The sequence below is a fragment of the Castanea sativa genome, chromosome 1 (genome assembly GCF_040712315.1).
Source record: "Castanea sativa cultivar Marrone di Chiusa Pesio chromosome 1, ASM4071231v1".
In the NCBI taxonomy this organism is placed as follows: Eukaryota; Viridiplantae; Streptophyta; class Magnoliopsida; order Fagales; family Fagaceae; genus Castanea; species Castanea sativa.
The window spans coordinates 26,716,033-26,788,121 of NC_134013.1; the positions used below are offsets into that span (position 1 = coordinate 26,716,033).

At 34.7% G+C, this 72,089-nt stretch overlaps 1 protein-coding gene and 4 pseudogenes across 2 annotated transcripts; 3 read left to right on the top strand and 2 right to left on the bottom strand.

Moving 5' to 3' along the window:
• Nucleotides 1-10,861: 10,861 nt before the first annotated feature.
• Nucleotides 10,862-15,032, top strand: LOC142644393 (protein DMR6-LIKE OXYGENASE 2-like). 2 transcript variants are annotated; one of them, XM_075819022.1, is made up of 4 exons: nt 10,862-11,153; nt 11,241-11,488; nt 13,692-14,013; nt 14,264-15,032. In XM_075819022.1, the coding sequence occupies exons 1-4, from the start codon at nt 10,908-10,910 to the stop codon at nt 14,504-14,506; spliced, it is 1,059 nt and encodes a 352-aa protein (XP_075675137.1). In that variant the 5' UTR covers nt 10,862-10,907; the 3' UTR covers nt 14,507-15,032. The 2 variants fall into 2 exon arrangements, with proteins under 2 accessions (XP_075675137.1, XP_075675141.1); XM_075819026.1 differs by having other exon boundaries at nt 13,692-14,009; nt 14,264-14,451.
• Nucleotides 15,033-15,659: 627 nt separating this feature from the next.
• On the top strand, nt 15,660-23,809 carry LOC142644404 (caffeic acid 3-O-methyltransferase 1-like; annotated as a pseudogene).
• Nucleotides 23,810-26,391: 2,582 nt separating this feature from the next.
• LOC142622745 (caffeic acid 3-O-methyltransferase-like) lies at nt 26,392-29,206 on the top strand (annotated as a pseudogene).
• Nucleotides 29,207-29,783: 577 nt separating this feature from the next.
• On the bottom strand, nt 29,784-33,380 carry LOC142613192 (metal tolerance protein A2-like; annotated as a pseudogene).
• LOC142613199 (small ribosomal subunit protein eS19z-like) lies at nt 32,203-35,416 on the bottom strand (annotated as a pseudogene).
• Nucleotides 35,417-72,089: the final 36,673 nt, after the last annotated feature.

The following is a 72,089-nucleotide window of genomic DNA, read 5'->3' on the forward strand; positions in this document are numbered from 1 at the left end:
TAGAGATCAATTTTGCATTTTACCCACTTTTATACTAATTTCTTTTTCTACATTATGCTAATCAACTTTGAATATATCATGTAACATAAACCCAAAAAGTTTTTGACTCATGCGATTCCTTTTTCTTTCTCTCTCTTTTAATTGAAATGCGATTCCTTTTTTTTCTAGAAACATCAATTATACTCTAAAATTAGTATATGGTACAATTAACCCTAAACGTGAAGCGTGTTGTGTAGTGAAGTTCTTATCGTTTGTTCTTGGTTGAAAGAATTTATCCTATAAAAGTAGGTGCTCTCTTTTTATATATTAAAAAAAAATTGAAAGCTTAAAATGTACTCAAAAAAAAAAAAAACAGATAAATTATAGGACAAAGTTTAGCTACAAACTCACTCAATATCTTTTTATTGAGGGTGAATTTTGACAAATCAACCATTGGATTACATATTCTTCTTATATCCTCTATGTTTGTAAAATTTTAAGAAAATTAAAAATCAATAGCTATATCATCAATAAATTTTTAATTTGCAAGTTTTTGTAATTTAAAATTATGCAGAAAATGTAAATTTATAGATTATATAGTAAATAATATCTGATTGATACAAAATTTGACGTGTATATTAAGAGCGTAACGAACATGCAATTCAATGACTAGATTTTCAAAATATGTAGTAATATTTATTTTATTAAGTGAGTTTATAGCCTGAGGTTACAACCAATTTTATAGTTAAATTTTGTCCTAAATTATATCTCCCTATGATTTGCCTTTATAGTTTATACAGAGCTTCGAAACCTTGAGACACTTTTGTACACTTCTGTAAATAAAGAAAATGAGTAAATAACTATGATCTTAAGTAACATTAATAGAATTAGAAGTAGTACTATACCCTTATTTTTGTCTTCCCTTCTTAAAGCAAAGAAAACGGCGCCATTTTTATCATTTTATATCTCATTGTTGTAATATTCATCATAGGCAGATCACTCATGCTATCTTTTCAGCACTAAAGTATACCCAATTAAGTTAACCACAGGATGTGTAAGTATCACAAAACAAACTATATATATAGGGGAGATTCGTGTTCTAAGGACAGCCCATAAGAGCGTTAATTTTTTTTTTTTCTTGGATAGAAGTCACTGAAATTTCTTCAATATATAAATAAGATAAAATAAATAATAAAGATGTGGGGGTAAAAAGATCTTAATAGGGATATGGGCCGTTGGGCCTTGCTAAGGAAGGCCGACCTGCTCTTGGGTTTAGGGTTTGTTGGTACTTTAGGTCGGCTCATGCGCCGAGGATCCGAGGAACCAGCCGAGGATGTTTTTCCTCTCGGACTGACACCAGAGAACCCGGGACTTCATGGTACAGGTTAGGGAATGGCACGGTCAAGACCAATGGTTAAGGGAGGTGAACCCTTGAATGTCCTAGAAGCATCGATATTGGGAAAGTGTCAAAAGTCAAGGCTGCTACCTCCACATTAAAGACCCTGCACCTACCACCCTGGCCGCATTAATGGGGAGGTGACACTTGAACAGTGGAAGAGAAACTTCTAGTTACTGTTCAAAGGCACTAAGAAAAGAAATATCTAGGTTAAGGGAGGAGTTGGGGTAACACGTGTATAAAGTACTAAAAAGAAGAGTATTTAAGGGGGACTCTGGAACAGAAATGAGGATGGACTTTTTGTAACCTAAAAAGAAAAAGACAAAGAGAGAGAGATAATATAAGAACAGCTCTCGGCCTATGTCCGAGGAGACCTATTTATATTACTTCTTGCTGTTTCCAAATACTGGCAATCTTTAGTTTGTCATTTAATCTTCACTCACTTCTAACCTGGGTTTCAAGCCCACTCTCTACAAATTTTTATTGTTTAAGGCTCATTGGGCCTGAGCCCATAACTGTTCTTGGGTCCAGGTGCAATTGTGCACTTACAAAAGATATAAGCAACAAAAACCCGTTCTCATGGACTTACAAAACAATATCTACTGTATTATTCCTTTTTTTTTTTTGCCCTCTGAACATGGAATTCTTTATTTATTAACTAAACTTGTTACAAACCATGTGAGGGGGTATGTTAATGTATCTGTCCTTCTGTCTACTAAGATTAACCCCTTAAGTCCCATACAAAATTTTGCAACAAAAAACTTTGGAATTCCAAAGTTTTTCAATTCCACTAGTGTGATTGTGATCTTTCCCTCTTTATCAAAACGTTGGCACATTGATTGGCCTCACGGTATGTGCCACGGTACCTCCCTCCATGGCCAGCTCAGTAATTCCCTACAATCCAAAATCAAAGAAAGCCAACACAGGAAGAAAACAATTCTATTAGAGGTGATAACAATTAGCACAGTATAATAGAATCGATTTCCAAAATTACATTTCTATAACCCAGCTGCCAAGTCGTGTATAATCATTCTCTTAATTAACTGCCCTAAGTCTGCCTGTGTGCTTGTGGATGTTCCAATGTTAATAGCAAAGCCTCTGTTCCAATATCAATTTGCACCCCGAACAAAAAAAAAAGGCCACTTGCCCATGATTTTTCCCACACTTGCTCCGGATATTTGCATCTCTCACGAGTAGGGATGGTAAATTTTACCGAAATCTATTAAACCATACATTACCTGTCTAATACTCTAATTTGGATAAGTCTTGACCCAACTCAATTAAACATTTGGGTTAAATGAGAAAAAACTCATTAGGTAATATAATTAAATGAGTTTTAATGGTTAAATTTATTGGGTACCCACTAAACCACGTCCAATTTAAATTTTAACACATTCAAAAAATAATAATAATAATAAATAAATAAAATAAAAGATAAAACCCTAACTTAACCCCACCACAAACCTAGCCATCAGACACCTCTGTTCTTCTTTCTCATTGATTTTCTTGGGGGTTTCTTCACATTTTCTTAGCTACCAAACGTATATCTCTATATATATATATCTCTCTCTCTCTCTCTCTCTCAATTTTCTGACCAAGAGACTTTCGAAATCTCCAAGCCCTTGGGTTCCATGTCTCAATTTCTTGAAACAATTTCGATTACCTTTCAATTCAAATGGGAAAAAAGAGAAAAATTGAAGTTAAGATATAGAGGGTTCTCTAGAAAAAGAGCACTAATCACTCAACATGGTCAAAGCCTTCTCAATATTATCAAGAGTTTCTGATTTTTTTTTATTATATATTATTATTGGCTTGTTTGGTTTCAAGGCAAATGTAGGAAATGGTGAGAAAATTGTGAAACTTAGTCCAATCTGAGAAAAGATGTCAAAATAAAGCCTACTCTAAATTTATTTTGCTTATTTTAGTGATTTTCACTCTTTTTTTGTTTTTTTGTTTTTTTTTTTGATAGGAAGTGATCTTCACTCTTAAATTGGAACTGTGTAAGATCAGCGCCAAAAAGTGAATTTTACTCTATGTAGCATGAATATGGATATGGACACAATACATAGTAAAGTGATACAATATTTCTTGAAACACTAAGATACAATGCGTCAAGGATGTGGTAATTAATTAATTAATTAATATTTATTTGTATGTATATATATTTTATATTTGAGATAAATTATGTTTATTTTGGGATTTAAAAGTATGTAACAATGATAAAATGTTTAGAAATATATCTAAAATTAATTTAAAGATGGTATAATATTTTTTAAAGTACGAACAAAAGAGTTCAAATAAACTAGACATCCATAAAAAAGAGTTCAAATAAACAAAATTCAACATCAAAATAGAACAATCAAATATTTGAAAATGATTTTTCTTCTTGAGTACATACTTGCCACATTTGTGTCCGTGTCGAGGCTATGTCCATGCCTTTTACGTGTCCAACACCCTTACGTTGGCAATTTTTCCATGTCTGTACTTCCCAAATTTTCCTCTCTTTTTCTCAATTTTTTCTAAAACCAAACAATTGGAGAATTTTCCTTTTGTTTTCTTAGTTTTCACAGAATCAAACATTGGATATATCTATTTTCTCAAAAAAAAATGGTGGATATTTTAGAAATTTTATTTTGTTTTTCTCAGTTTTCTCAAAAACCAAACAGTGGATGAAAAAACCGTGGGCATTTTGGTAATTTTTCTATTGTTTTTCTTAATTTTTTGAAAACGTATTAGTTTTCTACAAATAAAAAAAAGTCAAAAAGCATTGGTTGTTTTGGTAATAATTCCTTTTTAGTGAATATATTTTGATAATTTATAAGTTTTTGGTATTTGTAAGTATATATAAATCTAATAATGAGTTATATGGGTGGGTTGGGTCTCATCCAATATAATGAAATTATAATAGTTTAAGTAGGAAATAGATATTTAATTTATATTTATATGAGTTATAAATAAGTGGTCGTATGAGTTATAAATAAGTGATTGTCTATCTAACTAATTTATGACCCAACTCAAAATTTATCCAACCCATCTAATTGCTACCCCTACTCACAATATAATTGGTACTTAATAATAGAGTGTGTACCTTAGTATCTACCCACTCATAATGTATGGAACTCACGAATGAGTAAATTCCACGTGTTGTAAATGAGAAGTTACATTTATCGAAAAGCATGATAACTTTTTGTGCCTTTTAAGTTTAAAAACCACCTTGGTCATTGGAAAAGTTCTCCTAAAACACTTTTCAATAAGTCACTTAGACAATTGGTCAAAGAGGAGTGATACATTTACAACATTTTTATAACATTTTTACAATAAATTATAAATGGTTAGTTGTTATTGGATCAAATTTGAATCTAACATTAAGATTACTTTTTTGCCCTAATAATAACAACCTGTAATAATTTGTCATTTAAGATTTGTTGTAAAAATATTGTGAAAATATTATGGACATATCATTTTTCATTGGTCAAAACTTAGTTAAAGACGTTCCTACAATATAATATTAATAAAATATATTAATAGCAACTTAACAAGACTTCTATTACGTTAATAAATAAATAAATAAATAAAAATAAAATAAAAAACAAGACTTCCATTACCTGGCTTACCCATTTCTTTTTTTCCCCCACCCCACCCTTGAAAATAGTTTGCTCTTCCTAGCTGAATGCTGGTTAGTTGGACCTAAAATTCAGACTTTTTTTACCTACCCTCTTTAGACATTGAATTTTTTTTAAGAGAACTTTAGAGTTTAGATATTGAATTGAATAGTGATTTTTCAAAGGTAGATACTGATTTCAACCTTAAAAATTAATTTTAAATAGAACCTTGAATAAGAAAATTTTAAAAATGAGGTGCATCAATCTTACCAAAAATAAAATAAGATAAAAAAATAGTACATCAATTTTATAATATTATAGCGGGTAAACAAGTTAGTTCCACTATTAAAGTTGGAGAGATGTTACATCAACAACATTTTTACAATATTTTTCACAGCAAATCATAAATGATTAGTTGTTATTGATTCAAATTTGAACTTAACACTAAAATTAGTTTTTTGTCCCAACAATAACAACCAACAACAACCTGCTACTTAAAATTTGTTATAAAAGTATTATGAAAATGTTGTAAATATATCATTTTTTTAAAAAAATTTTATCATTAAATAAGTAATTTAAGATAGAACCTTCTATACCAAAAATCTTATAATAAGTGGTATAAAAGAAAAAGTTTAGGACCACAACAATTTGAACAACTTTTTGTCACAATTGTAACCATTTTTTTAAGATATAAAAAAAAAAAAGTCATAATTGTGACAAAATGTTGCCAGGTCAGATTGTGTGATTGATGAAGAAAACATAATAAGTCTTTGTATAAATGATGATTAACCACTCAAAATATTATTTATTTATTATTTATTATTCTTTTTTTTTTTTATCCAATAAGAGAGAGAGGCACGCCTCAAGAGAGACTAAGAGAGAGAGAGAAAGAAAAAAAAAATAGAAAACTCTACCAGCTTGCTACAGTAGGTGTTACAGTGATGTGTGTGAATGATATTTAAAAAAAATGAGAGCTTAAATTAAGATTTAATATTTTTTATATCTCTGACGTGAATAATCTTATAAAATTGAGGAAAATGGAAAATGGTATGCGTTTGGGTGGGTGGTGTCATGTAGATTAGGTCATGGCAAAGGGAATTCCATGTACGTAATCTCTTCTTAATCCAATTCAGATCCGTGTCTGTCTAACTCAGCCTCACTGGTTATAATTCTACGGTGGAGTTTGGATACACGTTTTGCGTTTTGCGTTTTGATTTTTTTTTTTTTTTCTGCTGCGGGGGACAATGTGTACTGTGCGTGCAGTGCGCATACTGTACGCGTACTGTTTATGTACGTTTTTAGCAATTTTTTATTAAAAATAGGTCCCACAGTACTATTTACACATTTAAAAATTATTTTACTACAGTGTTTTCAGTTTTCAGTTTTTAGGAATTATATCTTGTCAGAGGACCAGCCCAAACCGACTCGTCCGATTCATTCAAACAAAACACACCGTCCAATCACTCCACTCAAATCTTGACAACCATATTTAAGGCTCTCTGTCTCTCTCTCTGACAATATATAGCAGTGGACAACACACGGAGTTATGCCGACATGATATGTGTCCGATTTTGCCACGAGTTCTGATCGGGTCCACTCCTCCAGAGTCCAGACTAAAAATATTTCTTTCTTCCTTTTTTTTCTTTTTTTTTTTTTGCATTACAACGCATGCATTTGAGATATATAGTTCATCAAAAAAAAAAAAAAAAAAAGAGATATATATGACTACAGTACCATATGACAGTACGTAGATTATTGGGCTTGGTTTCAATCCCATCTTGTTTATATATTCTCTCTCTCTCTCTCTCTCGCTTCTGGTAAAAGAGTTCGGTGAATGTGTTCAAAGACACACGTCTAGAATTCATGTATTGTTTTTCTTGTTTATATTCCAGAAAGAATATACCCGAAAAAATTTGCTTCATGCAAATAATAAAGAGTGCGACTTATGCATGAAATTATAAACTATGCACGGGTGTGTTTTCGGATTCAATACATGAGTGAGACTCGACAATTTAAAAAAAACAAAGTGAGATGCGGATACGAGAGAATGCGATAATTAAAAAATTAATAAAAATATTTTTATATAGCAAATTTAATATTTTTTATAAAAAAAATTCAAATAAAAGGTAGAGTTTATTATTAACAAACAATTATTTATGATTTATTTTTAATAAAATCAATATTATTGGTAATTATAAACAAAAAATTGCATTTCAAAAAGGTTCCTTTACTTATTTTTCAATTCCTAAGCCCTCCCACATAAAATAATTGACTTTTTCACATACTTAATTTATATTCTTTTGTTATATACCTTGATTCTTCTTCCAACAAATTTTTTTTTTTCCCTCTCACAAGGCCACATGAAGCACGAGAATGGCAGCCAACTGCCCATTTCGACGGCTATTTTGGCCTAAATCGAATCAAATTGGTGCAAATCGAAAAAAAAATGGGCGAATCAGCGCATTGAATGCTGCTTCGGGACAATCTAGTGCGGGCAGCGACCCTGGAGCCGCACCCGTGCTTTCTTGATTATAGACTCACATGAACCTACTATTTTATTTCCATCATTTATAATTCGCTACGTAAACAAGTTATGGCAAAAATTATAAAAAATATTGTGGTAGTAAACTTTCTCAATAATAAATTTATAATGGCCGGCAACTCGGCAAGAAACTTTAGGAACATATGCGAGCGAGAGCTTGATCCAATAAAGTACTAATAAATAATAAAAAACCACATGACTCCTTATTTAATTTAATGATTGCTAATCATTCCACTCTTACATATTTAATAATCAAAATCTTCAAATGACAATACGTCTTATGCTTCTTCTTCTTTTTTTATACAAGATAGAATTTTTACTCTAGTCTAATCTAAGTGTATATGTATGTGAAGCTCCCACCTGGAGACTTGAAGCTCAGCCCTTGCCCCCCCACACTCCACAAGAATTTATACCTGTGGAGTAACCATCGCACCAAGGGTGTGCGGTGGTAATACGTCTTATGCTTTTAATAATTAATTTAAAGGCTTACTTTTTTTTCCCAATAAATCAAGCTATTTATCCTATTTATTCATTGTCTTCTATACTGGCACTTGCAGTTTTTTTTTTTTTTTGCGCCAAAGATTTAGATTGTGTTTACGTGCCCTGAACCTTATGGAAAGCATATATTGGCCATGCTTGCCATTGTGATTTTAATTGTTAATCCTACTCCAACCCCACTTTTTGTATTCTTGTAAGGGAAAGGTTAAGAGAGGCCAAAGATTTAGTGATAGATCAGATAGTTACGATCATCTTGACAAGCCAACCTGGACGAAGAAGAACGTCGTAAAGACAACCATTCAATGCCCCAACGATTACGTATCGACGAGGAGACTGTTGGGGCCTCCATTAAAGCTACATTAAGCAAGCCTGAGACGATACGTAGAAGGCATTCAAGCCACCATTAAAGAAGGCCAATGGAAAATAAGAAGAAGAGCCTATTTATAAGCTCCTCAAAACTTAAGACAAGGTACATACAATATCCACTCTTATTGCAAGTTCTCTCTATTCTCTGATTAACTCAAAAGCTTTCTTTTCTGACTTTATCATCGGAGACTCCGTGGTCGACACCACACCTATGACCACCTGAGAGAATTTCTATTTGCAACCTCTTGCAGGACTTGGGACAAACCCGTGTCGGGAATCCTCTGGACGAACCTAACTTCTGACGATTTTAGAATCATCAGTTTGACGTTGTTTGTGGGAACGACAACTTCAAACCTTTTTTTGAAAGCGTAGTTCCGTTCAATTCCAACATCCAGATGGAGTCCAATACACCACAAGATTCTGCAACACTAGCTTCGCAAATTCAGACACTTACAGCTAGCGTAAAATAACTCACCAGGCAAAACCAAGAGATGAGATTACAACTACAATAAGAAGAAAATCGCTCACCCATGAGGGTTAGGACTAACTGGAACAATAACAAAGATAGCCATAGGAAAGATGACCCTCAATGACCAAACTCCTTAGACGAAATAAACTCAGATCTCATCAGGAACATGAGGAATGAGATGGACGAGCTAAGGAACATGATGAGGGAAAAGACAAACATAAACTTGGACGAGATTGTCAGGAGGATGGACTCCCCCTTCACTATGAAAATCTTAGAGTGTTCCCTGCCACCGAAGTTCTGTCTTCCCTCAACTTGAGTCATTTGATGGCCTAAAAAACCTACTGGACCATATAACCACCTTCAAGATGGCCTTCAGTCTACAACAGATCCTAAATGAGATCTTATATCGCTCTTCTCCTACCACCCTCAAAGGGGTAGCATGAGTGCGGTTCAGCAAACTGGCAACCTCGTCCATCGACAATTTTGAATAGCTAGGCAATTCTTTAGTGCGCCACTTTGTTGGTGGACAATGTCAGAAGAGGTCGGCAGATCACCTACCATCAGGCAAGGTGAAAGAGAATCTCTAAAGTCATATGTAAAACGTTTTTCTAGAGAAGTACTAGAGGTCGACAAAGCTGATGACAAGGTGCAGTTGACCACCTTTAAAGCTGGGCACTTGAAGATTTGTAGTAGTCTTTATGATTTCAATGTCTCGCTCCAACAACACAAACAATGATCTTTGTGTTTTGAGTGAATTGATTATTATCTCAATGGTTTTATCAATTTAGTGAGGGTTGGAAGACACACTAGGGTAAAACAGTGTTTTCGTTTGATTCTAGATGCCATCTTCCTTCTCTAGAGATTATAATTAAGGTATGGTTTCAATACAAATAGGGTTTGAGCTAAAGATTTTCACAAATCTTACTTTGGAAGCAAAGCAGAGAAATTCTCATAATTAGATTTTGTTCAATTGGGTTTCTAACAAATATCTCAGTTGCAAGAGTTTTTGCTAGACTTTTACTTCTTATTCAACTGAATTGTGATTTTGCTCAACCAAATTTTGATTTCCCTCAACCATATAGCTTGATTAGCACTCTTTTTCCAGTTTCAGTTGTAGTATTCATTACCCAAAATTTGGTGCATGTAAAACCCCAAAATACATAAAAATTTAGCAACACTAAATATCCTAATAGTTTTTACATCCCGAAAAGTTATCAACACTAACTAATAAAAATATAATTTAGGGTCCGTTTGGATAGAGCTTATTGCTGAAAACTGAAAATTGAAAACTGAAAACACTGTAGCAAAATAATTTTTAAATGTGTGAATAGTATTGTGGGACCCATTTTTAATATTTTTTTTCTGAATAAAGTGCGTGTGGGTCCCATGAACAGTGTATAAACAGTGCAGCTACAGTGCGTAAACAGTAAAATTGGTCTCCCGCACAGTAAAATAACGTGCATAAACAGTACCGGTTACTGTTTATGCACGTTGAAAAGAAAAAAAAAAACGCAGAATCTCAAAACGTGGCCACAAAACGCATTATCCAAACTAAGCTTTAATTAAAATTTATTCCGAGGAAAACTAAAAATATCTCTTGTGATCTTTCGGTGCGTGCGTGTGCAACTGTGCAACTACCAGAAAGATCTAGAATTGAACAATCAGTACAAACAAATTAAATACGAACTTTTCCTATCTTCGTGGCACTACTACATGCAGACAGCAGAATCATTAATTTCTTCAACCCTTCGATTTTCCCAAACATTATTAGTGTTTTATAAATAAAACAAAAATAGAGGTTCTCAAATTTTTACTGCAGAAGAACCAGAAAAAGTAGAAAACTATAAAAATATGTCGTCACAGGTTCTACGTCACAAATGTAATGTCACTGACTCTTTGTTCGCGTTACATGCGCGTGTGTATCTTTTTTTTTTCTTTGGTAAACACGTGTGTGAATCAGTGTATATATAGGTTCACGATGTTCCCTTTCCAACTCACTAGACCAGCAAATTTGCATCATTATAGATAGCATCACCAACTAGCAATTAGCAAAACATGGCATCCGCCGCCGCCGTCTCCACCACCACCACCACCAAGGTACTTCTAACCGACCTTGCTTCAAGTGTGAACCATGTTCCCTCAAACTACATTCGACCCATTTCCGACCGTCCAAACCTCTCTGATGTTCAATCCTCAGATGCCTCCATTCCTCTTATTGATCTCCACGGCTTACACGGCCCCAACCACTCCAACATTATCAAACAGATTGGCCAAGCTTGCCAACAAGATGGTTTCTTTCAGGTACTTACTCTAATCCTTTGTTATTACTGTATTTGAACTTTATTCTTACATTAATATATATATATATTCTGCTGAACATTTTTTCAGGTTAAAAACCATGGAATACCAGAGACACTGATTGGTAAAATTATGAACATAGCAAGAGAATTTTTCCGATTGCCAGAGAGTGAGAGGATGAAGAGTTACTCAGATGACCCAACAAAAACCACCAGGCTTTCTACTAGTTTCAATGTTAAGACTGAGAAGGTATCAAACTGGAGGGATTTTTTAAGACTCCATTGTTACCCTCTTGAGGACTACGTGAACGAATGGCCTTCGAATCCTCCTTCCTTTAGGTAAGGTGGATCACTCGGACTCATATGGGTCCTCGCGTTGATAATGTGTGCCTCTTACCATTACTTTACTTCCAGTTTATTAATCAATTTAAAACTTGGTTAAAACTTTAAAAGGATTTTGATAAGGCGTGATTAGAGGAACACAATAATTAATTATTTTTAAAAATTAAAAAAGTATTGATAGTTCTTTTAATTTTTTTAAAAATACTTTTAAAAATAAATAATTTAATGTATGTCCTTACCCGACCCAAACTTAAAGTATGATTTTGATCCTTCCGCACATGTGAAGTCACAAGTTTCGGACTAGTTTATGTCTGAGCATCCATGTATGATTAAGTCCTTGTTGTCCCGGTGTTTTTATCTCCTGTTATTAATTTTTTTTTTTTTTTGAGGGGGATTCTGTTATTTTCTTATATAAAAAAAACAAACATTCAATTTCGTACCTAAAGTACTTATTGTATTAATTTAGTGTGGCTTTGGGACTGGTTGAATTTTTTTTTGTTTTTTCTTTTTTGTGTCATTTTTTTTTTTAAATAATCTATATTTAAACTTTTTAAAAATATTTTTAGAACACATTTAATATAAAAGTTACCAAAAAAATTATATTTTTAATAAATATTACTATGCAAATAAACTATTGAAAACAAATAATTCTTAACCTACACTTTGTTCCTGCTTTTTGCTTTTTGTCTTTTTTTTTTTCTTCCAATAATTTAAATTTTAGTTTATTTTGGTGTGGAAATAAGCTAGATTTTTGCTTTTTGTTATACTTTAACATAAAACTTACTAAAAACTAGGATTGTAAAAAAAAAAAAAATTTAGACCAGAATTGACCGACTGGACCAGTTTTCTGAGGTATCCAGTTTGGTTCTCCATTTAAAAAAAATCTGGGTTTTGATTCAGTGTCAGTTTTACAAAAAAATAGTCCAAACCAAGCGAACCAATTCTATATACATATATATATATATATATATATATATATATATATATATATATATATTTTTTTTTTTTTTTTTTTCATATTATATTATATATATATATTAAAAAAAACCCAAATAATCTAACTCTCTCATTCTATTTTAATAAAATTGAACATATATTTGGGTTTTTAAAAATCAATTAGCTTTTTCTCAACAAAAAAAAAAATCAATTAGCTATTTCTTATAAAAAATAAAAAAAAAACCCAAAATTACATGCAAAAACTTGAAAAATTGGAAATCCAACAATACAAGCCCAAGATCAAAATTCGGACCAAATTGATGAGGACCAATTAAATTCAAACCAATTGAAACCGTTCAATTGTTTGGTATTTTTTTATTTTTTTATTTTTTTAGGCTTTTCATAGACCGAACAAACAAATTTGGTCACAAAAAATGAAAAAATTGGATTAGACCAGACGATTTTCACCCTTACCAAAAACTATATTTTTTTAATAAATACGATACAAATAAGCTTATCAAAAATACTGTGGCCAAACACGGTGCATCAACAATACAAGGTTGGTGAAAAAATACCCGTCACATCAAAGTGGTCCTTTGCATAGTAAAATTAATAGAAACATTTTTCAAATGACCACAAGGGTTATACAACGCTCAAGGAGTACTAGTCTACTACCTTGGTACACTTTTATAGTTTTTTCTTTTTTATTAATCCAACGACACGTTTTTTTTTAGTAGAAGAACAAGACACGTTAAGTCACATAAATCCCCCAAAATTTTAAAAAAGATGGCACTACCTACGTAACGCACACGCATGTAGCACCACATGCGTAATTGGTGACTTTTTTTTTTTTTTTTTTTTGAACGACGTAATTGGTGACTTAAATATCTCTATTTTTGTCAAAAATACTGTGGCCAAACACGGTACATCAACAACACAAGGTTTGTGAAAAAATACCCGTCACATCAAAAATGGTCCTTTGCACAGTTATTCTTATTACGAGGACGGCTCTAATGGAAAGTTCTAAAGAATATTCCATAGCGTGAAAAAATCCATTATATATATTTTTAGAGAGTTTCAATTTATGGCATCCACTCCTAACAATAGCTTTTTATTATCAGACAAAACACCAATCAATTTTTGATGTAAGCAGCGATTGAACTCCAGATCTCTTATACAACCATCTGAACTAACTGAACCACAAATCCATTATATTTTTAGATTTTGATTACAACTGATTCTGTTGTTTTTTTATTTTATACAGGGAGGATGTGGCTGAGTATTGCACCAGTGTTAGAGGATTAGTGCTAAGGTTGCTAGAGGCCATATCAGAGAGCTTGGGCCTTGAAAGAGACAGCATTGAAAAGGCTTTAGGCAAGCAGGGTCAACATATGGCATTGAATTATTATCCACCTTGTCCACAGCCAGAGCTTACTTATGGGTTGCCTGGTCATACTGATCCTAACCTAATCACAATTCTTCTTCAAGATGATGTGCCTGGATTGCAGGTCTTAAGAAATGGCAAATGGATTGCTGTCAATCCTATTACCAATACCTTCATTGTCAACATTGGTGACCAAATGCAAGTACAATTACACCCCTAGCTACTTTTTAAGACGGATATTATTATTTTATTACATGTTTGGTTGAACTTATTTTCATCTCAAAAACGAATATATAACTTTTTTAAAGTATCAATTTTTTCAAAGGATATTTTTATACAATAAACAAGATAAACTAATATGTGTCATACCCTAAAAGGATTAAATTAATCGAGTTATAATTGAGGTTACTTGTAATTGCTTATACAATAAACTTATCTTTTCTTTGCATCAGGTACTTAGCAATGATCAATACAAGAGTGTGCTTCATCGAGCTGTTGTGAACTGCAACAAAGAGCGAATATCAATTCCAACATTCTATTGTCCATCAAATGATGCCCTTATAGGACCTGTTAAGGATCTTATAGACGATACTCACCCTGCAGTCTATAGAAATTTTACATATGCAGAATACTATGAGAAATTCTGGAACAAAGGACTTGCAACTGAATGTTGTTTAGACATGTTCAAAACATAGAGTGCTTGACCTATAATGTACAATTCTTGCCCCATGAGGGGTGGCCTAGTTGTGTGAGATCCTGCAAGCATGCACAAGGTTCCTCGTTTGATTTGTAGCGGGGTACCATGTGGGGGGAACCATGTGGAGGGTGGGTTCCTAGCATGCTTTGCGCATTATCCGCTGGCTCTCTTAGGGTGGTAGGGTAAGGTCTGTGGCATCCCAGTTATAGTAGTTATGGGTCAATCCAACATTTCATAGCGAGAGTGCCCCTATCAAGTCACACCTTGGGGGGTAGGCCACATATGGTCGCCCCTGCCCCCTTTTTGTTCATAAAAAAAAAATTAAAAATAATAATGTACAATTCATAGAACATGCTTGTCCTTGTTAAAATGGTGATTTAATTACTTAAATTTATCTTTTTTTTATTAGTTTCAAAATTTTTAAATATGTAGTATTATATCATGTCATTGGTCTGATCTTTTGATCTTTAGATAAAGTTGCAATGGCTCTCAAAAATAAATAAATTCCCTCTATCTTTCATCTATTTGTTTGTTCAGTTTTAAAAGGTTGATCTTAAGTTCAGTTTTTAAACAATTTATATTTCTGGTGCAAATCTACTAAATTGTACCTATGATGCATCTGAGTTATTAGTTCACCAAAGTTAAAATATCTGAGTCATTAACTAAAAGTTGAACTAATAACCAATATATCATGAGTTAGTGCTTAAACCCAACCTTTTTTCACACCTTACTAAGTTAGCAAATTGTGATTGGAGCAAGATTAGTCTAATATTGATTTCTCATAAGGTTATCAATAACATCATTTTTATTGCACTAACAAGTCAAATTAACACCTGTGAAAAACTTTGTATCCTTGGACTTTTTGATATGTTATTCAATTGATTGTGATTTTCTTTTTCAATTTGCCATCCAATAAGCCTTATCACCAAATATTTTAATTAATTTTTAAGATTAAAAAGAACCTGGTGCAAGTCAGGCCGCCTAAAGACAGTGGAAGGGGTCAGAGCTGTGACTTTATGAACACCAAGTTCTGATTTCATGGATATCAATTGACAAAGTTACAGTGGTCTGGTTTTATTAAACAAGACCCTGCAACTACCTAGCATACTCAACCTGGTTCATCAGTTTCTGTTTAACACCAAATCCACATCATGAGCTCCAAGGAAAGCCACATTGGTGCATTCACCAATGAAGAGGACAGTCTTTCCCAGAGTGTAATGCAACTGGCTACTACATCAGTGTTGCCCATGGTATTGAAAATGTTGGACTTTGTGAAGCCTAGTTGTGTTTGATCCGGTTGACGACCCAACTTGACCCGAATAATGTTGTGTGGTTTTTAATGGGAGATTTTCTAGGGCTTAGTCCATAGAGTGGAGGCTTGAGCCAATAAGCCCAAGCTGTAGCACTCATGGACAATGCCCCTGGGAAAAATTTTTGACCCGTTTTGTAGCCTATTATGAATCTTGTGCATAGAATATAGAAAAAAAAAATGCTATTTTAGTAATTAGGGTTCTTGTTGTCATTTTTGAGAGAGTGAAAAACTGTACCCACACTTTGTATTTTTTTCCCTAATAAATAGTGAAATCCCTGCAATTCCATAGACGTAGGCAGATTGCCAAATCACATAAATATTGTCTTGTGCGTGTGATTATTTTTCTTTGGCGTGTGTTATCTCTATTTTGTTTCTCATAAATTTGGGAATTTCATGTTAATTCCCTACAGAAAGCAGCAATAGAGCTTGGTGTGCTTGAGATTTTGGATAGAGCTGGTCCTGGAGCACTTCTTTCTACTTCCCAAATAGCATCCCAGCTACCCACTCACAGCAATCAAGACAAGTCTTTGCTTCTTGATTGTATGCTCAAGCTTCTTGCTAGCCACTCTATACTCCCTTGCTCTGTTGCCACCCATCAACATGATAGCCAAGTTTCCAGGCTCTTTGGTCCAGGGACCTGTTTCCAAATACTTCTGTAGAGTTTGTTTAGACCCCTTAAACCACAATTGAATTAACCTAGTTAACAAGCCAAGTTATTACTTAGTCCAAATTCCAGATCTAGGTTAACACAATCATATAATCATATCAATGTAAAGTGCGGAATATAAAAACACAAAGATATGATGACCCAGGAAAACCAAACCGGAAATAAAACCTGGGGAGGATTTAACCTAGCTATCCTCAAGGTAAACCTGAATCCACTATGAAAGAATCAAAATTGTACAATAGTGACTTAGACCACTAACATCCTATTGCTACCCACCAGTAGAATTTACTGACACGACCATGTGCAAACTCCGAAACCACGGACTCCTTCTTTCTTGGATTCTCCAGCAAGTACAAGCACCTCTGCTTGTATATCTTTAAGCTCTTATGGCAGCAACTGAACAATCATCAAGCTCTCGAAGAAATCTCCTTCTTAATAATCCCAAGCTTGTGTGAAGGCAAGCACCTCTCTGATCTCACAAGAGATTCACACAAACAACAATATGAGCAACAAAGACTCAAGAGAGCTTTTAGGTACAAACCCTAAAACAAAAAGAGGCACACTCTTCTCTCTCTTAGAAGTGTTTAAAAACGTGCTTAGGGTTTCCTTTATATAATGGAAGAAGTAGATCTGAAACCCTAATCCTTAATGGGCTTGAACTGTGTTTGGGCTGACTTAAAATTCTGTAGAAAATTCCTGATGCACGATTCTCAATCGATCGAGTCTATTCTTCAATCGATCGAGCCGTGCAGAAATAGAACAGTAATTTCCTGCAACTACTCGATTCCAAACTTACATTAAACCAAACTTTGAGCAAGTCTAAACCTAGACTAAATGTTTTGATCATGGTTTGCCAACACAATACACATTGAAGTTCTAATACATTAATCCCTAAGGTCTTAGAACCTAACAATCTCCCCCTTTGGCAATCCGTGACAAAACACATCACAAACATGAAATGCTCAAAGTTACTAAAAGCCCAATCAGATTTAAAAAAGCACTGAACTTAATTCAACCTAACTACTATCCATCAGTTGCAAGTGTAGACAGCAACACAACTAAATCAACCTGTATATTCTTGAAACACTCAACAAACGCATAAACGCATGTGTGACAAAAAAACAGTAAAACAACAAGTATGCAAACTAACTCTCTCCCTAAGTTAGATACATCAAAAACAATTTCAACTCCCCCTAAACAGAACATTCTTGTATTTTCCACACATATTCCCACATTTCATTTAAATCTCCCCCTTTTTGTCACGTATTGATAAAGATAACTCAAACAAAGAGTAACAACTCAACAGAGAACAAGAGGAAAAAGAGAATTAAGGGAACACAAAACAAGACAACTCTATAGAAAATAGAGACAACTCCCCTATGAACAACAAGGTTTAAAAATAAATAAAAAAACTTCTCCCCCTATAAAAATAGGAAAAACAAAACAAGTTTTAGGAAAAACAGTTTTGGGGAAAATATAGGAGGTGGAAAAAAATAAAAAACACACAAACCTAACTTTAAAAAAAAAAAAAAAAAAAAAAAAAGTTGAGGATACACATGAAGAAAAATATTTTCTCTTTTAATAAATGCAAACTTAACACTATGTGACCCATAAACAGTTGCAAGAGTAGAGAAAATATTTGCACATTGATCATCCATCATATCTCTTAAGAAAAATATTTTCTATAGTTTACACATAAAAAATAGCATATACTAGAAAGGACAAAGGACTCAAAAATTAATCAATCAATTTTTAAATCAAGTTGAGTACCCAATTTAGCAAAGTGTATGCATGGTATGTGTGAAAACAATGAAAGATATGACTGCAAAACTGCAAGATGGATACAAAAATCAATACAATACATGTGAATCCTAAACACAAATGATGCATGAAAAAAAAAAATTTTGGTCAAATACTTAAAAATTGAAAATTTTTCAGTTTCGATTGATCGAGAAACGATCGAAGACCAATCGAGTCAGGCATAACCTAACCAAAAATTTTAACGCATTTTCGATCATTCGAGAGATAGTTTCAATTGATCGAAAATCTGGAAAAATCAAATTTTTAGAAAACAGAGCATTGTAATGCAGAAACTCGTCAAAACATTGTATTTTATGAATGAAATGCATGAGTATGAGATTAAAAGTTTTTCAAAAACACTTGAGTTCAACCCAGATCTTTAAAAACAAAGATTTTCAAACTCTTAACCATATTTTGCATCAAACACCATAGAAAACATAATCTTGGATGGCCAAACCAAAGTCACACACAATATCATGTACCAAGTTTAACAAAGAATAACTTGTGAAGTGTGTGCAACTAGCAAAAACTTGAGATACATATGAGGTGATAAGTAGATAGAAATCAATCACAATTTCTATAAAATCCATTACATACATTTAAAAGAGACTATCCCTTAAAGAGTTACATCATATAACTCTCACATCTCCTAGAATAAAAGCTTGCAATCATGTAAGTTTCTTGTTTTTGCCTCATATTGTACACAAAAATGTTAATTGTTCAGAAACTTATTAAAAATAGCCGGGATAATGTACACACCAATTTTATTTATTTGATTTAGCATTAAGTCCAATAATGTACACACCAATTTTAAGCATTTAAACCGAGGCTATACCTTATGATCTTTTTGTGCATGTGCTACACTTTCTCGAGCACAAAATCTTACGATATACACTAAGGTGTTCATGATTGACTAGTAAACAGTGGTGAGATGGTTATTTATGCCTTTCTCAACAAGTTCAAGTCCGACAATCAAAGGCATGTGATTTCAAGATCAAGACAAAGTGATCAAAAACTATAAATATCTTCTCACACAACATGCACTACAAAGCTCAAACTAGTAAAGTGCAAGAAAGTAAGCTCATCCAAGCTAAACAAGGTACATAAACATGTTATGTAAAGATAATATGGCCAATTTCAATTACATATCCAAGATGTGTAATACAAAAGAAATAAAAATCTTTTTGGTTTAAAAAAATTTATGACCAAAACTAAAAGCACACATTATGCTAAAAGATTAAAAATGCAAATGCAATGCATGACAATGCAAAACTAAGCTATAGAGGGTACACAAATAAGAAATATCAATTTCTTAATTAACCCATGAGTATATGTACAAACTAGTACATATTCATACAAAATCAAAAATAGCTTAGCACTTATATAACACATACTATTCAAGTTTCTCCATAATGTCAAGCATGTTCTAAATCAAGAGAGAGATATTATAAATCATGTAATCCTCAAGAAAAATAAAACAAGACTCAAAATAAAATATTTTTGTCTTTTTGAAAATTTTCAATGTTTTTGGATTTTTGAATAATCAAAACAACCTAAGAAAATAAAACAACCAAAAACTAAAAGAAAACATGTCCACAATTAATTGAAAGAATTAAATCTTAGACAAGTAAGTAACACTCACCTGAGAGAATCTTTTCTCACCCATATAGCACGAACTTTTGGCTTTGTAGGTGATAATCTATGAGAAGCAGAGTGTATTTGAGAGATTACACCAATCTTCTGAGAAAGACTAAAATCCTGCAATTTCCTTTCACAAGCCAACAAGCTTATATTTTTCAAAAGCATATGAAAAAATTTATTTAGACTTATAACAGGAGAAATATCATCACATATCCTAGATTGAAACATAGAATTTTTAAATTTCAATTTATGACAATTAGAACGAATGTGACTGGAGACACCACAAAAGTGACAAACAGGAACAAATTTAGGAATATCAATATTCCTAATAACAAATCTAGTTTCAGATTTTGGTTTTTGCCTCAACAAAGAACAATTTAGTCTAATATGACCAATAACACCACAAAGGTGACAAGTAGGCACAAAAACAGATTTATTGTGCTCTCTAACAGTAAGTTTAGACATTGGTTTATAAACCTCAGTGTCTATATCATAACTTTTACCTTTGTTTAACCTAGCAAAATTAGCCTTTTCTTTATTATTCCTCTTGAATTGAGGGATATAAACATTCCTAGTTTTAAGCTTAAGAGAAACAGAAACACTTCTATTATCAATAGCAGGCTTGATATTAGTCAAATTTTCAATTTTAACCTTAGATTCAGCTAACTCTTGTTTCAAGCTTTTCATCTTATCATCTTGAGAGGAAATTTCATTTTTCCATAATTCATTCTTTTTATTTGATTCATCTAATCTCATAACCAATTACTCTTTGTCAAGATTAGCCAATTTTAACTTTTTCTTAAAATTCTTAGCAATTTTCAAAGATTTTGATAATTCCTTACGAAGAGTTTCAAAGGCATCAATAAAATCAACAGAAACAACAGTGTCCTTTTTATTCAAATCATCACAAACATGAGCAGAAAGACACTTCAAATTATCCATGATAACAGGGGTCAAGGATCAGCTCAGAGATCAAAAGATCTACAACAAAAGAGCTACCTGCTCTGATACCACTTGTTGAGTTTGTTTAGACCTCTTAAACCATAATTGAATTAACTAGTTAACAAGCCAAGTTATTACTTAGTTCAAATTCCAAATCTAGGTTAACACAATCATATAATCATATCAATGTAAAGTGCGGAATATAAAAACACAAATATATGATGACCTAGGAAAACCAAACCGGTAAAAAACCTGAGGAGGATTTAACTTAGCTATCCTCAAGGTAAACCTGAATCCACTATGAAAGAATTGAATTTGTACAATAGCGACTTAGACCACTAACATCCTATTGCTACCCACCAGTAGAACTTACTGACATGACCACGTGCAAGCTCTGAGACCACGGACTCCTTCTTTCTTGAATTCTCCAGCAAGTACAAGCACCCCCGCTTGTATATCTTTAAGCTCTTATGGCAGCAATTGAACGATCATCAAGCTCTTGAAGAAATCTCTTTCTTGATAATCCCAAGCTTGTGTGAAGGCAAGAACCTCTCTGATCTCACAAGAGATTCACACAAACAGCAATATGAGCAACAAAGACTCAAGAGAGCTTTTGGGTACAAACCCTAAAACAAAAAGAGGCACACTCTTCTATCTCTTAGAAGTCTTTAAAAACGTGCTTAGGGTTTCCTTTATATAGTGGGAGAAGTTGATCTGAAATCCTAATCCTTAATGAGCTTGAACTGTGTTTGAGCCGACTTAAAATTCTGCAGAAAATTTCTGATGCACGATTCTCGATCGATTGAGTCTATTCTTCAATCGATCGAGCTGTGCAGAAATAGAACAGTAATTTCCTACAACTACTCGATTCCAAACTTACATTAAATCAAACTTTAAGCAAGTCTAAACTTAGACTAAATGTTTTGATCATAGTTTGCCAACACAATACACATTGAAGTTCTAATACATTAATCCCTAAGGTTTTAGAACCTAACAACTTCATCAAAAACAAAGATGAATTTGGAGGATCACTTGCACCCTTCTTAGATTTGTTCCAGGACAAAGTCACGATGAATATCTGGTATTACTAGCTAACAAAATGCTAAAACTTTCCTTAATATCATCATTAGTAACATTTTCTATTTAGTACTTGGACTTTTACAGTTTTACTTCAATAATCAAGTTAGTCTTTAAGAAATTATTTTTGTCAATTTAGTCCATTTTATCAAAGTAAGTGAATATGGTCGTTTTTGTCCAAATTAGCTAGTAAATGAAATCATTTGTATATGTACATATATAATACTCATCAAACAACAAGACCTTTTATAATTTTCACGGAGCATCTCATAAATGTTGACATTTAAAAATTAATAAAAAATAATGCTTAAACAGAGTTATTTGTTAACAAATTTGGACAGAAAGATCAAATTGATTCATTTTCACAAAGTGGGAAACTAAATTGATAAAAATTTGACAATTGATAGAAGTCTGAATTTTAGACATTTTAATGATAGGAATCACAACAGGTGCTTAACAAAAAACTAGAACTTTCTTTATTATCATCATCCTATTTTCTTCTTCTTTTTTCCCCTTCTGTAAAAAATTTAATGTTAAGTATCACAACAGGTACCATTTGAAAGATGCAATTTTGGAAGGAGGAATTCCATTTTCCAGGGCTTATGGCATGGAAGCAAATGAGTACGCTCGAAAGGATGACAAATTCCATGAAATTTTCATGGGCTTAATGAAAGATTTGAACCCATTAGTTATGAAGAAGATTCTTGAGAAATACAAGGGTTTTGAAGGTCTGAAATTGCTGGTGGATGTAGGGGGTGGTGATGGCACTCTTCTTAACATGATCATCTCCAAGTACCCTACATTAAGGGTGTCAACTTTGACTTGGCCTCTGTTATAAAAAAGTCACCCTCCTATCCTAGTATGAATTTCAATACTTGGGTTTCATCAATTAACCATTTCTAACTTAATAGGAAAATGATATTCTTGTCTTGTGTCATGCATTGATTCAAACCAAACCTAAAGTGGATTAGTATTGAATTCATGGTGTTCAAGATCTATATTCAATGAGTGACCTACAGATGCTCCTACTTCATGCTAGGGCTAGCCCAAGACAAGACTTGTTCCATTTTAATACTAAGGGGTCAGTCATGTTAGGCTCAACCTTAAGTTAACATGAAAAAATAAAATGAATTTGAAGTGGGACACTCAATTGTATCAAAGGGGAGTCACTAGTATGGCATTTGATGAATCTTGCTCTCAAATTAATTTACTTGCATATTTTGCTGTGTAAATTCTTGGGAGATTTATTGTTGCAGGTATCGAGCACATTGCCGGAGACATGTTTGTGAGTATTCCAAAATGAGATGCCATTTTGATGAAGGTAGGTTCATTACAATTGAACCCAACAAATATTATCTATATCCCTCTCTAACACACCGGTTGATGAAGATCGTATTTCCCCCATAAGTACCAAGTAATGATGTACAACTATAAACCGAGTTCTAAGAGTTGGTCTTTGGAATTCCCATGGTACTACAGAGAAAAACAAACATAGATTAGTGATTCGTTGGTTGTATATTTTGGAAAATTTTCAACTGACATTGTGATTTGTATGAGATAGTGGGTACTTCATCATTGGGACGAGAAACAATGCTTGAAGGTACAAAAATTTGCTATGAAGCACTAGCAGACTAGGGAAAAGTGATAGTAGTAGATATGGTGATTCCAGAAGCCCCTGCAACTACTGGTGATGATAAAAGCTCGTTCAGTTATATTCATTCCTGATGAATACAAACCTTGAGAGAAAGGAGAGGATAGAAAGAGAATTCGAAAGATTGGCAAAAGAAGCAGGATTTTCAGGTATTCAAGTGGCATGTTGTGCTTATAATTTTTCGGTTGTGGAATTCTACAAAAATATGTAACATTTAGTCATCAAATGTTCTACAATTACATCAGCAGACATCAATTAAATGTTCCCTAAAACATGTATTGTATGAATGATAAGAATGCATAGAACCTCTGTGGACTCTTTTGTTAGAGTCAAAAGTAGTAGGATTTTAGAGTATTAAAGTGGCATGTTGTACTTATAATTTTCATTTTTGGAGTTCTACAATAATATGTAACATTTAGTCATGACACGTTCTATAATTGCAGCAATAGACATCAGTAAAAATAAAATGTTCTCTAAAGCAAGTACCGCACCAATGATAAAAATGTAGATCAAACTTCTATTGAGACTCTGCTGATCATGCCACTACACACTACAATACTAACTAGTACATAGGTACCTATTTAGTAATCTCCCACTAAACCCCACTTTGGGGTTACAATCTTCAAACAAACAGCCATTGCTCATGATCCCTATTAATACCCAGTGCTACATTGAAGACAACAGATGGCCTAAACAAAGATCCAGAGTGGATATATATAGATATCCATGGCATCTCTATTGTCGGACCAAGTGCCTTACTGATCCATCCAACGACCAATTGGTGAAGGATGAGGGGGCACAAATCTTTTATAGCATTCGATCGCAGACCAAGCCCATTGGTATTGGAGCAAATTGTGAAAATCCCTCACATCTATAATACCACCAAATCAAAAAAACAAAGCAGCAGGCCCATACCAAATCATTCATTCCAACAGCTCTTAATTTGGATGGCTACTGAAGAACAAAGATCCAATTCAACAACTGATAACAAAGGCAAATTTAGAGGTGAGAGATTCAACAAAAGTTGTTGCATGAAGAAATGTACTAATTTTGGAACAGAGGACTTGCAACTAAATGTTATTTAGACATGTTCAAAGTATCTAGTGCTTGAACTATAACTAATTAAATTTATCATTTGTTATCAGTTTTAATTTTTTAACATATGTAGTAATTTTCAAGTCATTAGAGGCATTGGTCTAAACTTTAGATGAAGTTGTAATGGTTCTCAAAAGTAAATATAATTGCTTCATCTTTCATCTATTTGTTTGATCAGTTCTATAAGGTTGATCTTAAATTCAATTTTGAACAAGTTAAACTGGTACAAAAGATCTCCTAATTTGGAATAAAGATGCATCTGGGTCATTATTTATGAGAACACGGTATTTTAACTTTGGTATGACAGTTTGATACGAAAAGATATAGTGGAAGTTGTGGTTCTCTTTCTTAGCCTTGAACATTAGATAAAAACAGACCTAATAACCAATATATTATGAGTAATGTTGGACACAACCTCTTCTCACCCCTTTCTAAGAAGTCTGAGGCTGCATTTGTTTTAGTGTAAAATATTTTTCGAGTGTAAAATAATTTCAGGTGAAAATATTTTCGAGAAAGGAAAATAATTTCTAGTGTTTGGTTGCATTTTAAAAATTATATTAGAAAATAATTTCAAGTGTTTGGTAATATTTTGAAAATGCAAATTTTTTACTAGTTTCTCCCATTTTCTCAGCTTCCAAACAAATTTTATATTAGAAAATCCACCACCACCCACATACCAGCACCACACAACACAAAAACCACCAAAACACCACCACCCACACCACCACAACAACAACAACAACAAAAAAATTAGAGATCAAAGAGAGAAAGATTGAGAGATTAAGGGAAAGAGAGATAGATTGGGAAAGAGAGATCAGTCTTCAGCGGCGGCAACGATCTTCGGCTGCGGCAACGAGAACGAGATGCAAGGCTCTGATCTAGATGGCGACGACATTGGAGCACGGCTGCGGTCGGTTGTCAAGATCGAAGCTCTACCTATACTCGTCGGTGCATGGCTGGGGATTGAAGAGGTGGGTCTTGGGTGTTTGTGGATTGGTGATGAGGGAGGGGTAGGCTGAGATCTTCAAGTGTGTGATGTCTGTAAGGAGTGGGCTGGTGGTTGGTGACAGCCAGATTGGTGACGTTGAGTAAGAGGGAAAAAAAAAAAATAGCTTGGCCGGCGCGTGATTTGGGCGGTGGGGTGGCATGATCTTGGTGGTGGGGGCAGCACGATTTGGGCTGGCTGGAGCTTGGCTGGGCGGCCACCTATGCTCTCTCTCTCTCTCTCTCTCTCTCTTTGTGAGTCCTGGAATTCATTTGAAGGTAAAATAGAAACTGAAAGTCATTTCCGGCTTGGGAGGGTTATTTTACGGTCAATGCGGAAATTGATTTCCGTTTGACCCAATTTTCAATGCTTACCAAACACATAGACCAGTGTAAAATGATTTTCTAAAATCTTTTTCAACCAAAACAAATGTAGCCTAAGATAACAAGTTGTTATCGAAGCAAGATTATTTTAACATTATTTTCTTGAAAAGCTGTAAATGACATCATTTTTATTATGTCCCAATTGCAACAAGTCATATTAACAATGGTGAAAAATTTAGTATCTCTAGGCTTATTGATATGTTATTCCAATAATTGTTATTTTCTTTTTTGATTTGCCATCCAATAAGCCTTGTCACCACATATTTTAATGAATTTTGCAGATTAAATTTAAAAAGAATGCAAGTCAAGCCGCTCAAAGACAGCGGAAGATATCAGAGGTGTAATTTGTTTTTTGAACACCAAGATCCAATCTCATAGTTATCAATTAACAAAGTTACAGTGGTCTGGTTTTATGAAACAAGATCCTGCAGCTACCAAGCATACTCAACCTGGTTTATCAATTTTCTGAAGTCTTCTATTTGACACCAAAACACATCATGAGCTCGAAGGAAAGCCAGATTGGTGCATCCACCAATGAAGAGGACAGTCTTTCCCACCATGCTATGCAACTAGCAACTGCATCAGTGTTGCCCATGGCATTGAAAGCAGCAATAGAGCTTGGTGTGCTTGAGATTTTGGATAGAGCTGGTCCTGGAGCACTTCTTTCTACTTCCCAAATAGCATCCAGCTCCCCACTCACAGCAATCAAGAAAAGTCTTTGCTTCTTGATTGTATGCTCAACCTTCTTGCTAGCTACTCTGTACTCACTTGCTCTATTGCCACCCATCAGCATGATGACCAGGTTTTAAGGCTCTATGGTTTGGCACCTGTTTCCAAATACTTCATCAAAAACCAGGATGGAATTGGAGGATCACTTGCACCCTTGTTAGATTTGTTCCAGGACAAGGAGGAGATGAATACCTGGTATTACTATCTAAAGCTAACATTAGGCTAAAACTTTCCTTAAATTTATCATCAGTACCATCTTCTATTTAGTTCGTTGACTTTTTTCTCAAAAAAAAAAATAGTTCATTGACTTTTACTTCAATAATCAAATTAGTCTTTAAATTTTAATTATTGTCAATTCAATCCATCGTTTTATCAAAATAAGTTAATCTAGTCATTTTTGTCTAAATATGCTAGTAAATGGAAGTGTTTAATTATTATTTTTTAAATAATACTCATCAAACAAAAAGACCTATTACATGGAGCATCTCATAAATGTTGTCACTTAAAAAATAATTAAAAGAATGTTTAAATAGCGTTGCTTGTTAACAAATTTGGACGGAAGGATCAAATTGATTTATTTTTACAAAGTGAAAGACTAAATTGATAAAAATTAAACATTATGAACTAAACAATTGAAATGGAAGTCAAGGGACTAAATTGAATTTTAGCAAAGTTTTAATGTTTGGTTACTTTGGTATCACTTTTTAGTGCTTAACAAAAGGCTAAAACTTTCTTTATTATCAGTATCATTTACCATCTTTTATTTTTTATTTTTTCATTTTGTATAAATTGTAATGTTAAGTACCATCACAACAGGTACCATTTGAAAGATGCAATTCTGGAAGGAGGAATTCCATTTTACAGGGCTTATGGAATGAATGCAGCTGAGTACATTGGGAAGGATGACAAATTCCATGAAAATTTTAAGGGCTCAATTAAAGATTTTAACCCATTAGTTATGAAGAAGATTCTTGAGAAATACAAGGGTTTTGAAGGTCTGAAATTGCTGGTGGATGTAGGAGGTGGTGATGGCACCATCCTTAACATGATCATCTCCAAGTACCCTACCATTAAGGGTGTCAACTTTGACTTGGCCTCTGTTTTAGAAAGGTCACCCTCCTATCCTGGTATGAATTTCAATGTTTGGGTTTCATCAAATTACCATATCCTTTCTTTAGAAGGAAAATGCTACTTCAAATAAAAAATTGATAGAAAATTGTGCATTTTTTGTACTATAAGAGCTTGGGAACCTACTTGTGTCACGCTTTAATTTAAACCAAACCTAAAGTGGATTAATATGGAGTATGGAGTCTGGACTTCTTGGTGTACCAAAGATATTCAGTGAGTGACCCGCAGATGTTCCTGCTTCATGGCAAGGCTAGTCCAAGACTAGACTTGTTCCATTTTGATCCTAAGGGGTCAAGTTAGGCTCTCAACCTTTAGTAAACATAAAAATAGAAAAATGGATTTGAAGTGTCAATTGAAACAATCAGGAATCACTAGTAAGACATCTGATCAATTTTGCTCTTAAATTAATTCACTTCCATATTTTTCTGTGTTAATTCCTGGGAGGTTACTATTGCATGTATCGAGCATTGCAAGAGACATGTTTGTAAGCATTCCAAAAGAAGATGCCATTTTCATGAAGGTAATCGAGTCTAACAAATATTGTCTAAATCCCTCTCTATGACACCGGTTAATGAAGATTTTATTCCCCCCATAGGCACCAATTAATGATGTATAAACCGAGTAGATTCTAGACAACATAGATTAGTAATTCTTCAGTTGTAGATTTTGGACAGTCTTCAACTGACATTGTGATTTGTATGAGATAGTGGATAGTTCATGGTTGGGATGACAAACATTGCTTGAAGATACTACAAAATTGCTATGAAGCACTACCAGACCAGGGGAAAGTGATACTAGTAGATATGGTGATTCCAGAAGACCCCGCAACTACCGATGCTGATAAAAGCTCGTTTCAGTTATATTTGTTCCTGATGAATACAAACCTGAATGGAAAGGAGAGGACAGAAAGAGAATTCGAAAGTTTAGCAAAAGAAGCAGGATTTCCAGCATTCAAGTGGCATGTTGTGCTTATAATTTTTCCGTTATAGAGTTGTACAAAAATATGTAACATTTAGCCATCACATGTTCTGCAATTGCATCAGTAGACACCAGTAAAATGTTCCCTAAAACATGTACTGTACAAGCAATAAAAACGCATAGATCTCTGCTGAGACTATGTTACAAGCAAAAGCAGCAAGATTTTTGGGTATTCAAGTTGCATGTTGTGCTTATAATTTTCCAGTTGTGGAGTCCTACAATAATATGTAACATTTAGTCATGACATGTTCTGTAATTGCACCAACAGAAGTCAATAAAATGTTCCCTAAAGCACGTACCATACGAATGATAAAAATGCAGATAGAACCTCCCCTAAGACTCTTTGCTACGGGTAATTATTAAATGTTCCAGGAGCAATGCTCCCCTCCTCCCACCATGGAGCGCACCCCTCATATGAGAGGAGGGAGCATTGCTCCCGGAGCACCTAAGTTTTTCCCCTTTGTTACTGGTGGATACTAGATAAGAATAAAATGATCATGCCACTGCATACTACAATACTAACCAGTATACAGGTACCGATTTAGTGATCCCCCACTAAAGCCCCATTTCAGGGTTACAAACTTCAAATAAACAGCCTATTTTATTTATCAAAAAAAATAAAGCCTATTTAGTGATCTCCCAACAACAGCTTCTCTATTGATATCTGGCACCACATTGAAAACATAACAGATGGCTGGAACAAAGATCCACAGTGGAAATAGATATCCACAGCATCTCTATAAGACCTGGCACCAAATCAAAAAAAAAAAAGCAGCAGGCCCAGACCTTATTAGTTCCTACTTTTGAACAATTTAAACCATTCATTTCAATAGCCCTTAATTTTGATGGCTACTGAAGAACAAAGATCTATATCAGCAACTGATAATAAAGGCAAATGTAGAGAGATTGAACAATTGTTGCATGAAGAGATACTAAATAGGAATTCTCCTCTCTGCAATGTACAGACTAAAAGGACCAGCCATATAGCAGACACAATCGTGAATATATAGAAGAAAAAAAAAATTGAAACTTTAAAGACATGTCCAAACCCACCAATTGCAACATGCTACCTATATCATCAATTACTCTCAGTATCTACTGGCGTTCTATCTGAATAGTCACGTGACTGATCTTGTACTCTCTCCTGATATAGTCTATAACTTTGTCCAGTACCATATCAGCATCAGCATCAGCATCGGGCTTAATTATAACATGGCAAGCCGAAAAGACTTTCCCTACGGTTATGGCCCAAATGTGCAGCACATGGATAGCACTACCTCATCCATCTCACACAGACCTTTCTCAAGCTTTGTGGCATCAATTTCTCTGGGTGTGCTCTCCATCAAAATCTCCAGAATGTTCCGCAGCATCCTGATTGTTGTGACCAACACAATTGCAGAGAATACAAGGGTACATATCAGATCAATAATCTTCCATTCAGGCTTATACCATATAATTGCCCCACCAATCATCACCCCAACACTCTGAATGGAATCCCCAAGTACATGAAGATAAGCCCCCTGTATGTTAATATTCCATTGCTTCTTCTGTTTAGCTTCATCCTTTGGCTTCTTTTCACCTTCACAGCATTTCTTTAGTAGAGGCTCGGCATGATCAGCTTTGTGATCATGATGGTGTTCATGGTGATTTATGGAGTGCCCCTCATCATGATGATCATGATGTTCAGAGTCCCCCTCATCATGATGACTGTGATGATGATGGCAATGATGGGTGGTAACAGTTAAACCATGGTTATGCAATTCATCATGACCAACATGGCTATGACCATGATCACCATGCCCATGATCATGTCCACAATGTCCATGATCATGTCCACAGCCATGACCATGATCGTGTCCCAACAAGAAAGCCATGGCAATATTAACCACCAAACCAAACACAGAAACTACAAACATGAGAAAGCCCTGAACTTCACCAGTATCATTGATAATTCCAACAATAGCTTCATAAACAAGGATCCCAGCAAGAAGCCATATCATCTGTATGGAAACAAGAGCACCCAATATTTCAATTCTGAAGAAACTGTATGACTGACGTGGTGTTGCCTCCCATCCAGATGCCCAAAGTGAGAATAAAGATATTGCAAATGCAGCCACATCAGACAATAGATGAGCTGCGTCAGTCAAAATTGCAAGACTGTTGGCTTTAATACCTCCAACGACTTCGACAATCATGAAAATGATACACAGTACAACAGCAATCAAAAGTTTCCACATAGATGCTGACCATTCCTTGGCATCTTTGGAACTGGCTTTAGCATCTGAAAATCCACATGGAGCTTCCCCACAAATCTTACTCCCTGTGAAACTCGTTGCTGCAGTTTGCACATCTCCACACACTTCAATTATATGACCATGTTCAGAATTTTGCAATTCCATCTGTAAATTAACGAAAAATGACAAACATGAATTCCTTTTCAGATTTAGTTACAGCACATGCAAGCCTATCAATTCGCTATATACAAGATAAAACAACATCATAAATCTATTGGATCATTGGATTAGTTATTAGAGACCGTGCAGAACACTGCAGCAGAAACAAGCTTATGCAGTATGATAGGAATCCATCAATGGAACCAATAATTCCTTTTCAACTTTGCATGTGAACTTCAGCAATGTGAACCTTTGAATTGTCCCTTTATAGAAGCAACCAATAACGCCTAAGACAGCATGTTTCCTCTGCTAATAGCTGGATGAAGGAATAGCTCTTGAATGGGTAGCGTATTTACTTCTTCTTCTTTTTTTCACCACATTTTACTCCTTTTTTTTTCAACTTTGCATGTGAACTTCAGCAATGTGAACCTTTGAATTGTCCCTTTACAGAAGCAACCAATAACGCCTAAGACAGCATGTTTCCTCTGCTAATAGCTGGATGAAGGAATCGCTCTTGAATGGGTAGCGTATTTACTTCTTCTTCTTTTTTTCACCACATTGTACTCCTTTTCTTTACTTCATTTTATTGTAATCAATCACCATAATAATTGCATTTACTAATAATTTAGTCCTGGATAGGACCAACAAATAAGCAAGTACAAACAGACATCCCTAAAATATATTCAGAGCCCTACAACGCTATTGTATTGAGAGCAAACAACAGTTTCACTTATTTTTCATGTTGATTGAAAGGTGTTTTATGCAGCTCAACGTATCCATCATCCTATGATGAGTCTGCTACAATCAGTGACCCAGCATTATAATCCATTCCTAAAACTAAGGCTAGAAAACTAACCAGCACAAGTTAAATCTTGAGCAAAACAAACTCTCAGAACAGTAAAATCAAAACTTATTGCATGTTACTAAGTCATTTAAAAGCATTAAACATAAGTCATTTAATAAGAATGGTATCAAATAGTAGGTGTAGTGATTGAAGAACAAAGTCAAAAGACTCAAAACAACAAGTATGGTGAACCCTCATAGAAGCCACCTTCATCAAAAAAATAAAAATCACAGCCAAAGCAGAAAAGTAAATAACAATGCCTTCTCATATCAAAATTTCCACTGAAAAAACTACATTCCAAAATTCTTAAGTATCTTTCAATCTTCAACAAGCCTGCATTAACCTCTCAATGGGCAAGGGCAATCCGTCCAGCAACTTGATCCAGATCTCGCCGGCCACTGGATGTGATTTTCCTCCCACTGGCAAACAAGAATAGAACATTTTTAAGTATCAAGTATATGTGATGCTATATGTCGATGAAAAACAGTAATCACATGTTGTCTCCAAAATTGACATAGTAGCATATCAAAGAACCAATATGTGATAGAGTCGTGTAAATAAAATTCATTCAGAATCCATTTTAGAAAAAAAATAGTTCTAAAAACTGATCCACAAGCTAAGAACAGTGAGAACAGAAGAAACAAACTGAGATTCAATTTAGAAAGAATTCTTTCTTGTGTGACTATAAACCCAAGAAATAACTTCCTTAATTTCCTTGGGTAATTAAAAGCTGTTTTCTTAATGCTTAACTATCATTGAGCAAGAAATTGAAGGAAAAGTTGCCATGTCTTATTAAGACATCTCCAATAAGGAATCCCCTTCTGCACACAATTTTACATTTTTTTTTTTAAATATCAGCTATTGGGGGAGGGTGAATTTGAACCCGGGACATCTTTGTAACAACAAGAAGTGTCAGTTGAGCTACAACGCTCTTGGCACAATATTGCATTTAACAGCAAGGAAATAAAAAAAAACTTCCTAGGATATATTTTATCTAGGTAAATGGAGTCTTAATTTTGATAATAAGAAAAGAACCATGTCAGAAGCCTTACTTTTTCCAATGAATAATTGAGGAAATGTAGGAAAAAGAGCAGGGCAGAGAAAGTGTTGAAAAATTATATATTAAATCGGAAACAATGCCATCTAATCATTTTTTCCATTCTTTAATCATGAACCCGAAATGATGCCAAAGATACTCACCCCTTTGAGTCGATCTCAATGATCTTCATCATCTCCAATTGCTGAAGTATGTGACAAGCAATAGATCCACTGCTTTTACAGAAATGGGGTGGGCGACTGCCATTCCTCTTGCTTCCTCCATAGATCCTTCTGAAGGCACCAACACCAAGACCCCCCTCAAGTAGATCTTCCTTGCCATGGAAGCTACAGTTCAAATTAAGTTAAAAATAGAAACCAAGATGCAAAATTCTACTATATATGTATTTGTCCGTGCATGTACATGAGCCTTTTTTTGGGGGGGGGGGGTGTTAGAGAGAAAAGAAAGGAAGGAGGCAGTGAGGAAGGAGACACACCGGCTCTCATGTAGTACCAATCAGGGTCATATGGAGCAAGCTCCTTAAATGTTGCAGTCTAGACAAGATCAGTCCATTCCGGGAGCTCGACCTATTAAAAAAAAAGGAGATGGAGAAAGGAAACATGAGAACACCACCACCACCCAATAATGTACAATAAAAATCTGGTGCATAGTCATGATTGATAAGTCAAGCAAGAAACTTCAGCATAAGAAAAGTAACCACATAACAGCCCATACATCCATAACAATCAAACGTCTCATGTCAATAGCAAGGATTATGGAGATAGCATTGTCACCATTCATGAAATCACAGAACAGTCAACACCAAAGTTGTTAATACCATACCAAAGCTGCCACTAAACCAGTGCGAATACCCTCTGAAACGTACTAAGTAAATTACTGGCCTGTACTGGGCTACATATATAGAAATAACCAAAACAGTACACCTGTATTAACTAGTACCAAAATACTTTGTTCCAGTGCAGTATTGACAACTTTGATCAGCACAGAGCAGATTCATATTTTGTCTCACAAAGGAAAAGGCAAATCTCAGAGTAGAAAGCTTCAGAAGTAATTATAATGGATAACTTATTAACTGAAGAATAGGAAAAGAATAGACATTGCCATAGTAGTTATATAACTTATAAATAAAATTCAAAAAATTAACTTACATCACCTAAAGTTTGGGTATAATAAACAAATTTTGGGATTATACAACATATATGAGATGAGATTGCATAAGACTAATTTTGGCAGGATATTTTAAAAACCGCCATAAATGATTGCAACTTGTCAATTTTACAAAGCAAAAGAAACAAGCATAGCAGCAGGGCCCAAAACTGTTGCTCATATCTTGACTAAAAAAAACCCTTAATTCCCATGAAAGCCCACATGCTCTTGACAAAACAAAAGCCACAATAAAGCAAATTAAACACCTGACACAATTATGGGAACAAGCAAGACCCTGATGGCATACAAACACACACAAAACTCCATTCACAAAGCACATAATAACAAATTCCCAAACTATAGAAAAGTATAGAATTACAGAAATCTTTTTATTTCATGCAAACTATTGGCAAATCCAGAGCTAACTACCAAAATATTAGAAATCACAGAACAGAAGCAAAATAAAGTTTTACAATTATAAAACACACAACCACATCAAGCTACCAAAACAGCTCCAAAGTTTTTTTTTTTTTTCCTCTTTTGTTTAACTTGTAGAATCCCTAATCGTTTCTAAGAAACTTGACATCAAAATTTCCCAGTACACGAACAGAGTGGCCAAAGACATGACATGAGACAAACAAACCAATAATACAAAGCAGAATTGCGTTCCCATACTAAGAAGAACTAATCAAAAATCAATAAAGTTTGTCAAATTTTGAGATTGCTTCACAAGTGAATCAAGGTTCCAAAAAAGCCATCTTTGAGTCGAGTACAAAAAAGGGTACTTGGGTTTCGTTGAAATAACACGCTTTGTTTAGAAGTGTAAATTTGTAGGTTCACAGAACAAGAAATATAGAGATGTACATGTAAAAAAAGAGTTTACGTATAGAGAGAGAGAGAGAGAGACCCGGCCAGAGCGTTTGAGGTGAGCGGCGTAGGACTTGACGAAATCGTGAGGGGAAACGTCTTTTACGGTTCTCGCTGCCTCCATCTTCTTCTTCTTCTTCTTCTTCTTCTTCTTCTGTTCTTGCTCTTGCTGATGCTTCTGCGGCGGAGTGAGTATATGAGGTTTTGGGGAGAGCAAGCCTAACCAAAATACCTATCTGCGGGTAGGGTATACCCTATGCATACCCTATCCCGAAAATGTTACCCATAAATACCCGAATATCAATATCCATTAATATCCATACCCAAATTTTACCCGAATGATTATCCATGGATATTCATACCCTACTCAAAACCCGAAACTTTTTTTTAATAATAATATCCATACCCGAAACTTACCCGAATCTTATCCGAATCATTTTAACTTAAAAACTAACCAATAGCTTTATCTTAAAAAAGAAAAAACTAATCAAGTGGTACAGGATCTTCTTATACAACACGGACTTTGCAAAGCTTGGTTCAACTTGTTTGACCGACTTTACACTTAAATTTAAATTCGGTATGCCAAAAAGTGTTGTATGACTTGTGATAATTATCATACAATGTGTTTCAATACACAAATGAGATCATACGTCAGGATTTTGCAATGCTTAAGAATGTAAATACGTAATTATAAAAGCTTAGATTTTGTTGGAAGTTGCACAGTTGTTCAGCTCAAATTTAAATTCGGTAGCCCATGCTAAAAGCAATTTTTGTTGTAATAAGCGTGAAGCCTCTAAAGTCATTCTGGATGCTTGTAAGGACGATCACATTATGATAAGTGCAGTTTTAAATGAGTCGTCCCTGATGTACTTGCTCCAGCCATAAGTCTTCCACAGTAGTTGCATTGAGCCTTAACTTTCCCATCAATATTCTTGTTCTTAAAATGATTCCATACGTCTGAAGTTGTTCTTCTTTTAGTGCCTTCTTGTTGTGGATTCTCAACCGGAACGGACTCAACTTCCTCTCCAAACAATGATTGTGATTCTGATGTCGTGCTAGTTGGGGGCCTTGGGGCTGGGGTTGAGGCAGAGGATGTGGCAGACATGTAGGCACCTGCAAAGAGAGAGAGAGAGACTATAAAACAAGGGCCTTGCCATACAAATGTACGATGTTACAAATGCACCCACCTGCTTACCATAAATTGGATAAGACATGTTCATGAAAAAAAAAATGAAATATTATAATTTCAAATAATAGAACTCTAGCAATAATAATTTTAGTTAACAAGAAAATTATCACCAGGAAAATTCCATTAATCTCAAAAAAAGAATCTTCCACTCATTGAAAAGAAAAGGAATTAAAAAAAAATTATTTCTCATTAATAAAATCTTATTAAAGAAAGGAACAAACAAAAGGTGGAGCTTCCAAAAGAATTACACAATGAAGATTTAAATGATCTATGAAGTCAAATAAAGAAATACAATATAACCCTTCAAGCATAGTGCAGCATTCAAATTACAAGAATTTGAAAATTGTGATGGAAAAACCAAACAAGTGCAGCCTAGTGGTTGAAAGCTTGGGATGAGCTGAAGACCTAGACAACTTGATTCAATCCCCACTAGGAGTTCCCCTAGATTATCTGATTCACGGTTCTAGCGGGTGGGGCCATGTATCTGTGGTTTTCTTCCCAAGGGTGGGTCCAAAGGGACTTGCATTGGTGAAGTTCCACGTCATAAAAAAAAAAAAGGGTGCTTGAAAAGTGTGTACTTCTTCCATATTAATAAAAAGAACCTTATATTTTTCTGAGCTTACTTTCAATAACAATGAGTTGATGATGGACTATCAACTAATATCTAAATGGATATCAAAACAAAATCTGCATAAATTTCTTCCCACATTTGCTAATACCAACGTACTACAACAAGTCAGCCACCAACACACTTTTGTCTGTAAGGCTTAACCCAAGAGCAGCCATGCAAGTTTATAATATATACACTTATATTTCTTTTTTCCCTTTTCGGATTAACACTATCTTTTCTTTCCTGGTATTGAGAGAGTGGTTACAGAAACTAGCATATGGCTCAAGGGTTTTAGGGTCCCAAATATAATTATGCAAAGGGTGCAATCTAATCAAAGGCCACTTCAAAATATGAAAACGCAAGAAAATCTGCTCTGGCCTAAATACAAAAAAGTTAACAAAAAGAATAGGAAAAGGCCAAAATGATTTCATATACTAAACATGACTGGTAGTTGGGGCAGGCAAAAATCTCAAAAGGGAATTGACATCATCCAAAACTAAGTAACTAACGACAAATCCAAGAAACCATGCTAACAAAAATCAATCCGAGGTGATCCAAGCCTATACAATATCATGAAGAAAGGTATACTAACTTATACTAACCTATACTAACTTGTCACTGTGACACCATAACTCAAAATCTGCGTACAATTGCTCAAAATCTCAAGCAAAATCAAAATACACAAATCATAGAAGCATTTCATCGAACAGTTAATTGATTGCATTTCAGTTAGACAAACCTTGAACTCTGAAAAACATAAAATCTCCAACCATTCCTTAACAAAACTAAACCAACCCAAGCACCAAACCTCGTTATTGACACTCCCAGCCTTACCAATAGATATAGACCCATATGGCCAAATCAAAACAAAACAAAATACCCATGAAAATTTCGACTACAGAATAGAAAATACAAAACCCATAGACAAAAAATTGCAATGTTGTTTTGAGAAGGCAGAAGGAAGAGAGGGCAGAGAGAGACAAACCTGAACCAGTGCGGTTGATGGTGGTATCGGCAGAGAGAGTGTCGGTGAGAGAGAGTGACGGCAGAGAGAGTGTCTGAGTTAGAGTGAGACTGTGAGAGAGAGAGATTTAGGGTTTTTTTTTTTTAAATACAGGTCGGGTATGGATATTATCCATACCCTACCCGAATAATTCGGGTGATATCCATACCCTACCCGATTAAGCTCTACCCATCAAGAACCGGGTATTACCCGAAATATTTGGATCGGGTAGGGTTGGATATCCATTACCCAATGGGTATGGCCATCCCTATCTGTGGCGGAGTGAGTAAATCCCCCTCTTTTTTTCTTTAATTATAATAATATATATATTTTTTTTTTTTTGGTTTAAAAGAATTATATATAAAAGAACCAAAATGGCTAAGTTAGTAGTTATATGTCTACAGTAGCTTTCCCCCTTCTCATCTGCATAAACCATGGCAGATATGTCATCAGATGGGGAAACATCAAAAATTACAAACTCCTCTTGAGAATTACATCTTTTCCTAGCTAAAGCATCAGCACATTTATTTGCTTCTCGATACACATGCTTCACCTTGGTGTAAGGAATCTTTTCCAGCAATGATTTGCAATCAAACAACAAGGATGAGTAGGCCGCATTGGAAGAGAACCTGGAAATAATTAAATCTACAATGACTTTTGCGTCTAGTTCAACTTTCAAGTTTTGCACACCAAGCTGAATGGCCAATTGCAGTCCATCTTTAGAGGCCCATAATTCAGCAATTATGCTTGTTGTTGACCCAATGTTTCTAGCAAAACCCTTTATCTAATTCCCTGCACTACCTCTAATAACTCCACCACCTCCTGCCCTCCTAGGATTACCACATGAAGCTCCATTAGTATTAAATTTATACCAGCTAAGGCGTGGTTTTTCCCAGTGGACAGACATGACAGCCATGCTCCTCTGATCCCTGATTTTCCCCACACAAAAATAGTACTCCATAGCTTGACTGATGCATAGCCTACATAGATTGGGGTTTAGAGGAATATTTTCAAAGGCCACTTTGTTTTTATGTTTCCACAGCTCCCATAAGGCAAAAGGAAAAACATATTTTCATGGCACAAAGGAGTGATGACTAAACTTACTCAAGCAATTTTCCTGCAGCCAAGTCTCCATATCCGAAGCAAGGAAGGACTGAACAGCATCAGGTGGGACACTGAGTTTGTGCCAAAAATCACAGGCATAGTTACAATCTCTTAAGAGGTGCAATATTGTTTTAGGCATTGCTTTGCATAGAGGGCAAACCGCATCCTCAATGATACCCCTTGATGCTAGAGTATTCTTCACAGGTATACTCTTATGAAAGCACAACAACAGAAAACTAATAATTTTTGGCAAGACATCTAACTTCCAAATCCAAGCACCTTGAAAAGGGGGGGCTGGAACATGAGAAATATTAGCTAAATATGCCGATTTTGCAGAGAACTCCCCATCTTTTGAGTGTTTCCATAGCACTAAGTCCTCACTTCTACCAATCTGACTTTAAGGAATAGCTCTAATTCTATCTTTAACCTCCGGAGGTAGCTCAAAGGATAAAGACTCCTATCTCCACCCCTGACTGTGCTCAGGAAGGAGCTCACAAAGCATCAGCTCACTCTCCTGTTGAGCCAAAGGCCCTTCAACCAGCTCTCTAAGGGAATTACCTCTGATCCAGCAATCAGCCCAAACTCTTATCTTATTTCCATTACCCACCCCCCAACATATACCATCAGTGAATGTTTGGAAACCAGCCTTAATAGCTTTCCAATTAGATGAGGCTGGAAGCTTATTTGGATCTCTTGATCTCCTTCTGTCCACCGAGCAGTACTTTTTCAAAATAACTTTGGACCACAAAGGTTCCTTCTCCTTATACATTCTCCAATTCAACTTCGCAAGCAATGCTAAGTTCTTCGCCCTTGTTGCTTGAATCCTAAGGCCACCCTCTTCCTTTGGTTTAATAATTTTGTCCCACCCAACCAGATGAATCTTTCTCTTTTCCCTAGTGGACCCCCAAATGAAATCTCTATTGATCTTGTCCAATTTCTCGCACAAATGAATTGGTAATACCTCCCCTTGCATCACATAATTCGAAATAGCAAACATGACCGACTTCACTAGTACAATCCTCCCTGCAATGGATAAGAACTTTGCTTTCCAACCGACAAGTTTATTCATCACCCTCTCCACAACAAAATTCAACCGATTCCTTGCTGCCCCTCTATGATTAATAGGGAATCCCAAAATACTTGCCAATATTAGTCATGGCCTGTATTCCCAATCTATAGCTGATGTCTTCTCTAACATCATCTTGGACATTTGGAGAAAAATATATTCTCAATTTTTCAAGGCTCGCCTTTTGCCCAGATTCCACACAAAATCTGTTTAGCACCTCCGATATTGCCGCACACGCTTTCTCCTCCACCTTTGCAAATAAAATCAAGTCATCCGCAAAAAACAAATGTGAAACACCAATATTCTCCCAGGAGGCTTTTAAAGGTTTCCAATCCCCACTAATACATTTCTCTTCTATTAAGTGCCCAAGAAATTCCATACACAAAATAAACAAGTTCGAAGAAATCGGATCTCCTTGCCTTAGTCCTCTTGAAGGCTTAAAGGGTTCTAAAGCACTCCCGTTGAATAGGACAGAAATCCTAGTGGAAGTAACACAACTCATGATCACCTTGATTATATTCTGAGGAAAATGGAATGCATGAAGCACTTTATGAACAAAACTCCGCTCTAATCTGTCATAGGCTTTCTCCAAATCCACCTTGATTGCCATGAAGCTTTCCTTCCCTTTCTTCCTATCCAAGGCTTAAAAAAGCTCTTGGGCTATCAAAACATTATCAATACCCTTCCTACCCAACATAAACGCTGATTGGACAAGTGCGATTAGCTTACTTATGTGAGGTCTGATTCTGTTAACTATGATTTTAGAAACGACCTTGTAGACCGTGTTGCATAGGCTAATCGTTCTATAATTGTTCAAGGATTCAGGACTTTGGCACTTCGGAATCAGAGTAACAAGGGTCTCATTAAGATATTTAGGAACTTCACCATTCTCAAAAATAGCTATAACTTCTTTGCAAACAGAATTCCCCATAATATGCCAAAATGGTTGATAGAACCCTGCATGCAAACCATCTGGTCTTGGCGCTTTAAAAGGCCTCAAGCTCCCGAACCCATTCCTAACATCCTCCTCCACATCTGCCCTACCAATCCAAGCACTTTCCTCCTCAATCAAAGAACAATAAGAAAATTTTGAGATCGGAGATTGCCAGGAGGACAAATTCATTTCGGTGGAATAAAGCTTTTCAAACCCCATCAAAATAAGCTTCTTAATAGCCTCTTCATTTTCCATCCAATCCCCCACACTATTCTTTAAACACCTTATCTTATTTCTCTGCCTCCTAACAACAGTTGAAATGTGAAAATAGGCGGTATTACGATCTCCAAAAGCTGCTGCATTAATTCTTGATTTTAGGGCCCAATATTCCTCTTCATGGAGAAGGATAGAAGAATATTCATCAATCAGGTATTTCTCCGAATAAAGGGCTCACTAGGATTATTGGATTTGAAACTTAAACCTTTGGGTTAGAAAAATTTGGAGTTTTTTTTATAAAAAAAATTATAAAAAGATAGGATTTTAAAAAAAAATATATATATATATATATATAGAGAGAGTTTCAACCTATTAGGTCTGCTTTTAATGATAACTCTTTATCATCAGACCAAGCTGCCAATTGGTTTTTGGTGAATGCGAGAATTGAACATCATATCTGTTATTCAACCTTGGAGACTTTACCGATTGAGCTAATTGAAACCCACAAAAAATAAGAATTCAAGAAATGCTAATTGAGTTACAAAGTTATTGGCCAAACATTATACTATGCTAACCAAGAATTGTAAATGTGTAATCGAAACCTCACTCAATTTGGCTAAGAGAATAAGGGGGTGTTTGGATTTGCTATTTCCATAACTCATAACTCTGTTTTCATCACCCATAACTCAAAATGTGTGGGTCCCACGAAAAAAAAACTTGGTTTGGATTTGTTTCCTGTTTTTGTTTCTATCACTCAATTCTCTAATTTTTGAATGATGACTTATGGAAACTGAAAACATATTTTAGGTTTTTTCACTTTCCAAAACTCTATTTCTAATGGCATTTTTGTAATTAAACACATATTCATAGGACCCACGGCCAGAGACAAGTCACGTCAGGTGCACCTTTTTCTTCTTCTTTCTTTTTCTTTCTTTCTTTCTTCTTCACAGACTCACTCCAATGGCCATTTTTTTCTTCTTCTTCATTCTTTTTCTTTCTTTTCTTCTTCACAAAAACACCAAATATACTTTATCAAAAAAGAAAAGAAAAAAGAAACACATGGGTACCGATTTCTCAAACCCAAAAAATCAAACCCATAAACACATGAGTTAGATCATACACACTAATCCAGAATCACAAACCCACAAACATGTTCACCATGGGTCTGACTCCATAGCCGCCGCTGCTTCATGATTTCACAAACCCATAAACATCCTTCGTGGCTGCCACCCTCTCCCTCGCCACCGCTGCTTCACGATTTCACAAACCCACAAACATCCTCCGTGGTTGCCACCCTCTCCCTTGCCGCTGCTGCTTCACGATTTCACGAGCTCGACCTCCCTTGTCGCAGCTATTCTAGAGAAAGACGAAGGGGAAAAAAAAAAGAAGGAGAACAATCACTTCGATTTCATGAGCTCGACCTCCAATCTCACGGCTGTTCCAAAGAAAGACGAAGGGAAAAAAAAAAAAAAAAAAAAAGGAGAGGCTGAGAAAGATGTAAGAGTCAGGGGAAAAGGGGAAAAAAAAAAAGGAAAGAAAAGTTTTCTTTGAGTCAATGTGTGGATCCAAAAAACAGTAGAAATAATTGAGTAATGTTAAGTGAAAACAGTTGCCAAACGGGTGGGTATTAGGAAATTGGGGTATTTAAGTGATGGGTGATGAAAATTGAGTGAGGAGTGATGAGTGATGAAAAAAAAAACCAAACAGGGCCTAACATATTTGGATATATAAATATGGTACATTAGTGTGTGTGTATATATATATATATATATATATATATATATATATATATATAAAGTTACAGATTACACATAATCACATATATATATATATATATATTAGATAGTCCTAAAAAAATATATGTATTTATTAAATTATATATATTTATATAATTAATAAATTTAACTAGAATCCAAATTCTTACTCTATTTATTGTAATCCCGTGTTCAAATCTATTTGAAGCATGAAAATTTAATAAATAATAATAATAAACTAGAAGAGTGGCGACAAATTGTGAGCGTAACGTTCATTCACAATTTTGTACCAAGTGCCAATAAGCTCAAAGTTTGATAGTATTTCGCAATTGTAAGATTTCAAAATAAACATTTTGTTGTACTACTAATACCAAATAAAATTATTGCTCCAAAAAAAGAAACCTGAATGGACCGAAAAATATTTTTTTTAGATAGTTATTGTGGGGAGTAAAAGGACCCAGGTGGGCATATGGGCCTTTGGACTGTAGCATGGAGGGCCAACCTGCTCCAGAATTAAACTCTACGAATTGGCCCATACGCCGAAGATCCGAGGACACGTCCGAGGGTAAGTTTATCCTCGGATAGGCCCATGAGAACCCAAAACTTCATTATGAAGGTCAAGGCACAACTCTGGAAAGACTAATGGTTAAAGGGGGACATCCTGAACCTCCTAGATGCACCAGTGTTAAAGAAAATATCAAGAGCAAAGGCTGCTACCTCCGCATTAAAGGCTCTACACCTACCTCTCTGGCCGCATTAATGGGGAAGTGACCCCTGAACAGTAGGGCTGAAACTTCTAGTCACTTTCCAAAAAGTGTCAGGGAAGGAAGTATTTAAGGAGGATGAACGCTAAAGAAAAGGGGGGGGGTCTGGAACTAAAAAAAAAGAAATTAAGAATTGTAACTTTTAAGAAAGAAAGAGAAATAATACAGAAGTAGTCATCGGCTTATGTCCGAGGAGGCTTATTTGTAATTATCGTTTATTACTTATAAGTGTTTGTAACTTTTAGCCTGTTATCAAGTTCTCAGTACTTCTAACCCAGGTTTCAACCCACACTCTACAAATTTCATTGTTGAAGGTTCATTGGGCCTGAGCCCGTAGTTGTCTTTGGGTCCAGGTGCAATTGTGCACTTACAGTTATAATATGCTGCTAACTCTATAATTTAAACTGTTTTTCTCATATAGACTCCAAGTAGTTTTTTTTTTTTTTTTTTCAAAGAAAAAACCCCAAGTACTTTATATATGGAGATGTGCCAATTTAAGCCGAAATATTGCAAATATTGCATAAGGGGTAAATGTACTAGATTGAAGACCAATAGGAAAGTATCGGCCAATACAATACAATACAATATCAACATCTTTAATGCTAACTTTACTTAACAATAATAAAAGACATCCAATTTTCTTTTGGCTAAATTGCACCATCAAAAGGTCTTTCATTTTCTTTTCTTTTTTCTCTCTTTCTTTTAATATACGCCCTAGATACTAGCCTTTATCTTTTCACAACTCCATAAAAATAATTTTTACTATATCTTCATTATTTTTATCCTTTCTTTGCAATAGTTAAATCAAGCAAAGTTAATATCACCAAACACCCCCTCCCAAAATTTTAAAAAATAAAATTTAAAATTTCTTACTATCACAACAAATTCCAAGGACAAAGTAAAGTAGAATTCAGTATATGCATTTCCACAACCAAGAGCTCAAGATCATTATAATCCAAAACAAACCAAATTATTAAAAATAATCTTTACATAGATTTTTATAGCCAAAAAAATAAAACCCCCAAAATTTCTCAGTATGGAGTATCATAATACACCGAGTTCAAGCAAACACTATCTTTTAATTTCTCTTGCTATATATCCATCCATGGCTACATCTGCAAAATTCATCTCTCTTCTCTTCATCCCAATTCCTAACTCTCTGGCATTTAATTTTTCTTTCCCAAACTCTGTACATGGCAAACCCACAAAAGAGTGGAAAAAATATCCAAACCCATCTCAGTAAAACCCACATAACACAAATCGCATACCCACTACCTGAAGTTAGTTAATTAGATAGATAGTTTTTTTTTTTTTTCCTCTTGAATTGTTTAGTTGGATTCTTTTTGATACAAAGTAGCTAGCATTCCCAACTGTTTTTATTTTCCTTTGTAGGATACAAATATATATATATATTAAGAGAGTTTCAACCTATGGCGTCCGCTCCTGATAATAGCTCTTTATTATCAGACCTAGACACCAATCATTTTTTTAGTGTAGGTGGGGATTGAACCTCAGATCTCTTATACAACCATCAGAGACTTTACCAGCTGAGCTAACTGAAATCCACACAGGATACAAATATATATAAAACCAGAGATTTGTTAGTTTCCAAGATTCCATTTCCTAAGGCGTCACTTCATCCAAATTTGGTCTAAGATATTCATTTTCAAAAAAAAATTCATTTTCATTTCATGGCAAAGATCACAGGATTTCCACTACTTCCAGTTAGGTATAGGTTTTCACCTACAAACAATGGGTTGGTCCGTGACTATCTAATGATCAAATTGGCTGGCATGCCTATTCCAGCCTTGCGAGGACTACAAAATATTCAAGACATTGATGTAAGAGAGTTTTTTATGCGGGAGAAGTAAACAGATTTTTATTTAGTATTGTTTACATTTGCAAATCAATTGTATTTTTATATTTTAGATCCTAGTAGTTTATCATGCTATTAGTATTTTAATTTGAAAGCAAGGTTATTTTTGTAATAAGACAATTAGGGTTTCCTACACAAATTAGAACTAGGTTTAGTCATCTTTTATAAGCAGCCTATTGTACTTCTCGAGGAGATAGTTGATATTTTGATAAATGAAAAAAAATGGCATTTTGGTCTAGTGCTGATTCCAATTCCACCCTAGGTGCTCACTACTAGTTATTACCCCGTTTGATGCTGACTCCATGCCAGGCCTAGGTGCTGACTTCTAGGTCATATCTCTTTATTTTACTGTTATTTAATTTTGTTCTAGTTAACTTGCGCTAGTTAATGATGCAAGAGACGCAAGAAATTTTTTATTTAGTGTTATTTATGTTTGTAAGTCAATTGTATTATTATATTTTAGGTCCTATTAGTTTATTATGCTATTAATTACTATTTTAATTTGGAAACAATGTTATTTTTGTAATAAAGCAATTATGGTTTCCTATGTTAATTAGAACTAGATTTAGTAATTCTTATAAGCAACCTATTGTACTCATTGAGCAGATAGTTGATATTTTGATAAATGAAAAAAATGGTCTATTAGTCCCTTTGATCTAGTGCTGACTCTAGTTACATCCTAAGTATAACAACCTAAGGAAAAGCGCTAGCCACATTTGCGCTATACCTCAAAAGGACTAGTCACAATTGAAGCTTCTTACAGTTGTTAACAAAGTCCTGTTCAACCTAGTAAATACCCGATGTGGAACTCATCACACATCCACACACATCACACAATCTAGCGCTTTTTTCTTGGGTCGTTACATATGATATCAAAGCCGGCCCAGTAATCCCGTGTGGGCTCAGAGACACTACCCCACAAAGTGGGGCCTAACGAGGACGTTAGGAATTTAAGTGGGGGAGATTGTGATGCCCCAATTTGATTGATTGTGTGATGTGTGTGGATGTGTGATGAGTCCCACATCGTGTATTTACTGGGTTGAACTGGGCTTTATTAACAACTATAAGGAGTCTCAATTGTGACTAGTCCTTTTGAGGTATAGCGCAGATGTGGCTAGCATTTTTCTTTGGGTCGTTATCTATGGTATCAGAGCCAGCCTGGTAACCCCGTGTAGGCTCGAAGACATTATCCCACAAAGTGGGCCCTAACGAGGACGTTAGGGATTTAAGTGGGGGAGATTGTGATGCCCCAATTTGATTGATTGTAATGTGTATGGATGTGTGATGAGTCCCACATCGGGTATTAACTGGGTTGATATGAGCTTTATTAATAACTACAAAGAGCCTCATTTGTTACTAGTACTTTTGAGGTATAACGCAGATGTGGTTAGCGCTTAGGGGTGGCAATTCGTGTTCGCGTGTCGGGTTCGTGTCGTGTCAAGTCATGAGTATTCGACTACATAGGTTAACACTAATCCGACATGTTTATTAAACGGGTCAAAATTCCTCAACCCTAACACGACCCATTTATTAAACGGGTCAGTCGTGTTGACCTGTTTATCAGATTTTATCAAAATGAAAAATAAAAATTAATGAAAGAACAAACAAATATTTTTAATATAAAATTCATAACTAATGAGTAACTGCATCACAAATAATCATTCAAAATTAAAGTATATCTCAATATCATAAATAATCAATCACAATATGTCAAAGAAAATAAATCACAACAACTAATAAGTTTATATACCTAGAGTTTGAAGGGTATATTGGTTAAATATCATTTAATTAAACGGGTCAAACGGGTTCTATGTGTTCAACACTAACCCAACCCATTTATTAAACGAGTTAGTCGTGTCAACCCAAATATGACACGAACCCGTTAAGCCTCAACCCATAACCTACTAATTTCGTATTGTCGTGTGTCGGGTTTACGGGTCGTGTCAAATTTTGCCACCCCTATTAGCGCTTTTTCCTTGGGTCGTTACATTAAGTGCTAACTCCTAGTAGTTACCCCGCTTGGTGTCGACTCTAAACTAGGCCTAGGTGTTGACTTTTGGGTCATATCCTTTTATTTTACTACTGTTTAATTTTGTTCTGGTTGTCTTGTGTTAGTCTTATAGCAAGCCTCCCAACACATTCATATTCTCTTTTTTCTTTCTTTCATTCTTTTATGTTCATTTTGATCTAAATAATGTTTTATACTCGTATGGTATTATTGCTATATATATATATATATATATATATATATATATATAGGTTCAAGTTACACCTGGTGTAACTCTTGTAAAATTTTACATTTTTTACACCGTAGATTCATAAAAGATCTAATAGCTCAAAAAATATCATTAAATGCTATTGGTTTCTACCTTATTCATAATTAATACTAACATTTTCTCTCTCTCCTTATTTATTATTTTTCACTTTATTAAAGGGCATACTGCCATTTTTAACAATTTGCATTTCTATACTTGACAAAAAAAAACAAAAAAAAACATTGTCCATTTGTCTCAGAGTAAGCCTCTGACGTATTGGGTACACTGTGCTAAGCTCATTTGCATTCTATGACTAAGAACATAAAAACAAACCTTTTTATGTGCGAATCTCATATCATTTAGAAGTTCAAGTCCAAGGCTTACAAAGTTACAATACCAATAGTCAAAATTGCTTTATCTAATTGAGTTCCATTTCAATAGATCACAGGGATTTTATAAATATGTTAACTCTTGGGTTTTTAAAACTTTGTATAGTGATCAAAGGTGGAAACATAGCAAAGTATGACTGCGGTGACGAAAGTGAGAATAAGGCGCACTACGGGCAGCCCACTCCTCCTCTGTACTACATGACACGCATTCCGAAAGACATTCCTCTTTATCTTGGTTTGGAGGGAATGACATGCTTTCTGACATAAATGATGTGCAACTTTTGCTGGAAAACCATAAAAAAAAATATTGAAAGGACAAGCTTATGGTACAATATAGAGATTACTATGCTCATTGCTCATTTTGATTTCATTATGGCTGAGAATGCAAACAGAGTAGTATATTTTTTTTGTATAGTTTTTTTTTTTTTTTTAAGTATAGAAATGCAAGTTGTTAAAAATGGCAGTATGTCCTTAAATTAAGTGAAAAATAATAAATAAGGAGAGATAGAAAATGCTAGTATTAATTATGAATAAAGTAGAAACCTATAGCATTTAATGACATTTTTTTTAGCCGTTAGATCTCTTATGAGCCTATGGTGTAAAAAAATATGTAACTTTACAAAAGTTACACCAGGTGTAATTTGAACACATCTCATATATATATATATATATATATATATATATCTTTTAATAATTTATTATTTCTTTGTTAGAATTTTGAATTTTAAGATATGGTTACATTCCTTTGGATCTTTATGCATTTCTATAATCTTGTTTCACAAAAAATAATTATCGTGCATGAATGCCTCTATGTACACCTGGTATAACTCTAAATAGTTACACATTTTTTAAACCATTGGATTTAAGTAGATCCAATGGTTAAAAAAAGATCATCATCATTACAAATATTTTTATTAAAATCTCATTAATTACCTTCATTTATTACATTCTAAACCTATTTCTAAACCCAACAAAATTTGACTTCTGACTCTCTCTCTCTCTACATTTCTCTTTCTCTCCGTTTGTCTCTCTCTCTACATTTTGAACCTACGTTTCTCTCTCTCTATCTCCTCCTCCATTGCTCCTCCACCATTGTTTCACCTCCACAGGTTGCCAGCAAGAGAAAAAAAAAAAACCAAGCCGACATCCTTGGTTTTTCACCCCCTTCCCCTTTCTCTCTCTATTGGATTTCCACCCTCTCTCTCTCTCTCTCAAATTTCCTTGTTCATTATCACCACTAGAGGTGTTCACCAAACCGTACAAATCACAAAAACCGCACCAAAACCGCCCATAATATAGCATAACCGCACCGCACCGCAAGTAACAAAATACGGCACTGTACTGCATGGTGCAGTGCGGTTTGCAATTTTATAATAAAAAAACCGTACAAACCACACAAACTGCACCGCACCACACCCTCTTTATATAGTAATATATTTATTTTTTTAATATTAAATATATTATTAATAGTTTAATAACCCTAATTTTCAAAAAAAAAAAAAAGTTTGATAACCCTGGCAAGTGTTAACTAGAAAAGCCAACCCTAAATAATAAAAAACTAGCTAAATAATTTAAAACTTAGCCAAAAAAAAAGGGAAAAATTAATTTGGGATGAATAGGAAATGCCCAAAATTTGAAAAATATACCAACTTCAAACCTCATCTTATACATAGTACCGCACATGTGACCGCAAAAATGAGGTGTGATGCGGTTATGATTTTGGTTAAACTCTAAACCGCACCACACCGCACCGCACATGTGACTGCAAAAATAAGGTGCGGTGTAATTATAATTTTAGCTAAACCGCACCGCAAATTGCAGTGCTAAAAATGGCCCAAAACCGCATCGCAAATACTCCTAATCACCACCGTTTTGTTGTCCTTTCCTTCCACTCGACATTGACATTCCTAGTACTTCCAGTAAGTTTTTTTTTTTTGTTTCTATCTATTTCTGTCATTTTTAATGATTTTTTTCCAATAAGCCTAGTTTGGTTGCTGGGAAAGCGAAGGAAAGTATTTGTCGGATTTAAGGGTTGTGTTGAACTGTTAATCTATTCTTTTTCAGACCCCCAAAATCTTCTCTTTCCAACACTTGACATTGCAAGAAGATTTTTTTTCTCTCCTTTTTAGTTTCCTTTAGTGCCATTTTTCCCCGAAATTTCATTTGTAAGAAAAACCGTAACCCATAAGCTGGTGTAGAAAGGAAACATGTACATGCTTAATGAAATATCTCAATGAAAATGGAGATTCCTTTGTTCTCATACTATTATCTATCAACAAAATGTATAATACATTGCAAAGGGGTTTTTATTATTATTATTATTTTAAATGTTTTTTTGGATTAGATTACAGTTGGATTTTTGTTGTAGTTTCACATGTAGAAACATAAAGCTTCTTTCTTTGCTTGGCAAACAACTTGCTGCTATGTTTGTCAATTTTAAAATAAATTCTTTGCTGATACGGTGATTGAAATTTTGGTCTTGAAGAAGTTCGTTTTTTTTTTTGTGTGAAGGTTGTTGACTGTTGTATATGTGATGACCCCAATTCCATAATTTGTTTTGCCTTTGTTGAGTTTGTTGATGAAAGTAGTTTGAAGGTCTGGTGCATAGTTCAATAGTTGGTGGTAATGAATACTGATGTTTACTTGATTAATTGTTATGTTTTTTCTGTAAAAGGTGCAACGGCTATTGTACTACAACTTGGTGCTCAAATTGGTGCTCAATTGTTATTCTGAAATCGCCAAATTGGTGCTCACTTGTTATTTGTGCTTCAATGAAGGGGAATGACATTTTGAAATTGGTGCTCAATTATTGTTTTTGATTCAATGAAATAGATGCTCAATTGCAAAACCTTGATGCCAAATTTAAGTTGTAATCACCATTTTCATGGAATCATAGGTGCTTAATAATATCTAACCTTGTTATTGGTGGAACTTAAGATGATATTGTTATTTATGAAAGAATTATAAATGCTCATATGATTTCTTGGAAATTCATTTATAGGAAAGGTAGATGATTTTGATTACATTTCAGTCATTTTTTGTCACTAGTCAGTTTTTTTTGTCTTTCTGATCTTAGCATCCTTTTTGCCCAATGAAGCTGAGATAATCATGAGCATCCCCCTAACAATGACCACGTGCCATTTTTTTTTAATTACTAATAATCATGAATTTTTACTTGCAGAGATAATTAGCATTGAAGTCCAAATTAGAATATTTGCAGTTACACCATGAATGAAGGTTGAGGGCTCAAGGCTAAGCTGAAGCTGAAGCAATGGTGATAGAAAAAAAAAAAAAAAGTTTCTGGAGTTGAAACCCAAATTAGAACACTAAGATTTAATTATATAAGACAATGATGAGGTCAATCTGAACCTTAGATGGGGGAACATCGAAAATGTTTTGTTTTCTTGAAGTTCCATTTCAATAGATCACAGGGATTTTATAAATATGTTAACTCTGGGGTTTTTAAAACTCTGGATAGTGATCAGAGGTGGAAACATAGCAAAGTATGACTACAGTGACGAAAGTGAGAATAAGGCGCACTACGGGCAGCCCACTCCTCCTCTGTGCTATATGACACGCATTCCGAAAGACATTCCTCTTTTCCTTGGTTATGGAGGGAAGGACATGTTTTCTGACGTAAATGACGTGCAACTTTTGCTGGAAAACCTTAAAGATCATGAAAGGACAATACAAAAATTACTATGCTCATTTGGATTTCATTATGGTTGAGAATGCGAACAGAGTGGTATATTTTTTTTGTTTAGTTTTTTTTTTTTTGAAGTATATAAATGCAAGTTATTAAAAATGGCAGTATGCACTTAAATCAAGTGAAAAATAATAAATAAGGAGAGAGAAAAAATGTTAGTATTAATTATGAATGAAATGGAAACTAATAGCATTTAATGATATTTTTTTAGCCGTTAGATCTCTTATCAATCTATGGTGTAAAAAAATGTGTTACTTTACAAGAGTTTCACCGAGTGTAACTTGAACCCATTTCATATATATATATATATATATTTATTAATTTATTATTTCTTTGTTAGAATTCTGAATTTTAAGATATGGTTGACATTCCTTTGGATCTTTATGCATTTCTATAGTCTTGTTTCACAAAAAATAATTAACGTGCATGAATGTCTCTATGTACATATCCATGCCTTTAATCTTGGAACTTCTTAGAGATGTTTTTGTTTCCCTGGATATATTGAACTGAGCTTCAAATTTAAGTAGGATTTGATTTATTTGTCCTCCACCTTTTGTCGGCAAGGCTGTGCTCTTGGTGCTTGTAACATATATACTATGCTAGGAACATAAAGGATTTAAGTCTAAGATACTACCTTGATGTAAAAGAAAAGCAATTACATTTCATTAATGTTTCTGTTGTTTTATTTATGTATATAAAAACATGTGTAGTATCATATATCATTCGGCTAAGCACAAATATATCCCTTACTGGAACATTGCAGTGACATTTTCAAGTGGAGAGAAGGAATAATGGTATTTATTTATTCATGAAGATGAAAATTTAAACGCTAGAATGAAGAAAAAATTATCGACTGGTTGGAAATGGGATAGGGTATTGGAAACCAATCATAGATGAATATCCCGTTGTCACAGGTGATGAAATTATCTCGGCCGCCAGGAGTCATCTGACTTATTTTTTTTGTTAGGCAAAGATTATTTTTGCCAACTGATTTTACTATTTAGTTTATTTTTGCTGCTATTCATGGGTTCCATTGCACTTTTTAGTACTATTCATGAGTTCTACTGTACTATTTCAACTAACTTTTACCTTTATTTATAGTACTTTCACTAAAAAAATTTCAATTTCAGTAAAATAAATAGATCTCAAACGGAACCTTAGTAGGGAAGAAAACACATTTGAAAATGGAGGAGTACTGTATACGTGTTGCATGTGACACAGATGATAATGAAATTCAAGGTAAAATGATAATTGTTATTAAATTCATAATTTCTGTCCACATTTTATCATTTTATTTGCAATATAAATGAAAGTCACGTCATCACTAGCACTAGTTATTAGGTCATTTGTTGTGGAAATGTAATATTCACAAATTGTAATTACCATCTAAACAATTAATTTCTATTAATCAACCTCAATTATATGTTTTCTTTGAAGGAGATATCCACAGTCAATAAAGAACTTCATTTCATTCTCAAAAATAAATAAATAAATAAAGGACTTCATTTAGGAGATTGTTAATATATAATACATGATATTAAAAATATGATTAGGTGTTTTATTATTGTTTGGTTTTTTCTTTCTCCCTCAAGACAGTCTAATAGCACTCTTACCCATGTGTTGTATTAGGTCCATCTTTTTTTTCAATGAATCATTTATTCAGAAAGAAATATGTTTATATCTGTGGTGGTGTAGCCCCAAGGAGTGAAGTTTTTGGGCTAATTCCCCCAATTTATTTGTATTGTGGGTCAAGAATATCTAACAATGGGAGGCCCAAAAGATTGCGGTACAACTTCTATGAAAAACAAATGAGAGTTAACAATGTGACCAACTCCCTTTTACTTGTTACGACGGTAAAACTGACTCGGTAGAGCATGTAAGCCACTATACTCAGCTCATGGCCCTCTATTCGCGGATCGACGGACTTATGTGTAAAGTGTTCTTGTCTAGCCTTGGGCCCACTGCAATGAGATGGTTCAACAGTCTAAAGAAAGGAGTCCAGTCTGAATTTCTTTAGAAAGCCCAAAGGAGTGAAGTTTTTTGGCTAATTCCTCTCCAATTTATATGTATTATGGGTCAAGAATATCCAACAATGGGAGGCCCAAAAGATTGGCTTACAGCTTCTACAAAAAATAAATGAGAGTTACCCTTTCATAAAATGTAACTAAAACGTAACAATGTGACCAACCCCCTTTTTAAAGAAATTTGGATTGGACTCCTTTCTTCTTGGGAAGCTTTTCTCCTTACTACATTCATGTCTCTCTACCCAAATTTTTCCAACCTCTAACTCTCTACCCATCAGTCTCTATTTATAGACTTCCCTTAGTGGGGTCGTCATGATAAGAGGGTGGTTTCCCATGTTGGTGGGTCCCTCTGAGCTATAGTCCTGACTAGATGGGACCCACTATTCGTGACTGACATGACTTTCTTGGAACTTGCGCCAAGCACCAATAATTGCTCGGCATGCGGATTCTCTTAAAGCATTATCCCTTGACCTCGGTATAGTAGAAGCTGTTCAGTTGGGCCGGGAGCTTGGACCAGGCTCATATAGGGAGTGTGCTAGGTGCTCGATTAGTAAGCAACGCGAGATGGGCCCATTTAGGGGACGTGTCATGGGTTCGGTGCAGGCCAATAGCCATGGACCGCACAATATCAATTGTTTTTTTCTGCCTATTTTTGCAGTGCAGCGTGAGGGATAGGAATTGATTAAAATAGAAAGCGGAAGTGATAACAATAGCTGTTTCTAGTGTCGCCCATTTAACTATTGTATTATTCATTTTTTGAGCTTGGTGACCATTGCTGGGTTTTCATGATTAGTATGGAGTTTCAATAACCGGTTCTATTCAGCATGGAATGACATCTAATGATTCACGGGAAGGAAGGCCAACTCTATTTGGGTTGTTGAGTCGCATAGGAAGGCACACCGCACACAGATTTTTAATATACCATACGTGAAAATACATGAAAGTGTTAACTCTCTAAGCAAAATATATATATATATATATTTTTTTTATTCAAAGAAAAATAAATGATGTTGCTGTCTTGCTATATATAATGCTATATAATACATAAACTGATTCCATAGTAAAGGTCGTCAAGGCAATTGTTTTAAGTACGGTTTTAAGAACCGGACTTGACCGGCTGGTTTAATCGGGAACTAGACCTTAATTCGGTCCGGTTATTATTAAAAATTGAAAATAAGAGAAAAACTGCAAAAAAACTAGAAACCCTTAGTTTAATCGGCAAAACTGAAATGTTTTTATCATGGTTTGCTAATATAATACACATTGAAATTCTAATACATTAGTCCCTAAGGTCTTAGAACCTAACATAACAAATAAATGTTTAAAATTTTATAAGTAATAAATTAAGTCATGAAGTTTCAAAAAAATAAAATTAAATCTCAACCCAATTAGAATGGCATCATAATTCGTACTACATTTTTTGAAATTATAGGATTTAATTTATTACTTTTGGAATGAAACTATATAATTTAATTTATTACCTCTAAATTATAATACTTATAAATATAATTTCCTCTAAGATAATTATATTCAATTTATGTTTCAAATAAAAATAATCAACTCTTCTCAATAAGATAATACTTATCAAATATATGTATTCATACTTTTACATGGAGGTAAACCCCACACTTATAAGATTCGCGCTCACTTTCATGTGAAAAATTAAATACATGTATCAAATATATGATAAATTTTCTTTCTCCTGCAGCGCTGTCAAACCACCTAACGTACATCATTGCAGAGTGCAAAAGGAACACTTTCTAATTGTTGCATTCGGCAACAAAGGTAATATTACCGTTCCACTTATAGATTTGTGTACAACAGCTAAAAAGGTTGCACTGTTGGTTTTAACTTAAAGTACTTAATTAATTAGTTGATCTATCTTTCCATAGCACTTAAAAGCTGACCATCCTTTTCAATTTTTTGAGTACCGACAATCAGAATTCAAACTTGATTCGCAATTTGATCATTTAACAAATAATAAAAATAATATAACGGCAATGATTTGTTCGAGTTGTGAATTATGTTGCAATTTTTTATTTATTTATTATTCTCTTATTCCAAGTATAAATTTTATTCTATTCTCTTTTTCTACATTAAGCTAATCAACTTTGAATATACATATTGTTAACGTGTATAGTGTTGTGGACTATAGGCCCAACTAGACTATTTGTATATTACACATTTTTTGCACTACACTCTTACTTGTACTGTACTCATATGCTTCCTATATAAAGGCACTCATGTATATTCTTTGAGTGAGAAATACAATACTATTGAATTCAGTATTTCTAACATGGTATCAGAGCCAATACTTTGACCTTTTCTTAGCAGTCTTGTCTTTATTGGTGTTACTCCATTCTCAACATCACTTCTGTCGTCACAACAGCTGCTGCAACCTTTCGTTGTTGAACCTCCAACGTCTTCCAGACATCATCCTTGGGTTTTGGACCTATAGCAGCCGTCGTTGATGAGTTTCACACTGCAAAGACCACTGCCCTTTTTTGCATCGCCACAACTCTTGCTCCGATCATTTTTCTGCAAGTACCACTGAGATCGTCTTGCACCAATCTACACGTTCGTGGAAGCCTCGAAGCCATCGAAGACCGCACGCGCCCCTATGCACTGCTCAAAGAATCTGTGTTGCAGCTTACGTGCCGTCATCTCTTCTAGGCTGACGTCATCCATGATATTAGCAGTGCCACATCAGCCCTAACTTACGTTAGCATCTAGTCACCTGTTGACATCAACACCACGTCATCTTGCTGACGTCATCACCTCTAACCAAGTGGACCGTTGACTTTGACCAGGCAGTTAACTTTTTCCAGAGTTGACTTTTTGCAGTCCAGGTTCTCCTTACTCAGTTTTTTGTGTAGATTTCATTTTTGCAGTTTGTTTTTGCATATTGTGTCTCTAAATGGATAGAAATGATGTTTTTCTTCCTCGCCCCATCAATACTGTATTGGAGGGGAATAAGAATTACTTATCTTGGTCTCAAGCTATGCGCAGTTTTCTTAAGGGTCGCATGCTCTAAAAATATTGTACTGGTGCAATCACTATTCCTGTCAAGGGGGCAAGTGAAGAAGATGCTGTCTTCCTTAGTCGCATGATTGAATGGGATAGTCACAACCACATGATCCTCACATGGATTCGAAACACTTCCATTTCCTTCATCTCTAATTTGTTGGGCAGCTTGATGATGCAAAATTAGCATGGGATATGTTCGCCAAAAGATACTCCACTACTCACAGATCCATGAAATATCAGTTAGTTGTTGAATTGCATCAACTCAAGCAAGAACCAGGGTAATCCATCAATGATTACTATGATCAACTTCGCTTCATTTGGGACCAAATTGAACTTTCTGATCCAACTTGGGCATGCTCAAAAGATGCTCAACAATATGCTACTGTTAGAGATGAATTTCGTCTCTATGAGTTCCTAATGTCACCCCACAAGGACTATGAGCCCATCCGAGTTCAGCTTCTTAATCGTAGTCCTCCTCCCTCTCTTGATTCTACTATAAACGAATTAGTTAGAGAAGAAGCTCGCCTTGCAACCCTTCAAGCCCAGAATAAGTTTAATGTTTTGGCTATTACTCCTTCTGCTCCGCCCATAAAGCAACCTCAGCAATCAAATGATCCCTCTAGCTCTAGCAATCGTCACAAGCAGACCAACAAAAAGTTCTGCAACTATTGCAAGCATCCTGGCCACACTATTGAGACTTGTTACCGTCGCAAGAAATCTACTACTGCAGTTGCTAATACTAAGTCTACTCCGCCAATGCCACCCATTTCAGCTCAGTCCAGTCTTCTGGATCCACTATCAACCTCTCACCCACTGAACTACAGGAGATCATAGCTTAGGCTCTTCATAGGGCTGGTAATGCATCTCTTTCCACTGCTCTCTCAGTTTTACCTAGTAAGTCTCAAACTTGACTTTTTGATTTTGCCTATTGCAATCACATGACACCTCACTTATCCTTATTCTCCAAACTTGACCTTGCACCACATCCTCTAAATATTCATATAGCTGATGGTTCCACCATGCATGGGAATAGTCTAGGTTTTGTTTCGACCTCCAACATCTTTGTTCCTAGGGTCTTTCATGCACCTGACCTATCCTATAATTTGTGCTCTATGGGACAATTAGCTGAACTAGGATAGCGCCTTATTTTTTACTATTTTGGGTGTATTGTGCAGGATCCGAGGACGAGACAAGAGCTTGGGACCGGTCCTAAAATTGGGCGTATGTTTCTCGTGGACAATCTTCATCTTCCACCTATTGCTCTAGTGTCTGTTGCTGCTACTGCTGCTGTGGTTTCTTCCTTACCTTCTCTTGCACTTTGGCATTCTCGTCTTGGTCATGCACCCTCTTCTCGAGTACAACAGTTAGCTTCTAAGGGTCTGTTAGGTTTTGTGTCCAAAAACAATTTTGATTGTACTTCATGCCAGTTAGGAAAACAGCCAACTTTACCTTTTAATAATAGTGATTCTATTTCTACTAGTATTTTTGAGTTAATTCATTCTGATGTTTAGGGACCTTCTCCTGTTACTAGTATTGGTGGATCTTGATATTTTGTTGTTTTTATTGATGATTATTCTCGTTATAATTGGATCTTTCCTATGAAATCTCGTTCTGAAATTTTGCCAATATATAGTAACTTTGCAAAAATAGTTGAAACACAATTCTCCAAACGTATCAAATTTGTTTGATCTGATAATTATCTTGAATATACTCAATATGCTTTTCAAGCTCTGTTACATTCCTATGACATGGTACATCATCTAAATTGTCCAAGTACCTCTCAGCAAATTGGTCGAGCTGAATGAAAACTTCATCACATTCTTGACATTGTTCGTGCTCTTCTTCTTTTTGCCAAAGTTCCTCTCCCATTTTGGGGTGAAGCTGCTCTTCATGTTGTTTATGCTATTAACCGCATTCCAAGCACTGTCATCCATAATCAAACTCCGTATGAGCGCCTTTTTGGGTCACCCCCTGACTATCAGCACCTTCGCTCCTTCGAATTTGCTTGTTTCGTTCTTCTTCAGTCTCATGAACACAACAAACTTGAGCCTCGGTCTAGACTTTGTTGTTTCCTTGGTTATGGCAAAACTCAAAAGGGGTATCAATATTATGATCTTATCTCCCATCGTCTTCGTGTTTCTCGTAATATTATCTTCTAGTAACACCGCTTGTTTGTTGAAGTCTTTCCAAATGAGTCTCATGTTCCTTCTCCTTTGGACTTCTCTATTCAACCTCCATATATTTTTAATGCTTCTTCTGGACAGGTCGAAGATCAATAGGTTGATGACGCGCTACCCTAACTTGAGCTTGGGTCCCTTGCTCCTGCTCTGCCTGAAGATCCTCCACAAGACATTCCACCTCATCACTCAACCCGGGTAAGATCCATTCCTATACATTTACTTGATTATCATTGTTACATTGCCCTTGCTACACTCCACGAGCCTCAGACTTATCGTGAGGCATCCACTGACCCTTTATAGCAGATTGCAATGAAAGAGAAACTTGATGCATTAACCAAAAACCATACTTGGGATCTGGTTACTCTCCCTCCTGGACAGTTTGTGGTTGGTTATAAGTGGATCTACAAGATTAAAACTCACTCTGATGGGTCCATTGAGTGCTATAAGGCTCATCTTGTTGCAAAAAAGTTTTACACAGGAGTATAAGATTGATTATGAAAAGACCTTTGCTCTAGTTGCTCGCATCTCATTTGTTCATGCCCTTGGCTGTTGCCGCTGCTAGAAAATGGGAATTTTTTTTTCAGATGGATGTTAAAAATGCCTTCCTTAATGGGGATTTGAGTGACAAAGTTTATATGCAACCTCTTCCTGGTCTCTCTGTTGAATCAAACAAGGTTTGTCACTTTTGACGTGCACTGTATGGCCTTAAACAAGCTCCACGAGTTTGGTTTGCAAAGTTCAACTCTACCATCTTTCGCTTGGGTTACATTGTCAGTCCTTATGATTCTGCCTTATTTCTTTGTCGCACTAATAAAGGCACCATTTTACTTCTCCTCTATGTGGATGATATGATCATAACTGGTGATGACCTTAGTGGCATACAAGAACTCAAAGATTTTCTCAGTCAGTAGTTTGAGATGAAATATCTTGGACACCTTAACTATTTCTTGGGTCTTGAAATCACTCATTCCACAAATGGTCTCTATATTACTCAAGCCAAGTATGCTTTTGACCTTTTGTCTTGAGTTGGACTCACTGACAGCAAGACTGTTAACACTCCAATTGAGCTTAATGCGCATCTGACTCCCTTGGGGGGGAAACCATTGTCTAATCGTTCTCTTTATAGATGATTGGTTGGCAACCTAGTTTATCTCACAGTTACTCGTCCAGACATTCCTATGTTGTTCATTAGGAAAACCAGTATTTGTCTACTCCACAATCGACTCACTATGCTGCTGTTCTGCTCATTCTTCAATATTTGAAGGGCACTCTCTTCCATGGACTTTTTTTCTCAGCTCACTCTCCTCTTATACTTCGTGCATTCTTTGATACTGATTGGGCAGGAGATCCCACTAATCGGAGGTCCACTATTGGCTATTGCTTTCTCCTTGGCTCTTCCTTGATTTCCCTTGCGAAGTAAGAAACAAACCTTTGTGGCCCACTCCAGTACTGAAGTAGAATATTGTGCCCTTGCTGATACTACATCTGAGCTCATTTGGCTACGATGGCTTCTTAAGGCTTAGGTGTGTCCACATCCTCTGCTACTCCTCTTTATTGTGATAATTAGAGTGCCACTCATATTGGTCACAAGGATGTCTTCCATGAACGAACTAAGCATATCAAGATTGATTGTCATTTTATCTGTTATCATCTTGTTCATGGTGCTCTCAAGCTCTTCTCCACCTCTTCCAAAGATCAACTTGTAGATATCTTCATCAAGTCACATCATAAGGGATGCCTTCATGATTTAGTTGACAACCTCAAGCTGGTCTCACATCCACCTTGAGTTTGATGGGGGCTGTTAACATGTATAGTGTTGTGGGCTTTAGGCCCAATTAGACTATTTGTATATCACACATTCTTGCACTACACTCTTTTTACTTGTACTGCACTCATATTTACTTATACTGCACTCATATGCCTCCTATATAAAGGCACTCATGTATATTCTTTGAGTGAGAAATACAATACTATTGAATTCAGTATTTCTAACACATCATGTGACATAAACCCAAAAAGTTTTTGACTCATGTGATTCCTCTCTCTCTCTCTCTCTCTCTCTCTCTCTCTCTCTCTCTCTCTCTTAATTGAAATGCGTTTCCTTTCTTTTCTAGAAACATCAATCATATACTAAAATTAGTATATGGTACAATTAACCCTAAACGTGAAGTGTGTTGTGTAGTGAAGTTCTTATCATTTGTTCTTGGTTGAAACAATCTATCCTATAAAAGTAGTTGCTCTCTCTTTATATATTAAAAAAAAAATTGAAAGCTTAAAATGTACTAAAACAAAAAAACGGATAAATTATATCTCCCTATGATTTGCCTTTATACAGAGCTCCGAAACCTTGAGACACTTTTGTAATTAAAGAAAATGAGAAAATAACTATGATCTTAAGTAACATTAATAGAATTAGAAGTACTATACCCTTATTTTATATCTCATTGTTGTTATATTCATCATAGGCATATCACTCATGCTATCTTTTCAGCACTAAAATATACCCAAGTTAACCACAAGATGTGTAACTATCACAAAACAAACTGTACAGGGGAGATTCTTTTTTTTTTTCTTGGTAGAAGTCACTGAAATTTCTTCAATATATAAATAATAAAATATAAACAATAAAAACCCGTTCTCATGGACTTCTAAAACAATATCTACTGTATTATTCTTTTTTTTTTTTTGCCCTCTGAACATGGAATTCTTTATTTACTAACTAAACTTGTTACAAACCATGTGAGGGGGTATGTGAATGTATCTGTCTAATAAGATTAACCCCTTAAGTCCCATACAAAATTTTGCAACAAAAAACTTTGGAATTTATTCAATTCCACTAGTGTGTGTGTGTGATTGTGATCTTTCCCTCTTTATCAAAACGTTGGCACATTGATTGGTCTCATGGTATATGTGCCAAGGTACCACCCTCCATTGCCAGCTCAGTAATTCCCTACAATCCAAAATCAAAGAAAGCCAACACAGGAAGAAAACAATTCTATTAGAGGTGATATGATAACATTTAGCACAATATAATAGAATCGACTTCTAAAATTACATTTCTATAACCCAGCTGCCAAGTCGTGTATAATCATTCTCTTAATTAACTGCCCTAAGTCTGCTTGTGGATGTTCCAATGTTAATAGCAAAGCCTTTGTTCCAATATCAATTTGCAACCCGAACAAAGAAAAAAAAAAAAAAAAAGGCCACTTGCCCATGGTTTTTCCCACACTTGCTCCCAATATCCATTTGCATCACTCACAATTAGGGGTGACAAATTTTATCCAATCCATTAACCCACTGATTACTTGTCTAATTTAGATAAGTCTTGACCCAACCCAATTAAACATTTGAGTTAAATGGGAAAAGACCCATTATTTAAATGAGTTTTAATGGTTCAATTCATTGGGTACCCACTAACCCATGTAAAATTTAAAGTTTAACACATTTAAAATAAAAAAATAAAAAAGAAGAAGAAGAAGATAAGATCGTAACTTAACCCAACTACGAACCTAGCCGTCAAACCAATGTGGTCGATATCGTACTGGTACCGGCCGGTATGTACCGTACTGATATATATATACCGGTATCAAAATACCAACGTTTTGTACTGGTTTAAATATCGGCCATGTACCGGTATCAAAATACCAACGTTTTGTACTGGTTTAAATATCGGCCATGTACCGGCCATACCGGCCGGTACATAAGAAAAAAAAGTTTTTTTTTTTAGTTTTTTAATTTTGGAATTTCTGTAAGGACAGAATGGTAATTTACTTGTATTAACTTATTCGTATTATTTGTTTTCTTAGTATGCAATGAACAATTAAGCTTTCTATTTTTTTTTAATTGATGTTAAAGTCTAAAATTATGAATAATTTGTTCTGAATTGAGGTAATATGTTATGGTAAATTTTTATATTTATTATATATGTACACACACACACACACACACACACACACACACACACACACACACATATAAAATAACGGTAAACTCGAAACGATACACCGGTGTTGACCGGTACCGAAATAAATTGTTCCACTAGTCAAATCGGTACAGCCTCCAGTACGAGATTGACTCTATTGCGTCAAATATCTCTGTTCTTCTTTCTCATTGATTTTCTTGGGGGTTTCTTGACATTTTCTTGCTACCAAACTTCTCTCTCTCTCTCTCTCTCTCTCTCTCTCTCTCTCTCTCTCTCTCTCTCTCTCTCTCTCTCTCTCTCTCTCTCTCTCTCTCTCTCTCTCTCTCTCTCTCAGACCAAGAGACTTTTAGAATCTCCAAGCCCTTGAGTTCCATGTCTCAATTTCTTGAAAAAATTTCGATTGCCTTTCTATTTAGGTGGGGAAAAAGAGAAAAATTTAGTGAAGTTAAGATATAAAGGGTTCTCTAGAAAAAGAGCACAGATCACTCAATATGGTCGAAGCCTTCTCAATCTTTTCAAGAGTTTCTGAATTTCATTTTTTTTTTCTTTTTTAATTATTGGCTTGTTTGATTTCAAGGCAAATGTAGGAAATTGTGAGAAAATTGTGAAACTTAGTCAAATTTGAGAAAATATGCCAAAATAAAGCCTACTCTACATTTATTTTGCTTATTTTAATGATTTTCACTCTTTTTTTTTTTGTTGATAGGAAGTGATTTCACTCTTAAATTGGAACTATGTGTAAGATCCAGAACCAAAAAGTGAATTTTCCTTTATGTAGCATAGATACAGATATGGACACAATACATAGTAAGGTGACCCAGTATTTCTTGAAAAACTAAGATACAGTATGTCAACGATTTGGTAATTAATTAATTAATATTTATTTTTAGGTATACATATTTTTATTTTGGATTTTAAAAGTATGTAACAACGATAAAATGTTTGTAAATATATCTAAAATTAATTTAAGGACAATCAAATATTTTTTAAAGTACGAAGAAAAGAGTTCAAATAAACTAGACATACATAAAAAGAGTTTAAATAAATAACATTCAACATCAAAATAAAACAATCAAATTAAAAAAAAAAAAAAATGATTTTTCATCCTGAGTATGTACTTGCCACATTTGTGTCCGTGTCGGGGCTATGTTCGTGCCTTTTACGTGTCCAACACCCATACGTTGGCAATTTTGCCGTGTCCATGCTTTCTAGATTTTCCTTTTATTTTTTCTCAATTTTCTCGGAAACCAAATAGTGGGTGAATTTTCCTTTTGTTTTCTTAGTTTTCTCAAAATCAAACATTGGATATATCTACTTTCTCAAGAAAAAAAAAAGTGGGTATTTTGGTAATTTTATTTTGTTTTTCTCAATTTTCCCAGAAACTAAATAGTGGGTGAAAAAACCATGGGTATTTTGGTAATTTTTCTTTTGTTTTTCTTAATTTTTTGAAAACATATTGGTTTACTAAAAAAAAAGTCAAAAATCAGTGGGGGTTTTGGTAATAATTCCTTTTTAGTGAATATATTTTGGTAATTTATAAGTTTTTGGTATTTGTAAGTATATATAAATCTAATAATGAGTTATATGGGTGGGTTGGGTCCCATCTAAATTATCATGGTTTGGGTGGGTAATAAATATTTAATTTATATTTATATGGGTTATAATGGGTGATTGTGTATCTAACCTATTTATGACCTAACCTAAAATTTACTCAACCCATCTAATTGCCACCCCTACTCACAATATAATTGATACTTGATAATAGTGTGTACCTAATTGATTCTTGATAATAGAGTGTGTACCTAAGTATCTACACATTCATAATGTAATGTTTCTACCAAAATATATATATATATATATATATATATATATATATATATATATATATATATTCATAATGTATAGATCTCACAAATGAGTAAGTTTCACGTGTTGTAACTGAGAAGTTACATTTATCGAAAAGCATGATAACTTTTTGTGCCTTTAAGCTTAAAAACCACCTTGGTCATTGGAAAAGTTCTCTTAAAAATATTAATCCGAGACTGGCACTTTTCAATAAGCCACTTAGACAATTGGTCAAAACTTAGTTAAAGAAGTTCCTAAAATATAATGTTAATAAAATATATTAATAGCATCTTAACAAGACTTCCATTACGTTCATCGAAAAAAAAAAAAAAAAAACAAGACTTCCATTACCTGGCTTACTCATTTCTTTTTTTCCCCACCCCACCCTTGAAAATAGTTTGCTCTTTCTAGCTGAATGCTGGTTAGTTAGACCTAAAATTCTGATTTTTACCTACCCCTTTAGACATTGAATTTTTTTTTCTTTTTTTTAAAGAGAACTTACATTGAATTGAATAGTGATTTTTCAAAGGTAGATACTGATTTGAACCTTAAATATTAATTTAAAATAGAACCTTGAATAAGAAAATTTAAAAGATGAGGTGCATCAATCTTACTAAAAAGAAAATTAGATAAAAAAAAAATACATCAATTTTATAATATTATAGTGGGTGAACAAGTTAGTTCAAATGTTAAAACTTCTTATTGTTAAATAAGATATTTAAGAAGGGAGCTGTCTATACCAAAAATCTTATAATAAAGTCAATACTTTACAAAAAAATCTTTTAAATATGTAATTTGGAGGACATACTTATTATATTATTTGTGGTAGGCAAATTAGAGGGGTTATAAAAGAAAAAGTCTAGGATCACAAAAATTTTCATAATTTTTTTTTACAACCGTATCATAACAGAGTGTAATTAATAAAGAAAAATATTAAGTCTTTATATAAATGATGATTAACTACTCAAAGTCTCCCAAATAGAAACATCAAAAAATCTGTGGAATAATTTGTTATTATAAAATTTAAGGGAATGGAAAATGGTATACGCTTGGGTGGGTGATGTCATGTAGATTAGGTCATGCAAAAGGGAATTCCTTGTACGTCATCTCTTCTTAACAACGCATGCCTAGTGGCTACTGGCTAGTAGTAATCCAATTTAGATGCGTGTAAGTGTCTAACTCAACTTGACTCATTATATATATATACACACGCATACGCGCACACACACGTATCTTGTCATTGATGAAGGAGGGCCAGCCAATACCGACCCCCGATTCATTCAAACGAAACACGCCGTTCAATCACTCCAGTCAACTCTTGACAACTATATATATATATTTAAGGCTCTCTCAAGTCTCAATGCCAATCAATCTTTATAGCAGTGGACAACACACGGAGTTAACCGACATGATATGTGTCCCATTTTGCCACGACTTCCGATCGTGTCGACTCCTCCAGAGTCTAGACTAAAATCATTTCTTATATTTTTGTGTGTGCATTACAACACATATGATATGAGATATATATGACTACAGTACCATATGACAGTACATAGAATATTGGATTTGTTTCAATCACATCTTGTTTATATATATTCTCCTCTCTCTCTTTTCTAGTAAAAGATTTCGGTTAATGTATGACCATGCTCTTTTTTTTTTTTTTTTTAATTCACTTTTTTTTTTATAAAAGTTTTTTAAAAATAATTTACTAAAGTATGCCTTTAAATTCCATAGTAAAACCTATAGTAAATATATCTAAAATTCTTCAAATATTTAAAATCATTTGTAAATATAAAAAAAATCCTTAAGGAAAGATTTAGATTGTGTTTACGTGCCCTAAACCTTAAGGAAAGCGTATATTGGCTATTTTTGCCACTGTGATTTTAATTCTCAATCTTACTCCAACTCCACTTTTTGTATTCTTGAAAGGGAAAGGTTAACAGGAATCAAAGTTTAGATTGTGTTTACTTGTCCTAAACCTTATGAAAAAACATATATTGGTAATGTTTACTACTATGATATTAATTCTCTATCCTATCCCAACCCCACTTTTTGTATTTTTGAAAAAGAAAGGTTAACGGGTATCATAAGATGTTCATTAAAGATGATTTATTGTGAGATCTAGCTAATAAAAATTGGTATAAATTAATGAGGGGACTTAAAAAACCCCTCCCTTTTGTATTCTTGAAAGGGAAATATTAATGGGTATCGTAAGATGTTCGTTAATGATGATTTATTGTAAGGTCCAACTAATAAAAAATTTGTATAAATTGATGAGGAGATTGAAAATATTACTGAAGTCACAAGTGAAATTCAAAAAGTTAGTTTCATTGGCTCTACACCATATAAAGCTAGTAAAAATTTTTGATATAAAACAAAATGATGTAACTTAAAGTAAAGCTAGGAAAAATTTTGATATAAAACAAAATAATGTAACATAAAACTATTTCTTAATGTACACCTTATCTTACGATGCCCCACTAATACTACCCTTTTGTTGGATTTGATGGATGGGGATGAAGGCATGTAGGTATTCTCTTTTCTTGCATTATTACGTAAGCTTATCTTATTAGTAAGTATCACATTTATTTGTAGAATCAACGAGTTCATCATTCACACGGGAATCATAATAATATACATTCAATAAGTTTTGGAATATGAGAGTTTTTACTTTTTATTTTAATTTTTTTGTAATGGTTTTTTTAAAATTTTTCTTTCCATTTGATAGATTTTTTGTAATGGTTGAAATAATTAAAATGATATTAGTATTTTCTTTATATAAGTGATGTTGGTCCAACGATAATTTATAAAATCAATAACTATTGAAAAATTCCTTCTCAAAAGAAAAAAAACTATTAAAAAATTTGTGAAAATTATTATGGATCTTGTATTGTAGTAAACCATTAATTGTAAATACATTTTATGAAAATTTATCAACTTTTCATACATAAAAGATGAGTTTTGAAGAAAAATTGTATTCCGATTTTGGAAAGTATACAAAGTGACAAGTTTACTATATAGTATATAACTGTACAAACAAATATCCAAATAGCATACCACTGCACACCCTTGGTGTGATGGTCACTCCACAAGTATAAGTGCTTGTGGGGTGTAGGGGGTAAAGGCCAGGGTTCAAGTCTCCAGGACGGAGCTTCACACATATATACATTTAGATTAAACTAGAGTAGAATTCTATCTTATATAAAAAAAAAAAAAAAATCCAAATAGCATCTTTCATTTATGTTATACTTGACGGTGATTTTTCTCATAATAAAATTGCTTTATTATTGTCTATATGGTAAAATTTTGAAAATTTTTATTTTTCTCTATAAATGACCAAATTGTCTATCAAAAATAGATAAAACATTTAATCTCAATAGAATAATGAAATTTTCAAAGAAAATTAAATTCAACATATGCCAATAAAAATAAAATTTTCTTGCCTTTATAGTCAATGGACTACACCATCAAGTCATTTTCTCTATAGATGACTAAAATTGTCTATCAAAAACAAATAAAACATTTCAATGGAATCAAAGTACAACACATGTGTTTACCAAATAAAAATGCCATAATATATATATATATATATATATATATATATATATATATATTAAAAAGAAGGTTCCTTACCTCTATAGTCAATGACCTAAATCATCAAATCTCTTTTGAGGGGAAGGGGATTTAAGGAAACCTCTTATTTTCGAGAACCCAAAATTTTAATGGATAAATTTGTAACAAATTTTTTTCAAATTTTGAGGCAACGCCCATAATTGCTTGCAAGAAAGAAATCAAGAATAATAAAATATGAAAATTGTTAATTTATTTCCCAGACTTACTTATTGTTACTTAAACAACCTTCCCTTATGTGTTGATCAATCGTACCTCCATTAGTGTGATAGGATGATTAAGCTAATTTAAAGAGTTGAAATAAGGTTGGTTTGGGTTAATTAAGTCTAAGGTTGGTTTGGATTAATTTTTTTCTAAAAAAAATTAAGATATTTATTTGTTTAAAATTTTTTATAGTTTATTTTTAGTACAATTGTACTTTTTGTTAGTAATATTCTACCCCAGTACAACTTGCTACCAATTCATCTAATTAAGTCCAAATAGTTAATTAGTTGGATTCATTAATACCGATAAACAATGAATAAGCACAACAAGAACAACCACACACACACACACACAAAAAAGAAAAAGAAGAGGAATTGTTCATGAAGTGAAAATCCAACCCCAAAAAATAAACACTCTGCGACCTAGCCCAATCTCGTCAAATCTACTATGAATAGATTGTGATACAATCGAGACTTACATGACCTCCAATACATATAACCTGACTTGTATATAACCTCTTCCTCATACTTTGTCTTCATAGTGATTTGTCATCTTAAGTTAAGATGTTGACCATTAAATCAAGCTCTCAGCTACTTTAAGGGCACTTGAAGATTTGTAGTAGTCTTTATGATTTCAATGTCTCGCTCCAACAACACGAACAATGATCTTTGTGTTTTGAGTGATTTGATTATTATCTCAATGGTTTTATCAATTTAGCGAGGGTTGGAAGACACACTAGAGTAAAACGGTGTTTTCGTTCAATTCTAGATGCCATCTTCCTTCTCTAGAGATTATAATTAAGGTATGGTTTTAATACAAATAGGGTTTGAGCTAAAGATTTGCACAAATCTTTGGAAGCAAAGCAGGGAAATTTTCGTAATTAGATTTTGTTCAATTAGGTGTCCAACAAATATCTCAGTCGCGAGAGTTTTTGCTAGACTTTTACTTCATCAAAAATTGGCTTATTCAACTGAATTTTGATTTTGCTCGACCAAATTTCGATTTCCCTCAATCATGTAGCTTGATTAGCACTCTTTTTCCAGTTCCAATTGTAACATTCATTACCCAAAACTTGGTACATGTAAAACCCCAAAATACATAAAAAAATTTACCAACACTAAATATCCTAAATAGTTTTTGTAAGTGCACAATTACACCTGGCTCCAAGAACAGTTACAGGCTCAGGCCCAATGAGCCTTAAATAATCTGAATTTGTAGAGTGTGGGCTTAAAACCCAGGTTAGAAGTGTCTGAGGATTAAATGACAAGCCAAAGATTGCAAATACTTGAAAACAACAAGGAATATTGTAAATCAACCTGCTCGGACGTAAGCCAAGAGCTGTTCTTATATTATCTCTTTCTCTTTTTTTTCTTTTTCTTTTTGATTACAAAAAAAGGGAGCCCATTATTCCTGTTCTAGGTTGCTTCTTAAATACTCATCTTTTTGATACTTTGTACACGTGTTGCCCCAACTCCCCCTTAGCCTAGATATTTCTTTTCTCAGTGCCTTTGAATAGTAACTAGAAGTTTCCCTTCCACTGTTCAGGTGTCACTTCCCCATTAATGCGGCTAAGGTGGTAGGTGCAGGGTCTTTAATGTGGAGGTGGCAGCCTTTATCTTTGGTATTTCTCTAACATCGGCGCTTCTAGGACATTCAAGAGTTCACCCCCTTTAACCATTGGTTTTGACCGTGTCATTCCCTAACCTTTACCATGAAGTCCCGGGTTCTCCGGTGTCCGTCCGAAGGGAATTTCACCCTCGGCTGGATCCTCGGATCCTCGGCGTACGGGCTGACCCGTAGTACTAACAAGTTCTAAACCCAAGAGCAGGTCGGCCTTCCTTAGCATGGCCCAAAGGCCCACATCCCCATCAGGGTCTTTTTACTCCCCACAATAGCCCCTCAAAACTCTAATTTTCAACGTCCGAGGAGAAAAATAGGGTTTTGATCTGACGAGAACCTACTCCACACACTTTGTGAGTGATTGCATGTGTGGAAATCGTTTCGCGTCCCAGAAGATGCCACTTGGCGATTTTATTTTCAAAAACGCGCGCATTTATTGCTGTAAGCTACACTTTGTCCCCCACGTTCAACGGCGAGATGGGTATCCAACGGTCCTCGTTACTCCACGAAAATTTGGGCGGGACGAATATAATTTCGAGGCCGCTTTTTCGCACATCGTGACGCTTCGGGAACCTGCGCCTTCATTTAATTCCCCAGGGGCTAATCCCATCAAAACATCAGCAATCATACTTTACCTGCAGAAAACCGTGAAAATTTGCACACCTTCAACTTTGTAAGTTCTTGCTCTCTCTATTCTTAACATTTTCTCCTCGGATATAGTCCTCGGCTGTCCTCGTAGATATTCTCCCCTTTAGAGTTTAGCCTTTCGTTCTTTTCTGATGGGTAGGTTTAAGTGTCTAGTTGATACCGCCGCTGGAATGGAAGGCTTCAGAGCCAAGTATAACATTCCCGGCGATGTAGGTTTAAAATATTATCCGGCAGAAGCTGTGGCCGGTTCTAGAAAAGAGGGAGAGGTTATCATCCCAATGATAGCCTTTATAGAGGGTGGGATGACCCTCCCAATGAAACCTGTAACTAGGGAGTACCTTCGCAACCACCGGTTGTGTCCCGATCAATGCCTCCCAAACGTTTTTAGAGTTTTGGGTAGCATCGATGCTTTAAACGAGCAAATGGGTCTAAACCTCACCTAGCACGATGTCGTCTTTCTGTACGAGTCCCATAAACTCTCCAACCTAGGTTACTACATTAAATCCCGCTCCAGCGTCGTTAGGCTAATCTCCTGTCTGCCCAAATCCAACAAAGGTATGAAGGATGACTACCTGATCGTCTCTGGGAACTAGCACGACGGCCTCCACTGCCCAGTTGAGTGGGGAGATCCAGGTGCGACACCTTAGGATTAACCTCCCCACTTCACAACTTCCTTTAATACTCACAAACATGCACACTAACATGTATTTACATTTGTTTAACTTTGTCACTTGCTGTGTGAATCTGACCATGTTGTTCATCTTCACGTCTTTCTTTGCAGATAAGCAACACGTGCGTCCACGCTTGAGCCACTGCAGCGTTGCCGATCTAAACCGAGTGCTTCGCTCTGAGGTGTTTGTCAGCGAGGACTTACAACTTAGAGCTGCTCATCTGATTCTGGGGTACACTCCCATCTCTTC

Bases quoted from the DNA above. Each gene is read 5' to 3' on its own strand.
- LOC142644393 (XM_075819022.1), top strand. From the start codon at position 10,908: ATGGCATCCGCCGCCGCCGTCTCCACCACCACCACCACCAAGGTACTT. The intron at 11,154-11,240 runs GTACTTACTCTA...ACATTTTTTCAG, and splicing joins AACAAGATGGTTTCTTTCAG to GTTAAAAACCATGGAATACC. The intron at 11,489-13,691 runs GTAAGGTGGATC...TATTTTATACAG, and splicing joins TCGAATCCTCCTTCCTTTAG to GGAGGATGTGGCTGAGTATT.